At 45.6% G+C, this 72,089-nt stretch overlaps 1 protein-coding gene and 1 long non-coding RNA gene across 3 annotated transcripts; one reads left to right on the top strand and one right to left on the bottom strand.

Moving 5' to 3' along the window:
- The first annotated feature begins 28,549 nt into the window (after positions 1-28,549).
- On the top strand, positions 28,550-36,330 carry LOC109737462 (uncharacterized). 2 transcript variants are annotated; one of them, XR_012205179.1, is made up of 6 exons: positions 28,550-28,805; positions 28,885-29,121; positions 29,939-30,006; positions 32,834-32,897; positions 35,049-35,188; positions 35,278-36,329. It is a non-coding gene; the product is annotated as an uncharacterized lncRNA (long non-coding RNA). The 2 variants fall into 2 exon arrangements; XR_002226595.4 differs by having other exon boundaries at positions 35,049-36,330.
- Positions 36,331-36,345: 15 nt separating this feature from the next.
- On the bottom strand, positions 36,346-36,807 carry LOC141027978 (ethylene-responsive transcription factor ERN3-like). Its single transcript, XM_073505703.1, has one exon. It carries the CDS (start codon positions 36,805-36,807, stop codon positions 36,346-36,348), a length of 462 nt encoding a protein of 153 aa, XP_073361804.1.
- Positions 36,808-72,089: the final 35,282 nt, after the last annotated feature.

Here is a 72,089-nt window from a genome sequence, read left to right as displayed (position 1 = left end):
ACGGGCCTTGGCTCAGTAGTCGTGGATCTCCTTGTGTCTGTCCTTGGGACCTCAGTCTTGCCTCGGTTGCTGCGGGCAAGAGTCGTCTTGTCCCTCTTTCGCTTGCGGATATCTTCCAGACTACGACGCTCATTCTCCAGGGTGATGGCCTTGTCCACCAGCGTCTTAAAATCCGGAAAGGTGTGCACGATCAGTTGGCATCTTAACGCTGGTGCCAGGCCGTCCAGGAATTTTTCCATCTTCTTGCTTTCTGTCATGTGCTCGTCGTAGGCATAACGAGACAGCTGGGTGAACTGACCATTGTACTCGGTCACTGACATGCCTCTTTACTTCAGGTCATCGAACTCTCTCTTCTTGATCTTTAGGATGCTCCTTGGGATGTGTGCCCCACGGAAGCCTTCCTTGAACTCTTCCCAGGTGATGTTGTGTTCCCTGGGATGCATGTGTAGGAAGTTTTCCCACCATGCTGCGGCTGCTCCAGTAAGGTAGTGTGGTGCATAAAGCACCTTCTCATGATCTGAGCACTGAGCAATAATCAGTTTCCTTTCAATCTCACGAAGCCAATCATCGGCTTCCAGCGGTCTGTCGGTGTGAGCAAAAATTGAGGGGCGAGTCTTCTGTAATTCAGATAACTTGGAATGGGGTTGATAGGGTTCACGGTGGTTTCCCATGTTGATGACATGGTTCATCATCTCTTGGTGCTGTTGCTGGCTTTGCTCGAAGAGACGGCACACTTGAGACAGTGCTGCTTCGCTGTCTTGTTGGCTGGACTGGCCCTGAGTGAAATTGTTGCTGGTCTGTGTCCCGTAAACCTTTTCTGGCTGATTGGGCATGGAGCGAGTCCACGGGCGAGACATTTTTCCAGTCTGGGGTATTATTTGCAAAACCCATGAGAAAAATTGTGTAGCACAAAAATCTCGCAAAGGCAAAAATAAAAAGGCTTCAAGGTTTTCAAAGAAACACAAATGATTTTTCATGGAGAAGAAGTGCTTAACATAAATCTTACATGCGAAAAGCAAACCCAAGATACAGTACTCAGGATGCGCGTACACAATCCTGACATGTTATTAAAAACTAGCGTACTACTCCGGAAGGCAGCAAACACACCAATACAAACTAGCGTACAGATAAAACAACACATCATACAAGCAGGCATAACACGCGGCTACTCGGTGCTCTCAGTCGGAGATGGTGAAGATCTCCTTCCCCTTGCCGATGGCAAGGCTCAGCGGTCTAGGAGAATCAACCTCCTCCTCTTTAGCTGGCTCCTGGCGCGGGACGCTGCGCTGCAGTGATGGTGCGGGGGCGACTGGTGGTAGAGCGCGTGCGGCAGGCGGTGCGGCTCTGACTGGAGTAGGAGCGATGACCCGGTCGAACTCCTCAGTGGTAGGCAGACGGCGAGCAGTGGCCAAAACGGCCGGTGCATACGAGGCTGAAGACGAGACGAATGTCAGAGGCGGCGCCGTGTGGAGAAGCTCCTTCCTGCTGGCAGGACCGCCCTGGACTAAGTCCATGCGGGCAGCCACAAGATCATCTACGAGGTTGTCGAAAGACTCCTCCAGAGCCTTGAGATACTCCACAACCATCTCGATGGCTTCATCTCGTTCTCCCCGGTGGCAGGCGAACGCATAGTGGCTGGTGTAAGGCACATGGCACGGGAGGTAGCGGTAGCGACGAGTCTTCATCGTAGGAAGGATGTCCCGAAGGCGAGCTATCGCCTCACGGGCAGCCATCTGCATGGCATGCCTCTCCGTAGGCATGGCCCTTCCCACAAAACGGAAGTGGCATGCAGCAGAACGTCCTCCCTTGAATTGCACCACAGCCTGGTGCATAGATACGTCGTCACTGAGCTTGTGCTGATAGAGTGTGAACTCCGGGCGAGCTGCTGGCCCGATCGCGAGCTTGGTGATGGAGACGAGGAGCTTGACAAACCCCTCGGGCACGTTGGTGAACACTCGATTCTCACAGCTGCTGCCAGCCATCTACAAAAGTAGGCAAAAATTCTGAGTAGTCATGTCATAAATTTATGATGACCAACAGAAAATAGCTACAATTGCAAAAAGCTGAAAAAGCACAAAAACGCTAATAACCGATTAGCGCTCGCACCTAGTGGCTTCCTACAGTCAGCCTGGCTCTGGTACCAAACTTGTCACGACCGGTTTTTCAATAAAATAATTATTGAGAGACCAATCCCTTTTACGGACCAACGAGGAAGAATTCCTTCTCACTGATAGACAATATCTTGGTCACAGAAGAAAAATACCAGGAGTACTAAATATAATACAAGGTTGAGCAGAGACTGCCCAACAATTTATTACATACGCGCCGCTAAAACAAAACGGCGGATAGGGTGGCAACTACTAACTCACGATGATGATGGTGGTGGAAATATCATCGCGAAGCGAGTGATATGATTCCAGAAGACTACAACTCATCGAGCGTCGGAGTGAGGCTCGAGAAGATTTATTGCGGGTGGCGGAAGCGTATACAATACAAGTGACCAAAATCCGGGATCGCGCAGGACTGACTGGGACTCCTCTAGGCGTCGGACGCGCTATCAAACTCTTCATCCAAGAGATCGCCTTCGTCAACATCTGGCCAAATCAACAAGCCAGGTGAGTACTATGAAAGTACTCGCAAGACAGTTCGGACATAAGGTATAACAAATGTAAACATGAAACATATGAACAAGTTAACCAGTGCGATCAGACATAGAGATAATAAATACTGGGTGCCAAGCGAGGGTCTGAATGACGCCTCGAGCGGAAACTGCAGAATAGTAATACAGGTGCCAAACGAGTGTCTGAAAGACTCCTCGAGCGGAAAATGCGGAATAATAATACAGGTGCCAAACGAGTGTCTGAAAGACTCCTCGAGCGGAAAATGCGGAATAATAATACAGGTGCCAAATGAGTGTCTGAAAGACTCCTCGAGCGGAAAATGCGGAATAATAATACAGGTGCCAAACGAGTGTCTGAAAGACTCCTCGAGCGGAAAATGTGGAATGATAATGCCACAGTCGGGCGTCGGGGCGACACCACATAAAGGGCTTGCAACAGAAAATAAAGACAGTGCATGCCACAGTCGTGCGTCTGAGCGACATCACATAAAGGGCTTATATTTAAAGTGAGAAACGAGTACACGCCACAGTCGGACGTCTGCGCGACATCTCATAAAGGGCTTATATTGTAGCTCAATAATACAATAGTCGGGAATATAATTTATCACGAGCATGAGACAAATATAAAGTTAGTCCATCCACAAGAATAACAATAAAACTGAATTTACCACTTGAGCTTGTTCACCGGGGACAAGATTTTCACACGGATAGATATGGATATAATGTTTACACTACTGATCATGGATACGATGATTTGGAAAGAATTGACTCTGCAGAGTTTGTACTTAACCACAGCCAACGGATTTCAGTAGCCACAGGGACTAGTTCCGTCTACGGTGTTTTGGAAGAAACACGTCTAACCAGTGCACACCCAATTCAACCATCCGAAGCCAGGGATCACCCTCGGCGACGTTCAAGAAAAACCTTGAGACGGGGAGGCTACAACCTCGCGTAGCATGGGGTCAAATTTCTATACGCGCGCTCTAAGGGGGTGCCCCCCCTCTCGGTCCCAACCGGAAGGACCCATGCCCCCTGACCGGATGACTGGCTTTAATCCTGGGCCAAGGTACCATCATCCCGGCCTCTCTGTTTGGTGTGTACACGGAAAGAGGTTACCAACTTACTAAACCGCATCCTGGCAATGAGACATGTGGTAGCACGGAAGGGGAAAAGAGTGGTAACGTGGCTCCAACCACGTTAACATCGGAAAAGTCGGATGACGCAAGGCTGGTATGCTACAACAGTACCACCTTGCTGCCCTTCATGTCACCACATGATTAGGCCACCTCTCATCAGAGGTCATCGCAACTTTGGAACATGCGGGAAAAGAACGATAACGTGGCTCCAACCACGTTGACGTCGGGGAAAGTCGGATGACGCAAGGCTGGTATGCTACAACAGTACCACCTTGCTGCCCTTCATGTCACCACATGAATTGGGCCACCTCTCATCAGAGGTCATCCTGACTTTGGGACAACCGGGTAGTTGCCTTACAAGCAACGAGGTATTTACCGACACTCATATGCCACGCACAAACTCTCACGTGAACATGTAAACCATCTGCCATATCAAATGTTCAAAACATGCTTGCCTGGTTCGGAGAAGTCGGAGTCTAGCTCGGCGAAGTTCGCGGCCCCTTCACCTCTCCCGGAACCTATGGCAATCACGAAACGGGTACTAACGTGAAAACCAACACATACACAGAAACTTTTCCAAATACTTTTCAAATAAATCCCAAAAAAAACTAGACAAAATTTGAAGATTGTCAGAAAAAGAATCACTCAAAAATACCTTTTTATTAAAAAGTTATAAGGGTTTCTGTCCAGGGACTTATCTGTAATGAAACAGAAAAGTTCCAGGGTTTTAACTGAGAAAACAGAAAACGCTTTGGTTGGGAATGTGCAAGCGCAAAGGAGAAAGCGTATTTTGCCCAAAGGCGCCAACAGAAAACGGTTCGCGAATAAAAGAACAGAGGCAGACACGCGGGGTCCACATGTCAGGTTTGAAAAGCTCGCCGGCGCCCGAAGACTGCGGTGGACGCCGGCGTCGAACCACGGCGAGTTAGGAGAAACGGAGGGTACCAAGAGCTTCAGCATCTTCTTCCGCGTCGGTGGGTGGTGGACTCGTCCAACGGGGAGCACCACGTCGACGGCGACACTTTCTCCGGCGGACGGCGGCTCGGGTGAGGATGGGGAACTCCGGTGGAGGGCTGCAAACTACGAATTGAGGCGCGGGTCAGAACGGGTGATGCAAGGTGAAGCTATTGGCAAGAGAATGGAGGCGGAGGAGCGCACACGGGGGCGAATCGGGCTGGATCCCGTGGCGGGTCGCGGCGGCCGGAGTCGAGGAAGGAGACCTCCTCCGGGCTCTACCAGTGGCTAGGCTTGCTCTAGGGGGAGTGCAGGGATGGTGGGTGCTCGAGTTGAAGCTCGGGGCCTCTATTTATAGGCGGATCGACGGGGTGGCCGTGAACGGAGAATCTCCGGCGAGCGATTACGGCGGAGCAGTGGATTGGCAGGTGGTTTGAGCGGCCAGGCAGCATCAGTGGAGGTTACTGGATTCGTTTTACAGCAAAACGGGGTCGGTCTTGGCGTAATGGCGTCGGTCCACGGTGAGGTGACCGCACGGGCTCAACGGCGGCAGAGAGCGCGCTCCGCGCCCTGCGGTTCACGACGAGAGCGGCAGCGCATTCGGGGGAGTGGAAGGCCACGCGGCGAGCTCCGGTGGTTTGGGCGGCGCTGGGTGGCGTCGTCGGCGCCGTGTCTCCCGCTGGCGTCCGCAAAGCCGCCGCCGGCGTCGGTCATGGGGCGGCGCACCTTCTGCTGCTCGTCGCCGACGCCCGCAAGGCGCCAGGCGTTCGTGCGGTGCAGGAACAAGAGGGCGGGGACGAGGAGCAAGGCGACGCGGTGGTACTGGCGAGATCGATGCCCTCCTCTGAAGAAAACGACAGCAGCCACTTGACTGAATCTCTGAACTTTCTGAATGTGACAAAGACAGTGCACTGCAGGTGTTCGACAGAAGGTTTTGGCTATGAGATAAATTTTTCTGGAGCTGTAACTTGGTGAGATGACCACTCAAAGTACCCAGGGGCTGCCTGATTTTACTTGGAATTTTTGGAGAAGGTTTTGAATGAATTTCACCAAATTTGACAAATCTGGTCCAAACTTGCAGCAAGTGTAGTTTGAAAATTTTGAACTGAAGACCAGTGGATCTTCATGGTTCTAGGTTGAGGGTTCAAAGGACTAGGAGGGGAAAAAGGTTTGGGGCCAAAAATCAAGACAGAAAGTGGAGTTCCTTTGCAAATCTCCAAGTGCTAGAAAAGAAGGCAGAAATTTATTTGAATAGAATTTGAATGGAAATAGATACATGGGGAGGTTCAACTTGCTGGATTTGGTGTAAAACATGATCCAAAGGTGAGGGAAGGGTTAGGAGAGAGCATTTGCACTAAGGCCATGGCAAGAAGGAATTGTTGAAAGTGGCAAAGGACTTTCCAAAAGCCATAGTGCAAAATTCAAAAAGATTTTCAAAAGTTATTTTCCCAAATGAAAACATTTTGTCTTGAGTCCAAATGAAAAGCAAGAACTTCCAAGACCAAAGGCAGATCTTAGGTGAATCCAAATAAAACTTTTGCCATAAAGAAAAATATATGAGAGGGAGAGTTCTCTTGGAGAAAAATTTAAATCACTCCCCTCAAGTCAAATAAAATCTTTTGAAAAATCCAAATAAAAACTTGGGTGTCACAGAAAAGCACTCTTCACATCCATTTGTTGCAACTTAAAGTTATGATGAGAAGCATAAGCAATCAACATGCGAATGGATTCAAGGCGAGCAACGGGAGCAAAGGTTTCACCGTAGTCGATACCCTCGACTTGGGAGTAGCCTTGTGCTACCAAACGAGCCATGTTGCGAATGATAATTCCATGAGCATCTTGCTTGTTCTTGAATATCCACTTGGTTCCAATGACATTATGGTTCTCCGTTGGCCTTGGCACCAATCTTCACACCTTGTTGTGCTCGAAGTTGTTGAGTTCTTCATGCATGGCATTAAGCCAATCCGGATCCTCGAGCGCCTCACAGACCTTTTGGGGTTCAACACAAGAGACAAATGCGTGATGTTCACAATAGTTTGCCAAATGTCTATGAGTGCTTACCCCCTTTCGAATGCTTCCAAGCACATTTGTCATGATATGACCCTTGGTTGAGAGCTTGGATGCGATCTTGGCGGCACGACACTCTAATTCCTCCTCCGGAGTGAGTTGAGGAGCGGTCACTTGATCATCTTGAGCGTCGTCTTGAGCTTGTTCTTGATCTTGAGCTTTCTCTTGATATTCAACTTGCTTGGATGAGAGAACTTGACCTTGGGCATCACTTGGTGATTCAACACCATCTTGAGGATGATCTTGCCCTTGGTCATGTTCATGAGGTTGAGGGCCTTCACTTTGTTCTTCGAAAGCGTGTGGGTCTTGAGTTGGTGATGGTTCCACTTGAGTGGAACATTGTCCTTCTCCTTCGGCCACAAGGGGTTCCTCAATGGGTAGGATAAAGCCAACACCCATTCTTCTTATGGCTTGGGGAGGAATTTCATCACCTACATCACAAGTACCACTTTGCTCCATTTGGGAGCCGTTATTCTAATCAAACTCCACGTTACACGTCTCCTCAATAAGTCCCGTGGACTTATTGAGGACACGGTAAGCATGAGAGTTTATAGCATAACCAACAAATATGCCCTCTTGAGCTCTAGCCTCAAATTTAGACAAGCAAACACCTTTCTTGAGAATGAAACACTTACACCCGAACACCCGAAAGTACTTGAGGTTGGGCTTGTTACCGGTGAGTATCTCATATGGAGTCTTGTTCAAGCCCTTGCGGAGATAGAGCCGATTGGATGCATGACACGCGGTGCTGATGGCTTCGGCCCAAAAGTTGTATGGAGACTTGAACTCCGCCATCATGGTCCTTGCCGCATCCATCAACGTCCGATTCTTCCTCTGCTACACCATTTTGTTGAGGGGTGTAAGGTGCGGAATATTGATGCTTGATCCCCTCATCACTAAGAAACTCATCCAAGGTGTAGTTCTTGAACTCGGTGCTGTTGTCACTTCTTATCATCAAGATCTTTGCATTGTGTTGGCGTTGGGCTTCATTTGCAAAGTAAATGACGGTATGTTGGGTCTCACTCTTCCTCTTGAAGAAGTACACCCATGTGTATCTTGAGTAATCATCCACAATCACCAAGCAATACTTCCTACCCCCTGGACTATCAAAGGATGGAGGCCCAAAGAGATCCAAGTGAAGGAGCTCCAAAGGCCTCTTTGAGTAGATGATAGTCGGGGGGTGAGCCTTCTCATGTAGCTTTCCTTCGATACAAGCACTGCAAGCACGATCTTTGGCAAAACTAACATTTGTTAGTCCACGAACATGGTCCCCCTTGAGAAGACTTTGCACAGATCTCATATTGACATGGGCTAAACGGCGATGCCAAAGCCATCCCACATCAACTTTAGCCATTAGGCATGTCGCGGTCTTAGTGGGTCGCTCCGAAAAGTTAATCACATAGAGACTGTTCTCGACATGCCCAACAAAGGCTACTTAAGAGTCTTGGTCCACAAGAGGGCCACGGTATCAATATCAAAGAAATTAGCAAAGCCCATAAGTGCAAGTTGATGAACGGAAAGTAAGTTGTATGCAAGGGACTCAACAAGCATGACTTTCTCGATCGTGAGATCATGAGAAATGACAACCTTGCCAAGACCCAATACCTTAGAAGACGAGGCATCACCCCACTCGACATTGGTGGGCATAGATGGAATCTTGTGCACGTCCACCACCAAGTCCTTGCTTCCGATCATATGATTAGTGGCTCCACTATCGAGCAACCATGATCCCCCACCGAAAGCAAACACCTACAAGAGATCAATGCTTGGTTTTAGGTACCCATTTTGTAATGGGTCCTTTGATGTTAGTAACAAGGGTCTTAGGAACCCAAATAGACCATTCAATGTACTCATAAGGAGAACAAAAAAATTTGGCATAAACATGTCCATCACTAGCACATCATAACACATAAGAAGGGTTAAAGTCGACAACTTTGTTGGGAGGGGTAGCATTGCCCTTCTTGGCATCACTACCCTTCACATTGTTCTTCTTCTTCTCCTTAGAAGCACCATATCCCTCCTTCACAAAGGTTTTCTTGAGAGGGGGAGGTCGTTTGGCCTTGTCATTCTTCTTCTTGTTCTTGGATTTGGGTGTGAACCCAATCCCTTCCTTGGCCACAACTTCATTTTGATTGCTCAAAAGGTCGCTGAGGTTCTTCTCACCTTGTATGCACAACACAAGGCCTTTCTCAAGTTGCTCCTTCAACTTTTCATTCTCCTCAACGAGATGCACATGCTCACAACACGGGTTAGTAGCATTTGCATTATCAATTAAGACCATATGAGGAAAGGTGGCTTTCTCCTTGGTTAGCTTTACTTGGAGTTGATCATGAAACTCTTTGAGGCTAGCATGAGCACCCTTCAAGGCCCTTGTGAGCCTTGTCAAGTAAATCAAACTCCTCTTTGAGTCTAGCGAGATCAACCCCAAGCTTGGCTTTCTCGGAGTTTAGTACACGAGATACAACAAGAGCATGATCAAGATCTTTCTTTAATTTAGCGTGGTCATCGTTGTATGACTCCTCAAGAGCCAAACGAAGACCTCGCTCTTCCTCAAGGGCATTGGAAAGATCCGAAATCTCATCGTCATAGTCACGAATATGCCCCTCCATCTTAGAGATGGTATCTTTGTGAGCCTCTATCATGTCATGGGCTTCACCAAGTTGTTCCAAGAGTGCAACGAAGTGCTTCTTGGATTTACCCTTGAGTTTACTCATAAAGGACTCAAATTCACTTTCCTCCACATTAGACCCCTCATGTTCATCAATGCAATCTGTCAAAGAAGGATTATCAATGATGGTAGTTTTGATGTTGGGGGTTACCTTGTTGGTGGCTTTAGCCAGGAGGCATTTGGCGGTGATGTTCTCATTGGGTGAGTCGAAGAGAGAAACCCGTGGAGTTGTCGCAATGGCAACGGAGGCCATGGCAACCGACTCACCGTCTTCATCATCATCATCATCATCCTCATTGTACTCTTCTTGTGCCACCAACCCCTTGGGAGGAGTCTTCTTGGTGAAGTTGCTCTTGTTGGGGAAGGACTTGGCCTTGTCTTTGTGGATGAGCTTGCCACCATTTTCTTCCCTCTTCTCATAAGGGCATTCCGCAACAAAGTGGCTCACATTGCCACAATTATAGCAAGTCCTCACTCGTTGCTTGACCTTCGCGCCACCTGAGGTGTTCTTGTTGAAGTTGGGCCTTGTGTTCTTCTTGCTCCAAAATTGCCTTGAAGCAAGAGCCATGTGTTCATGATAAGCATACTTTGTATCTTCGGGATTGCTCTCCTCTTCTTCCTCTTCGTCCTCTTCTTCCACACTAACCTTGGCCTTCAAGGCAAGGTTTGGCTTCTTTGCTCTTTGAGAACGTAACACCTCATTGTCGGCGGTCTTGTCCAAGATACTCATAGCCACAAACTCATCCAACACTTCACTTGAGGACAAGGTGTGGAAATCCGGCCTTTGACAAATGACAAATGACATGGCCTTGTGGTAAGGCATCATGGCCTTGAGGAATTTGCGCTTGATCCAATTGTCATCCGTATCCTTGCTCCCATGATCTTGGAGTGAGACCGCGAGAGTAGTTAATCTCCGATAGAGCTCACGAGGTTCTTCATATTCTTTCATTGCAAACTCATCGGCTTCATCTTGCACCACTTCGTAGTTGGATAGTTGAATGCTTGCGCTTCCCCTGTAGAGGGAAACAACATGGCGCCATGCATCCTTGGCCACGGTGAAGGGCCAGAGATGAGCAAGATCTTCGGGAGGAATTGCATCTTGGATGATGAAGAGAGCGTTCTCATTGAATTGATTATCCGCGGCTTCTCTAGAGGTGAAGTTGCTTCGGTCATGCGGATAAAAACCTTCTTCCATGATTCTCCAAAGATTAGTATTAACATGGTTTAAATGACGCTTAAAGCGATAAACCAAAGAATCAAAGTCCTCATTTTTCACAATATTAGGGGGAGGACCGACATGATCCAAATGAGTAGAAGGAATCGGTCCACCATAAGAAAGCGGATGTTCCACATGGGTAAAGATGTCGTTGCCATTTTTACCACTAGAAGAAGGAGCCTTTTCACTAGTAGCTTCCCCCTTGTCGGAGTTAGCATCCGTCACCTTGTTAGTGGGATCACCCACTTTCATCGGTGCGGTGGATAATTTAAGCCCTTCTAAGAATTTGTTAAACATGCTTTCAACCTCGGTCGTCATGGAGGTTTTCAATGTGTCCAAAGCCACATTGAATTCCTCACGAGAGACCGCGGTTCCCCCATCGGCCATAGACGAGATCGGATTCACACCGGAGTGCTCCTCCCCACCGTCTACGGTGTCAACCATACTCTTCGGACGACAAAGTCCTTAAAAAGAAACCTGGCTCTGATACCAATTGAAAGGATCGATATAGTTGACTAGAGGGGGAGGTGAATAGGCAACTAACAATTTTTAGCTTGTCTTTACCAATTTAAACTTTGCATCAAAGTAGGTTGTCTAGATATGCAACTAGGTCAGCAACCTATATGATGCGACAACAACAAGCACACAAGCAAGCAAAGGATACAACACAATATAGGCTTGCACAAGTAAAGGTACGAGATAACCAAGAGTGGAGCCGGTGAAGACGAGGATGTGTTACCGAAGTTCCTTCCTTTTGAGGGGAAGTACGTCTCCGTTGGAGTGGTGTGGAGGCACAATGCTCCCCAAGAAGCCACTAGGGCCACCGTATTTTCCTCACGCCCTCACACAATGCGAGATGTCATGATTCCACTATTGGTGCCCTTGGAGGCGGCGACCGGACCTTTACAAACAAGGTTGGGGCTCTCTCCACAACTGAATTGGAGGCTCCCAACAAAACCACGGAGCTTCACCATAATGGAATGTGGCTCCGGGGTGACCTCAACCGTCTAGGGTGCTCAAACACCCAAGAGTAACAAAATCCACACAAGAAAGTATGGGGGAAGCAAATATCCTTTGGTGGAAGTGTAGATCTAGGTCTCCTCCTTCAATCCCTAGCAAATCAACAAGTTTGAGTGGCTAGAGAGAGAGATCGGGCAAGAGAGCTTGAGTGGCATTAATGGTGGAGTGAGAGAGGTAAGAGGTAGATGTGGTAGGTGGAAGAACCACCCTTATATAGCAAACCCTAAATCCAACCGTTACTGCGAATTTTGTACTGCAGCGGTACAACCGCTCCTTGCCCCGGTACAACCGGGACTCACGGTTCACCAGCAGAACCCTACCAGGCGGTACAACCGGGCGAGCAAGCGGTAGTACCGGTCCATAAGAACAACCGGAACAACCGCCAAGCCACCGCTCAACCACTGTATTTGTCGTGGAATTGTCCCGGCAGATGTCCTTGGGCTAGGACTTAGTCGTGGAGCCATCGCAACTAGGAAGCTTGAAGGGGTTATGCGGGACAAGGGACACGAGGGTTTATACTGGTTCGGCCCCTTACGGTGAAGGTAAAAGCCTACGTCCAGTTCGAGGTGTTATTGATTAGGGTTACGATCGCCAGGGAGCTAAACAGCTATCCCGGCTCTCGGAGAGATTGTTGTCGCCCTTGAACCGCTGCCGGGTCCTCCCTTTATATAGGGAGGCTAACGCCCAGCAGCCCTTGGAGTCCCGGCCGGCTCATAAGAGCGTCCGGCTCGGACTCTAATCAATACTTGCCTTACACTACAAGTCTACTATAACAATGATTGTAACTACGGGCTTTAAGCCATATCCGGGTCTCAGCCCATCTCTGGCCCATTATCTTGAAACTTAGCTCCGGGCTTCTGGTAATGACCCTTAGAGTAACCCGGCCATCCTGGCGGGTGACTCCAAGGTCTATATCCTCAACATTAGGCCCCAGATTGACTTGAGCCGGCTCGGGTCAATCTTTAGCTCTGCAGAAAAAAATCCCCGGCTTCTATTCATGTAAAGGTCATAACCCGGAGTGACGTCATCCTCTGGACTCCGGGTAATCCGCCGTGACGTCATCCTCCATTAAGTCCGTTTTTTACTCCGCCAGATCCGCAACGGATCTTTGCTTTTACTGTCCTTCCGAGAATCGAGGCGCCGTGAGGGGGAGAAACCACGCCGTGGCCTCCTTGAACCCCGCGCCTACTTATGACTCACCTTATAAATAGGCCGGCCCGGCACTCTCTTCTCACACTCTCCTTCTTCTTCCTTGCGTTGTCGTTCCTCTGCCCGAGCTTCTGCCGCCGCCGACGCCGTCGCGCCCCTGATCTTCATCGACCCGGCTGCTGCATCACCCTGACCCGGACCAGATAACGCCGGCGTCCTCCTCTCTTCCTCAACTCCGGTGAGTCTTCTCTGCCTTGCTAGAATAGATCTGCGGTAGGGTTCCTTCAGTTCTTCGTGTTCGTCACCATTGCCCATAAACTCGGTAGTTCTTGTTGCCACCGTAGTTGGTTGATCCTTAACCTCGCGTAGAACCACTGCGGTAGAGGTTTGAGACCCATTTCATCTGTAAGAAACCCTCTTTTTACTGCATAAGAACCGTGTTCAACCTCAAAAACTTCTCCTGCCTCTGTTTTTTAGGTCTAGAAAACTTTCTCTGCTCCGACTACTTTGATCCAAAAAAGTTACTGCAATATGTGAAATCTGTTTACCACACTTAGTAAAAATTGCAGTCCTTAAATCTTGGCGGCTTATATTTCCGACTTAGAGAAAACACGCGCCGTAGAACTTTCCGGTTTGAAGAGAATCATGCTCTGTAGTATCTTCCGACTTAACCGCAGTAAGCCGTAGACGACCAACTTATCCTGAAAGCCCCGACGGCTTAGATAACCCACCGTATCAATACATACCATTAGTCCCCTTCATAAGCCGTCATTGTAACTTGAATGATAAACTCCGGCTTATAGTTAACCCGGACACTTTTCTCTTCCTCGTAGACCACCAACCGTCACCATGCCTCCCAAGGCTCCCATCACTTGCAACTGGATGAAATCCAGCGTCACCGAAGAGACCCTGGCCAACTTCGTTAAGTCCGGATATCTGCCTAAGAAGGAAGTGATGTCCTACCGTGCCCCTGACCCGTCCGAAGAAAGGCCACAGCCGAGAGACGGGGAGGTAGTGATCTTTGCCGACCATATGAGCCGGGGCTTCGCACCGCCCGGCTCAAAATTCTTCCGGGACGTGCTCAACTCCTTTGATCTTCGGCCTCAGGATATAGGACCCAATTCCATATCCAACATCTGCAACTTCCAAGTTTTTTGTGAAGTATATCTTGGAGAAGAGCCGAGTCTGCTGCTCTTCAGAGAGCTGTTCTATTTGAACCGCCAAACCGAGTGCGCAAACGGTCCAAGTCTAGAGTTAGGCGGCATCTCCATCCAACGGCGCAGGGATTGTCTGTTCCCTTACGCAGAACCGCCATGTCACCCCAAGGACTGGAACATGACTTGGTTCTACTGCCAAGACACGTCCCCGGCTGATGAGAGCCCGCTGCCCGGCTTTCGCCCAACGCGCCTGGAGCCAACTCATCCATTATCCGACAAGCTGACTGCCGCAGAACGCCAGCCTCTGCTTCCAACGATCAACAAGATCAAAGCCCTGCTAGGCAATGGTCTGAACGGAATTGACCTGGTCCGGGTCTGGATCTCATGGCGGGTGATCCCATTGAGCCGCCGCCCCGGCTTAATGTGTGAGTACACCGGGCGAAAGGATGACCCGCAGAGGCACAGTCGCAATGATCTTCCAGAAGACGTTGCTGAAGAAGAGACCAAGGCTCTTTTAAACGAGAGCCTGGCAGACTGTGGAAGAACCGGGCTAGCCCCGTTCTGCAAGACCAATCCAGCCCCAGCGGTAAGCCGCTGACTTTAACCTTTCCATTTTGTTTTACCTGTCATCTTACTAAGAACTCATTACTGTATTTCTCAGGCTGATGATAAATTCTGGCGGGTCAAGTATGACCACGAGGCGGCCAAGAAGGCCAGGAAGGCGAAGAAAGCCGCCAAGAGAGCCGCCCCTCGCAAAAAGGGAAACAGACCCACTGCTTCGGAGCTGCTGCAATTAAGCGATAGCTCCGAGTCAGAGGTAACCCTTAAATCTTTTAAATTCTTGCAGTATATGTTGCCTGATGCTGTCCGCCTTATCAACACTTGCTTATTGACAGGATGACACCGGCGCCAGTAACCCGGTGGTCGAAGAGGTAACATCACTTTCCTCCGGCTCGGAGCCTTTACCACAGCTGAAAGTCCGAAGGGTAACCCGGAAAGTAAGCTTTTCCCATCCATTAGCTCACCGAGACCCTCAATTTCTTTTGAAGCAGCAGGTTCACGAGAGCCGGCGTCACACCCGGGCCCGCAAGGACGCCGACCTCTCCACTGGGTTACCCGACGCAACGAGGAAACGCCACACTGAGGTTTTTTCTCACCTGTACCCTTTTCATCCGTTGGCGGGTGTCATCCGTCAGCCACTCAACTCTTCTGACTCCAATTACCAGGAGACCTCCCCCTCCTCGGGTGACTCCATGCAGTCAAGTCTGCCGGCCTTCAAGACTGCCCCCGGGTAATAACAATCTCCTTACATTATCTATCTGTACTTACCCTTTGTATGCCTAGCACTTCTGCCTTTTCAGTGCCCAGGCAAAGCTCACCAAAAGAGTAAAGAAGACCAGGTCAGCCGGAGTGCCCGACTTGCCTGAGCCGGAGACGACGGCTCAAGAGCCGCCAGTCGCCTCCGCCCCTGAAGCCACCATTCCCATGGATACGGCGCCTGAAGCCCCTGCCCCGATCACCAAGACAACGACCGAAGCATTAGCTAACCCGGAGGCCTCCGGCTCAGCCCCACCAGCTAACGACCCGGACGTGGTAATTACCCGGACGGAGTTTGTTGAGCCGGGGAGGCCGACCGCGCTGGCCAAATGCTCCGCGAGGGGGGAGTTGCTGCAACCCCACCGGGTGAATCTGGATCTCTCCAGCTACACCGACTTAAGTATTGGAGAACTCGTCTCAGGCTACATCAGCCAGGTTCACAAGAGCCAGGACGCCGAGATCGCCATGGTCAACCAGATCCAACAAAAATCTGAGGTAACCTTCTGCTGTTCTCTTACTTTCCGCATAGTGATCCTTGCCATTCTAGCCCCCAAGTCTAGGACTTATACTTGAATATGTTGTAGACTTTAGATTCCGGCTTACTGAACTGAGCCGGCCGTACATAGATAGATACGTTCAATATGCATTAGCCCCCAAGTGCCAAGTGTCTTTGCTTGGAAAGCGCTTGGGACTTTATAGAATGACTGTTAATAACCCGGAAATATATGCAGGCTGTTGGCAAGAAATTAGAGTCGGACCTGGCGGATCTCAAGAGCCGGCTGAAGGCACAAGAGATGGAGACCCGGAAGGCAAATGCCAAGTTTGTCTCCAGCATCGCCGCTCAGGAGAAATTGAAGACTGAATTTGACGCTGGGCGGAAGGCCTGGGCTGAGGAGAAAGCTGCACTGGTGACCCGGGCAGAACAGGCGGAGAAGGCCCTCACTGAGAAGACCGCTGAGCTCTCCGGTCTAAAGCGCCAAGTGTCCCAAATGGTAGCTGCCATCTTCGGTAAGTTGCCTCACCGGCTTTCATTCAAGTTGGAATGTTTACATTTCTTAACTCATCCTTATCACCGGGTCATCTGAGTTTGTTAAACAGGTTCCAGAAGCGCCAACTTGAACCAGAGCGTGGTCACCAAGTCAAAGGCCGTGTACACCCTGGTGGAACAGCTCTACACCGGGTCACAGCGGGCTTTAGCTGTGGTGGCCCTGTCAAATGAAGTGCCGACTCATCTGGCCGAAGTCCTGCGCCGGCTCGCAGTTCTGCCGCAGCGCATCCAGGAGCTACGACGAGCATCCGCGAGATCCGGAGCAATCGTCGCACTGAGCCGGGCCAAAGCCTTCTTGCCGGAGCTAGACCCGGCAGATATCGCCCTGGGTTACCCCAGCCTGAAAGAAGACGGCTCAGCGTTCGACCAGAAGGATTTCGCGGCTTGTGTGAAGGCTGTGCGCCCGGTGGCCACCATCATCGGGAACGACACCGATTTAACCAAGTATCAACCGGGATACAACGCGGAGAATCAGAGGATTCCAACCCCTCGCTATGAAGCTATCAATCTGATTCCCCCGGCTCGCCAGCACACCTTCGCCCCGGAGATTAACCCAGCCGGGTTAATTGACGAAGAAGCTCAGTTCGAAGCTCTCAGCGGCATCAACTGGAAGTCGTCGACCTTCGAAGCCTTGGGATCAGCCGAAGCAGAAGATGAGCCGGGGACTTCAACTCAGCAGGCGTCATAAACCGGCTAGCGGCTCACCAAACAACGCCCCATCCTTGAAACTTTGAAAGATTTTTGTAATAGAGTAGGTGCAACAATTTATCTCTGCCGTGCCATCGTGCACGTAATGAATGCTGAAATCCTTTGAAGTCATTCTTTTGATGCTCCTCCGGGTCGTAATTATCCCTTTATCCTTCTCAACCTTAAAAAGTGCCTTTAAATATCTGCATAGAAAGGCAAATTACAAGTCGCAAGGCGGCTTACCGCCCTGAGAATCAGGTGTTTGAGATGGATAACCCGGGATACGAACCAAAAAAAGATTGGTCCTTAACTATACTCGAACATAGCTCTGATGACACACTTAACAGCCTGGAAGCATACTTCCGGGTTAAATAACCCGGGTAGCACGGTTGGTACCTTAACTCAAATTTATTTGTCTTGATGACATCCATGATACTCAACTAACAAGATAAACCAAAATTAAGCCGGCAAGTGAAACCCGGCAGTACATACTTTGACATGATCAAAGCAAGTTTGTGGTAAAATATAAAAAACTTAAGGGCTTCCGGTTCAAATACGACCAGAAACTCGGTCCAAAGGGGTAAGCTAAGATTCGGATACGATCATATAGCCCCCAGTGGGTTTGGCGATGCCAATCAAGAGGGTATCGACAGCTATGTTCTCTTTGGTTCGAATACGACCCATGTTTGAACAGGAAGCCCCCAAGTGATTCTGAAAATTTGTTTAACGACGCTGATTCGAATACGATCCACGTCGGTTCTCAGAGGGGTTACACTATGATTCAAATATGACCAGAGGCAACTTCCCAATGAGCTCGGCACTTTGCCAATCAAATGGGTATCGACAGCTATGTTCTCTTTGGTTCGAATACGACCCATGTGTGAACAGGAAGCCCCCAAGCGACTTTACTACTTACAGCTAGATTCGAAGATGATCATAAGCCGGATCTTCTGTAAGTCAGCATGTAACAACACACATTTTTGGAAGAGAGCAAAGGACAGAGGTCCTGCTTTATTGCTTTATCATAATATATACATGGCTGAGATAAATATGTACATCACAAGAGTCGGAAGCTCAAGTGTAGTAAGGCCGAAGCTGAGCTATGCTCCACGGCCGACGGGTCTCCTCCTCAGATTTACGTGAGTCTTTATGCTCCCGGATATCAATGAGGTAATATGACCCGTTGTGCAAGTTCTTACTGACCACAAAAGGCCCTTCCCAAGGTGGGGATAACTTGTGTGCATCTGTTTGATCCTGGATGAGCCGGAGCACCAGGTCGCCCTCCTGGAAGACCCGGGATTTGACCCGGCGGCTATGATAACGGCGCAGGTCTTGTTGGTAAATCGCCGAACGGGCGGCTGCCACATCACGCTGTTCGTCCAGCAAGTCCAGAGCATCTTGGCGCGCCTGTTCATTATCCGTCTCAACATAAGCCGCCACACGAGGTGAATCATGATGGATGTCGTTGGGGAGAACTGCTTCTGCTCCATAAACCATGAAGAAAGGCGTGAAGCCTGTAGACCTGTTAGGAGTAGTGTTGATGCTCCATAAAACGGAGGGCAACTCCTCCACCCAACAACCTGGCATCCGTTGCAAAGGGACCAAGAGCCGGGGTTTAATGCCCTTCAGAATCTCCTGGTTAGCTCTCTCAGCTTGACCATTGGATTGGGGGTGTGCCACTGAAGAGACATCAAGCCGGATATGCTCACTTTGACAAAACTCCTCCATAGCGCCTTTGGACAGATTAGTGCCATTGTCTGTTATGATGCTGTGTGGAAAGCCGAAGCGGAAGATCACCTTTTTCATAAATTGAACCGCCGTGGCTGCATCACACTTGCTAACTGGCTCAGCTTCTACCCACTTCGTGAATTTGTCCACTGCCACCAAGAGGTGGGTCTTCTTATCCTTGGACCGTTTAAAAGGCCCGACCATATCAAGCCCCCAGACCGCAAAGGGCCAAGTGATCGGGATCATCCTCAACTCCTGAGCCGGCACATGAGCCCGTCGGGAGAACCTTTGGCAGCCATCACATTTACTGACCAAGTCCTCTGCATCAGCGTGAGCCGTCAGCCAATAAAAACCATGACGGAAAGCCTTGGCCACAAGAGATTTTGAACCGGCATGATGGCCACAATCCCCTTCATGGATCTCGCGCAAGATCTCTTGACCTTCCTCAGGGGAGATACAACGCTGGAATGCCCCTGAAACACTGCGATGATGCAACTCGCCATCGATAACAATCATTGACTTAGCCCGCCGGGTTATTTGCCTGGCCAGAATTTCATCCTCAGGCAACTCTCCCCGGGTTATATAAGCCAGATATGGCATTGTCCAGTCTGGTATGATATGAAGAGCCGCCACCAGTCGTGCCTCCGGGTCAGGGATAGCCAAGTCCTCCTCTGTAGGCAACTTAACCGAAGGGTTATATAGGACATCCAGGAAAGTGTTAGGCGGCACCGGCTTTCGCTGAGAGCCGAGCCGGCTTAAAGCATCAGCCGCCTCATTCTTCCTGCGGTCAATGTGCTCCACTTGATATCCCTGAAAGTGCCCGGCAATGGCATCAACCTTGCGACGATAAGCCGCCATTAGAGGATCCTTAGAATCCCAGGTGCCTGATACTTGTTGAGCCACCAAGTCTGAGTCACCAAAACACCTCAGCCGGCTTAAGCTCATCTCCTTAGCCACCCGAAGGCCGTGGAGCAAAGCCTCATACTCAGCCGCATTATTAGTGCAAGGAAACATCAACCGTAGCACATAATGGAACTTGTCACCTTTAGGGGAAGCCAAGACCACACCAGCCCCCGAGCCCTCCAGCTGCCTGGACCCATCAAAGTGAATAGTCCAATAAGTGTTATCCGGCTTTTGCTCGGGTACTTGTGACTCTGTCCAATCATTGATGAAATCTATCAAGGCCTGAGACTTAACAGCAGTGCGTGGCACATATTTGAGGTCATGAGGTCCAAGTTCTATAGCCCACTTAGCAATTCTCCCTGTAGCCCCTCTGTTCTGGATAATATCACCGAGAGGGGCGGAACTGACCACAGTGATGGGATGACCTTGAAAGTAATGCTTAAGCTTCCGGCTCGCCATAAACACCCCATATACGAGCTTCTGCCAATGCGGATACCGCTGCTTGGACTCAATGAGCACCTCACTGACATAATAAACCGGCCGCTGAACCGGATGCTCCTTACCCGCCTCCTTGCGCTCCACCACAATAGCCACGCTGACGGCTCGTGCGTTTGCCGCTACATACAGTAGCAAGGGCTCCTTATCAACCGGAGCAGCAAGGACGGGGGGCTCTGGCAGTTGCTTTTTCAAATCCTCGAAGGCGGTATTAGCTGCATCATTCCAGACAAAGCTCTCAGTTTTCTTCATCAATTGATATAAGGGCATAGCCTTCTCACCCAAACGGCTTATAAACCGGCTTAACGCAGCGATGCGACCCGCCAAACGCTGAACGTCATTTATACATGCCGGCTTAGCTAGAGAAGTGATAGCTTTGATCTTCTCTGGGTTAGCCTCAATGCCCCTGTCAGAAACCAAGAAGCCCAATAGTTTGCCTGCAGGAACACCAAAAACACATTTGGCCGGGTTAAGCATCATCTTATAGACCCGGAGATTGTCGAAGGTTTCCCTTAAGTCATCTATCAGGGTTTCCTCCTTGATGGATTTAACCACAATGTCGTCCACGTAAGCGTGAACATTGCGCCCGATCTGCTTATGAATGCAATTCTGCACACAACGCTGGTAAGTCGCCTGTGCACACTTGAGTCCAAAGGGCATAGACACATAGCAGAAGGCTCCAAAGGGAGTGATGAACGCCGTCTTCTCCTGGTCCTTAACTGCCATCTTAATCTGATGATACCCGGAATAAGCATCCAAGAAACTTAAGCGTGCACAACCTGCCGTGGCGTCAATGATTTGATCGATACGGGGGAGAGCAAAAGGATCAGCCGGACACGCCTTGTTCAAGTCCGTGTAGTCCACACACATCCGCCAGGTGCCGTTCTTTTTAAGTACAAGCACCGGGTTAGCCAACCACTCTGGGTGAAAAATCTCAACAATGAACCCGGCCGCCAAAAGCCGGGCCACTTCTTCACCAATAGCCTTCCGCCTCTCTTTGTTAAACCGTCGAAGGAACTGTCTGACCGGCTTAAATTTTGGATCCACATTGAGAGTGTGCTCAGCGAGTTCTCTAGGTACACCTGGCATGTCAGAAGGTTTCCATGCAAAGATATCCCTATTCTCACGGATGAACTCGATGAGCGCGCCTTCCTATTTCGGGTCCAGATTTGCACTGATGCTGAACTGCTGAGACGAGTCACCTGGAACAAAATCAACAAGTTTAGTCTCATCGGCTGATTTAAACTTCATTGCTGGTTCCTTCTCCGTGGTTGGCTTTTTCAGAGAGGTCATATCTGTTGGGTCAACATTGTATTTATAAAATTTCAACTCTTCTGTGGCACAAACAGACTCTGCATAAGCCGCGTCACCTTCCTCACACTCCAGAGCCACTTTCCGGCTGCCGTGAACTGTAATGGTCCCATTGTGACCCGGCATCTTGAGCTGTAAGTACACATAACACGGCCGTGCCATGAACTTGGCGTAAGCCGGCCGTCCGAATATAGCATGGTATGGACTTCTTATCTTGACCACCTCAAAGGTCAACTTCTCCACCCTGTAGTTGTTTTCATCACCAAAAGCCACTTCCAATTCGATCTTGCCGACTGGATAAGCCGACTTACCGGGTACCACACCATGGAAGATAGTATTTGACTGGCTGAGGTTCTTATCAACTAGCCCCATACGACGGAAAGTCTCATAATAGAGGATGTTGATGCTGCTGCCTCCATCCATGAGTACCTTTGTGAACTTATAGCCTCCCACCTGAGGAGCCACTACTAAGGCCAGGTGGCCCGGGTTATCCACCCGGGGAGGGTGATCCTCCCTACTCCACACTATGGGCTGCTCCGACCACCGTAAGTAGCGTGGAACCGCCGGCTCAACAGCATTAACAGCCCTCTTGTGAAGCTTCTCGTCTCGTTTGCACAAACTGGTGGTGAACACGTGATACTGTCCACCGCTAAGTTGCTTCGGGTTGGTCTGATAGCCCCCCTGTTGCTGTTGATGACCCTGACCAGACTGTTGATTGAAGCCCCCTTGACCGTTCTGAGGACCGGAATTTGACCCGCCACCCGGGCCATGAAAGCCGCCAGCGCCGGAGCCGCCTGCGCCTGGGCCGCCGCCCGGGCCATTGTAGTTTTTAAAGGCCTTCATGATAGCACAATCCTTCCACAGATGAGTCGCCGGCTTCTCTCTAGAGCCGTGTCTCGGACAAGGTTCATTCAACAGCTGCTCCAGAGAAGGTCCTGACCCGCCGCCTCGGGGAGGGGGCCTCCCCTTGCGTCGCTGGTTGTTGCCTTGGGTGTTGGCTACGAACTCCAGGCTGCCATCGGCCTTGCGCTTGCCTCCTCCTTGATTCCCCGGGTTAAACTGAGGGCCCTTGCCATTGCCGTTCTTCTTTCCCTTCCCTGTCCTTTCATCATCTGAAGGGGGATCCTTGGTACCATCGGAATCAGCGTATTTGACAAGAGCCGCCATTAGTGTACCCATATCTGTGCAGTCACGTTTAAGCTGCCCAAGCTTCATCTTTAGGGGCACAAAACGACAGTTCTGTTCTAACATCAAGACTGCAGAGCCGGCGTCCATCTTATCTGATGAATGTATGATCTCCTTGACCCGGCGAACCCAATGGGTCGTGGACTCACCCTCCTGCTGCTTACAGTTAGTCAAATCCACAATTGACATAGACTGCCTACAGGTATCCTTGAAGTTTTGAATGAACCGGGCCTTCAGCTCAGTCCAAGACCCAATGGAGTTCGGTGGCAGCCCTTTTAACCACGTGCGGGCAGTTCCATCTAACATCATGGTGAAATATTTGGCCATGGCCGCCTCGCTGACCTCTAGCAGTTCCATAGCCATCTCATAACTCTCAATCCAGGCCGCAGGCTGTAAGTCAGCCGTATAGTTAGGCACTTTCCTAGGGCCCTTGAAATCCTTAGGTAGACGTTCGTTACGGATGGCCGGCACCAAACAAGGGACACCCCCGGTCCTGGTAGAAATACCCACATCAACGGACGCCGTTGGATAAGCCGGGGGGGTCTGATAAGCCGTCAATTGCGGCACCTGCTCCGCCTCTTGCCGTGCTTGGTCTGCGGCGTAGAAGGTTCCAACATGAGCCGGGCCATGGCCAGGGGGTGGGTCATGGCGTCGGACATTACTTGAGCCGGTCGCCGAGACCATGTGCCGGCTGTAACTCGGGCTCTGGCCTGGGCGAGGAGTTGAGTGGATCCTGTCCCGGCTGTAGGAGTACGCCTCTTGCTGCGCTAGGGCCGTCTGCAGGAGTTCCCTGACCCGGCGGGTTTCGACGGCTGCCGGAGAATTGCCGTCAACGGGAAGAGCCGCCAGTCGTGCTGCCGCAGCTACCATGTTCTCCAGCGGGTTATCGTAATGACCCGGGGGTATTGGCACATACTGAGGCGGGGCAGGGGGCGCCTGGGGAGGCCCCATTACTAGTGGCTGAATAAGGGGTCCCGACCCGGGCGCAATGACCCCTGGTGGGTTACTGGATCCCGTACCCGGTGTGTTGAATAGATTGCGCGGATCGTAAACCGGCGGGAGTCGAGACTGGGCCTTCTGATGCCTCCTTCTCATGACCTCGTTGGCCGCGTTCTGATCCATCGTGAGTTGGAAGGACTGCGCCTGAATCAACTGAGTCCGGGCGTCGAGAGCCGCCCGCTCCGCCGCCAGCCTGATCCCTTCTGCTGCAAGATCCTCTTTTGCTTTCGTCAGATCCAATTTTAACTGTGCCACCTCCGCGTCATGCTGGGCTTGATCTGCCGGGTCAACCGTGGCAGTTAACAGGGCCGTCATCCTATCTGTGAGATCCATCAGCACCTGAGCCGGGGAAGGCTCCGGGTTTTCTGATCCGGTAGCGGGGTTCTGAACAGGCTGCGCACCAGCCATAAAAACTCCGACCTGACTTGGCGGCTCAAAAAGGTCCGGAATACTGTTGCCATCGGAATAACTCATGAGCCTGCCATCTTGAAGCTGGTACAACGAGTTTGACTCATCAGCGGCCGACTCGCCGTCAGAGCCGGCGGCCGCCTCATCCCCAGACCCAGATGGATCGGAGGGCCTTCCATGGATGCATCCCACAAAAGCGCGTTTTAAGGCAGGCCGGGCCCGGGCGGGTCGTGCGCGCTGAGCCGTTTCGATGAGATCGGCGCAGAGACCCGGCTCGGGGCCCGGCTCACCAACCTTGCCAATGAAGACATGAATTCCGCCAAAGGGGACCCGGTACCCGTACTCCACTGAGCCGGCGTCGGGGCCCCAGTCCGCGTCGTCGATGTAGAGCCTGCCGCGACGACTCTTGGTCATCCGGCCCACAGCGTATCCCTTGAGCCCTTCGAAGCTGCCCTTCAAGAACTCAAATCCACCGTGCGCTTGCCCCACGGTGGGCGCCAACTGTCGTGGAATTGTCCCGGCAGATGTCCTTGGGCTAGGACTTAGTCGTGGAGCCATCGCAACTAGGAAGCTTGAAGGGGTTATGCGGGACAAGGGACACGAGGGTTTATACTGGTTCGGCCCCTTACGGTGAAGGTAAAAGCCTACGTCCAGTTCGAGGTGTTATTGATTAGGGTTACGATCGCCAGGGAGCTAAACAGCTATCCCGGCTCTCGGAGAGATTGTTGTCGCCCTTGAACCGCTGCCGGGTCCTCCCTTTATATAGGGAGGCTGACGCCCAGCAGCCCTTGGAGTCCCGGCCGGCTCATAAGAGCGTCCGGCTCGGACTCTAATCAATACTTGCCTTACACTACAAGTCTACTATAACAATGATTGTAACTACGGGCTTTAAGCCATATCCGGGTCTCAGCCCATCTCTGGCCCATTATCTTGAAACTTAGCTCCGGGCTTCTGGTAATGACCCTTAGAGTAACCCGGCCATCCTGGCGGGTGACTCCAAGGTCTATATCCTCAACAGTATTGAAACAGTAGGGTGTCACCCCTGAGTGCGGTAGTTGAGCGGTACACGACCGGTGCAACTGCCTGGCCTTGGGCGGCTAAATCCCAAGAGGTAGAACCGCTCGGGGCACCGGTGGTACCGGTATGCGGGGCACAACTGGACCAACCGGGCCACCACCGCCCAAGTACCGCATCAAAAACAGAAGTATGTCCGGTTGTTGAGCGTTACTTGGCTGGAACAACCACCGCAGTCATTGTAGAGCATGGTGGCGGTACCACCGCTGGGGAGCAGCGGTACAATCGCTCGTTCAAGACTGGGTAAGCGCCACGGGCCAGCGGTACAACCGCTCGCGCGAGCGGTACAACCGCTGGGAAAACTCAGCAAGCAGTAGGAAAGAAGGGAAGCTCTTTCTCTCTCTCAAGAATAAAGAAGGCAAGAGAGGGGTGTGGCAAGTGTGTACGTGAAAAGATTCCCCAACACCTTCTAATGTGGATTCCCTCTTGATAGTATGGGTTTCCTACGACCAAAGAGATAAAAAACGTAGAAACCTCGTCTTCGATCTTTTCCTTCCGGAGAGAATAGCTAACCGATGTAAGCCTAATCACCGAGAACCTGAAGCACTTAGCACACGATTAGACCAACAAAGGGTTGTCATCATCATCGAAAACACAAAGTAGGGAAATGCCCTTATATCATGTCCACATGTTTAGAAAGAGAGGTGTCGATAAAAACAAAATACGGACATAGTAGCATCATGCTAATTATAATATATAGCAGCAACAAACTCTATCATAAAAATTTATCATATAGCTTCTCATAAACAAGTAACAATTCATCACAACATCGAAGTAAAAAGCATAAAATTTATTTAAAACTAACAAAAATATGTTCTCACTCAACTTTGTACTACAATTCATCATATTTTCAGGAAGGGTCTCCTATCAAAGCCTTTTGGCAAGTCCACATACTCAACCATCATTTAATCTTCTATGATTGCTAACACTCACAACATATATATGAGCAAAACGTTTCTACGGACACATAGAAAGATAGGGGCTTATAGTTTTGCCTCCCAACTTATTCACCTCGAGGGTGAGGTCAACAATAATAACTCATGCTCACTCATATCCAACTGGGTATATGTGCCTAGATCTATCTCCACCACATGATGCTTGCCAAAGAGAAAAATAAAAAGGAATAGAGGAATATACCTTGACTCTTGCATAAAAGTAAAAGATAGGCCCTTCGCAGAGGGAAGCAGAGGTTTTCACGCACTTTTTGTTTTGTATGCACAATCTCTTAATGCAAAAGAATGTCACATCACATTATATTGCCCGTTATGATAGCAACCTTTATTATGCAGTCCATCGCTTTTATTACTTTGCCATCACAAGTTCGCACAACACTTATTTTCCCTTACACTAAAAGATCAAACACATTTAGAATTGCCTTTTTACACCGATGACAACTTACTTGAAGGATCTTGCTCAATCCATAGGTAGGTATAGTGGACTCTCAAAACATGGATTTGGGTTTGAGGGTTTTGGATGCTCAAGTAGTATCTCTACTTAGTGCGGATTTTTGGCTAGCAAAGATATTGAGCAAGCACCCTATGTTGGAGGATCTATGACAATATAACTTCTATGTGAATATGAACAAACATAAATCATTATGTTGTCTTCCTTGTCCAACGTCAACAGTTTGGCATAAAATATTTAATGAGGGCTCACCATCATAAAAGATGTCCAAGATAGTGTATTTGCATGTGAATCTTCTCTTCCCTTATTAATTCTTTAATGAATTGCATTATTGACCAATACTATGTTTGTCAACTTTCAACAAATTTTACCACTTGTACTTCTCCTTATGTGATGTCATTACTTACCATAAGATTAGCATATGATATTTTTTTATTATTTTCTTTTATTTTGATTTAAACATAAAAGTAAAGACGTAAAAATTCAAACTAAACATTATTATATAACTCTCACTCGATTACATAGATAGATAGATCACGAAACACTACAAAAAATACACTTCCGTGATGATACGTGTTTGTCACAGTAGGTCACGTTTTCTGTCTTGCATGTACATCCATGAGAATTTTATGACAGAATCAAGATAGTCATACATGTGCTGTCGTAAAAGTGTTTCATGACAATACCAAAATTATCATCACGGAAGTGTCCACTTCCATGACGATAAATGGCGCGTCATAGAAGTGTTTTCGTCAAGGGTAACCAACACGTGGCATCCACCGTAAAGGGTCGCCGTTAAGCTATCGGGTTCCGGTTTGGATCCGATAGCCCGTTAACAGCCGAGACCAATGGGGATGTTCCACATGTAAAATTCGCATTCGCCGGAGGAACCACGTGTCAACTCCGCGTTGGGACAAATATCATCCAGCGAATCGACGGTATGCACCTATGATACGTCGACACGTGGCTCGGCTCAACAACAGCCCATTCAGGTCAAAATGCCGGCCTGTTTGACTTGGTCAAAAAGAAGCAGGCCGGCCCACGGAAAGCCTATTAATGACCTGTTTGCATATAGCCTAGCCCGCTAACTCACGACCCTTTATGGTCTATCCGAATTAGGCCCAGTAGCTTCATCTGGGCCGTCCAATATTATTCCAATCCGTTGTAACTTCCGGCCCATGTATGGCCCATGACGTCTTTCGGCCCATATGAGGTGTAACATCCCAAAATTCTAAATTTTTGAATGTTAACTATTTAAATGGGTTTAAACCAAAACTTGCTTGTCGATTGATGTTAGTTAAATTTGAGTAGGATTTGAAACTTTTGGAATATTTAAACGAATAATAAACGAGAGGGAATAAAAGGACTTTCCCAATTATTCGTTTGGTTCTTATTTTGGGTTTGAGAATATTCAGACTATTTCCAATTTTAATATGAGAGACGATGACATGACTTCCTCAAAGAATACTATTGGTGAATAATTGAATATTCTCCCATTTGGATTTTGAATATTTAAAATAATTTTAACTCAAAATAAATTTTATGAGAGAAGGAAACATGACTCATTCAATGTTAAAAAGAGTTGGATATGTTTTAAATGATATTTGCATTTCCTGCGGAGTTGAAAAATATTTTTGTGGAGCATTTTATAATGTTAAAGTAAAGTTTACCAAAATGTTATATTTTTATTATATAAATATTTGAGCTGAAATAAATGCTCACTATTTCTATTTTAGTGTATACACTTTTGTGAGTGTTCTGGTATTTTGTTTTAGGACGTAAATTTGCATCTATCTCGTCATATTGTTTTCTGGTATTTGTTTAAAGAGAAAAAAACCTGGACCTATTTCTACCAGTGCCCAGCAGCAGCATTAGCGCTAGGCCCAGCCCAGCAAGCCAACCGGACGACGCCACCCACGTCAGCGCCACATCAGCAGCTTCAGGCCCTTTTCCTAAAAAACAGCTTCACGCCCATCTGCCAGCCTCTCTCCTCTTCCCTGTTTGACTCACGCACAGACCCCACCACCTCCTTCTTCCACCTCCGCTCGGTCTCCCTCCCCATCATGACAGTACCTCAACGACCAAAACAAATCCATGATCCGCGCAATCCTGAACCCCCTCGACCGAATCCGTTGAAACAGATCGAATCCCCTGTCTCCCCTCGATTGATTCCCATCCTCACCTCGCGGAACTGAGCTCCTCGACTCGCTGGATCTCCGCTGCACGAAGCTCCTCCGACGACGAACTGCAGAGCGGCCAGTAAGCCCCGGTCCTCACAGAGCCTCTTAATGAATTCGCTGAGACCTCACGCACCTCCCTCGCCTCCTTTTATTCTCAGGAACCACTGCTTCGAGCGCCCCACATCCTCCCGAAGTTCGCCGGCAACTGCCATCGTTCCAGCCGCACCGCCTTGTCGCCAAAGGTCGCCCACGTTGTAACCGAGGAGGTTTTCGAGTTGGCCATGAAGCCCCGCACGCCGTCCCATGCTTCCCGAGCTTCGGGAGCCACCTTTGTGAGCTCTTGAACGGAGCCGAGCCGCCCCGCCACCGCGCCATGGTCACCGGAGTGCATTCCGGTGAGGAATTCCCCTCTCCCCTAAACCTAACTCTAATAAAACTGCAACCGTCGATCGTCACTTCATCCAACGGCCAACAGTAGTCTATTCCGTGAAGGGGTATCGGCTAATCACGTGCTGCCATGTGTCCATTAGTTTTGTTTTAATTTCTTCTTCGACTGAAATTGTTTTTGTACTTTAACAGATAGGTCCCTGAAATTCAATTCATCATAACTTTTCAACGACAACTCTGTTTTTGATGAATCCCCAATTGTGTTAGTTTCGTACCGAAGCCCTATTTACAGTTAATTCATAAGTTTCAACTTTTGAACATTTCAAATTTGACCAATTCAAATTTGAATTTGAATCTTCTTTTGCTCATATCTTGCAAATTGTATATCATATTCAATTGATGCTTTTTGCGTCTGAAAACTTGTATCAAATACTTGTTGATGATATTCGTTTTACTGTATGAATTTAAATTCAATTCAAACTTCATCTCACTATAATTTGAGTTGTAGTCCTCCTTTTCAAATAATTCTTTTTGCAAATGAACCCTTATGTCATATGCAATCTATTACCCCAATTTTATGTTGTTTTCCCATCACTTTGAGTCCGATTCATATTATATCAAATATATGCTTATAAAGCAATATTTTGTTGTTTAGAAATTCTTTCGAGTTCGTTCCTTCACCCGTCACCTTATATCACACCGAGACCCATATTATAATATTAAACCTATTTATGTTGATGCTGTTCAACCTTGCTATATTTGTTTTGTTCTTTTGATTCTTATTTATGGCATGGTTATTTATTTGGATTCTTTTGTTTGCGATAGATTTCTCGGAGCGTGACGAGTAGAGTTATCAGGATGATGAGTGCGACGATCTTCATCAAATATACTAGGCAAGTTACACCTTGGTCATCCTTCATCCTATTATTTTTCATGCATGTAGTTCTATATCACAATACCATATTATGCATGTGTAGGAATATTATGGCAGTATGCTATTGCTATTGAGATGTAGTTAGTATGGCCTTATTGTAGATCGTGATAGTGTATGCTTGCTATGCTAGGTAAACGGGTATTGGTTCGTGCATGCATTGAGAATATGTGAGGACTATATATAATATAACTTGAGTAAAAACATAATATATAATTCACCTCTGGGCGGAAGTGGTATTGTTTGGTGTTGAGGGAAGGCATCATGGGGTCTTGCACTTTTTCCAAGGCCATGCGCCCATGAGAGTGCACCCTAAGTGGAAAGCCACTCAGGTTCCATGTGCGACCACTGGCTATATGGGCTCTGGCTTAGTTGATCAGTTGTTGGAACCCTTGCCCAGACAGTGTCAACAGATGTAGCATATATATAGGTGGGATGTGGCCGTTAGGTGTTAAGGGAACCTCTTCTGAAAGACTTCGTCTCAATCTTCGGATTGGTTCCAGTGGTTAAAGCGTAAAAAACTCTGCAGAGTATTAAAACTAATCATGATTAACCGTGTCCCCGATTATGGACAAATTTGAGCAGCTAGACCATGATAGTTGTTGAATGATCTTAACGGATGATATCTTAATAAAAATTGAGTGGGAAATTTAATAATATGGATAGGTTGGTATTGGATTGCCCAACTCAACCATATGTATTTAATTGTAGCAAGACGAAAATAAAATTTAACGATTACATTATGTAGTTATGTCACATCCCTAGAATTTGCTTGTCATTAGTTGCATTAAAGCATCCATGCATCATGTTAATTCTCAATTAAAGTTGAAATGGGGATGACAAACCCTAGCACCAAATTAAATCAAATAGGGTCAACCATAAATATTTTCAATGAACCCAGAATGCTCTTTAGAAAAGTTCATCATTTTTGGATTGGTTGAAAACCTCTGTCAAAAATGGTGCACATTTTTCTAGGTAATCCTGGATTTTTGAATTAAATCGTATGTATTTGAATCGGGGCACTTAAATTCTATAAATAATTTTAAATGCTCCAACATATTCTGAAAATAGCTAAGGGCCTTTGTAATAATTCAGTTAATGCCCAAAATTATTTTCAGGATTTATAAAATGATTTGGTTTATAAACTAAATCAAAATAGAGGAGAAAAATAGCAAAATAGAAAGAAAATTAGAAAGGACACAGAGAGAGAGAGAGTTTACCTGTGCAGCCCACCTGCCGGCCCAGCTTGCCGGGCCAGCCCACCCGGTGCCTCCTGTCGTCTTCCTCCTGCCAGTAGGAGCAGCTGTGTGCTCGCACGCGCGCGGCCGAGGAGGCCAGCTCCTCCCTGCCTGCCTGCCCCTCCCCGACGCGTCTGGACGACGCCACGCAACCCCTCTGGCCCTCTCTCACTCTCCCCGTGCTCCTCCTCCCCTTTGTCTCTCTCTCACGCGCACACCCGAGCGTTGCCGTCGCCGCCGATCGCCGTAGCCGTGGCCACCGGCCACCGCACCACCTGCCGACATGCCCATCAACTCCGCCGCGACGCCTAGCGCCTCCAAGCAGAAGAACGCAAGCCCGGACGGCCTTCTTCCCCGCCAACGCCGCCATCCTCGACCTCGGGTGCCGGTGATCTGCGCCGTCGATTCGCCGGACCCCGTGCCTCCCTTGCCTTGCGAGCAGCACCAGCAGACCCGCGGTGAGCCGCTGCTTCTTTTCCCCCTACTCCCATGTTCGCCCGCGTCCTCTATGCCGTAGTTGCACGGACGCAGAAGCTCCCGCCGCCATGTCTCATCGCCGCCGCACCAACAGCAACCGCAGCTTGTGTCTGAGCACCGTCGCGCGCTCAGCATTCTCCCAGGAGCCGAGTGCAGCCACCTGTTCGCCCTGCCGTGCACAATGGCGCCGAACCCGACCTTGCCGAGCTCCGGCCGCCGCAAAGCTCGACGCCGTCGGCGCTGTAGACCACCTCATCCACTGCTGCTTGCTCTGTTGGATGCGGATGAGCACCAGCTCCATGCAGAGCCCCTCCGCCACTCGTTTGGTCGCCGGAGGAGCAAACCCGACGCCTGCGCCGTGGCCTGTGGCCGCCGGCGATTAGCCGCCGGCTAACCATGCCATTAGGGCTTAATTACCTTGTTTAGTTAACCCCCAGACACTGAAAGCCGGACCTCATAGGTTCAATTAACCGGCTAACCAAATTAGTTAGATTTAATCTAATCCAGTGGACCCACGCGTCAGCATTGACTTTGCTAACGTGGCGTTTGACCGGTCCCACCTGTCTGCGACCCTAACCAGCCCTGAGTCACTGACCAGCGGGCCCCACTGGTCAGGTTTGACCTGGACCGGCCCCTATTGACTTGATGACGTCACACTGACGTCATGCTGACGCAGTAAACTATTTCTGGAATTTAAATAAATCTAAATGATTTATTTATTTTTAGAAATTTGCCTAAACTTGTAAAATTCATAGAAATTCAACCGTAACTCCAAATGAAACAAATCATATATGAAAAATGATCAGAAAAATCCAATCTATCCATATGTACCATTCTCATGCATGACTAAGCAACTTAACCTTGCTGTATAGATGAAAACATGATAATGCATTTTATAACTTCATAGTTTGAATTTGAATTTGAACCTTTGGTTCAAATCAACTCAAACCCTTCTCTTGATAGCTGCATTAGCTCAAATCACATCATATTACCATGTCACATTCATGGATCATATTGTCGCATTGCATTGATTGTGTTTCCTCTCTATTGCTGGTAACCGTTCCCCCTGCGTAGACGTGGTTCCGACGATGAGTTCGATGACAGCGATGAAGAGCTATACTATCTTCGGAAGTGTCAGGCAAGCAAAAACCCCTTGTTCATTTCGATACAATCCCACTCTCTCGCTCCTGCTCTCTTTTACTGCATTAGGACAACAACGTTTCAACTGTTACATGTTGCGGTAGTTGAACCCCTTTCCTCTGCATGACCTGTCATTGCCACAGTAAATAGATGAAACCCACTAGCATGAGTAGGAGTTGTTTGAGCCCTGATGTGCCTACTCATTCATGCTTGGTTGTCATGCCTGCTATTTCTTAGAGTTGAGTCAGGTCTAATTCATCGGGGATGAATTGGAATCTGGTGAACATGTCCTACTGTTGAGAGCTAAGTGTGTGAACACGATTTGGTAAAGGTAGCGGTGAGAGGCCATGTAGGAGTACATGGTGGGTTGTCTCATTGCAGCCGTCCTCAGGAACTGAGTTCTGTGGTTGTGATCGATGAACAGTTACTACCACACATTGGACTCCGGGCGCTCCAAGCTCTCTCGACTTATTAATCAACCTGATCTATGTCCAGGAATTGCAACTAGTTTCTGGTGTTTGTAGGTAGTGTTAGTAGTCTACCAAGTGGCACCCGATACAGGTGGGCTTGGGACAGACTAGGCACCGTGGCACGGTGTACCAAGCGTAGATCCATCCGTCGAGGTGGGCTTGGGAACCCTGCACACATCGTTTGGGGCCGTGAGCGACACCCCGGCCGGATCTCCTTGCGGATGGAACCCGAATAGGCGATAAACCTGGACTAGAGACTTGTATGGTTAGTCAGGTCGTGGCCGACTCCCTCGCCAGGCTTCCGCTTGAAGGTTGCCGAGATAGACGACGTGTACATGGTGGTAAGTGGCGAGAGCGTGTGTGAAGAAGTACACCCCTGCAGGGTTAACATCATCTATTCGAATAGCCGTGTCCGCGGAAAAGGACTTCTGGATTGCCTGTACAGTTCATAGACAAGTGAAAGTGGATACTCTAAAACTCGCAAGATAAGCGTGAGTGCTATGGATGGCGTTCTCGTAGGGAGACGGGAGCGGATCCATAGTGGTGTATTGATATGGTGAATATGTGGACTCGTGTGCGCCACCTGAAAAGAGTTACTTGCAGTCATAGTTCAGGATAGCCACCGAGTCAAGCTGGCTTGCTGCAGTCAAACTCCACCACCCCCTTTGTTGATACTGACGCATATGTAGTTACCTCAGCTACGATCTTGTGCCCTCGGCAGGGTCTTGTAGACAGTTAGGCTTCTTAGCCTTTTCCATTTGTAGTTGTCTGTACTCAGACAAGATAAGCTTCCGCATGTGCTTGTTGCTTGTATGACTTGAATGCTGGGTCATCAGACCCATGTTTGTAATATCTGGCTCTTCGGAGCCTAATGAATAAATACTTTGAGTTGTAGAGTTTTGTTGTGATGCCATGTTGTATTTACACATATTGGGCATATTGTGTGTATGATTGAAATGTTTGATATGTGTGGGATCCGACAACATAGTCGTTTATCCTTGGTAGCCTCTCTTATGGGGAAATGTAGTCTAGTGCTTCCACTGAGCCATGGTAGTCTGCTACAGCCCAGTTTACCGGAGTCCTGCTAGCCCAGTTGCTACTGCTCCGGAACACTTAGACTGGTCGGCATGTGATCCACTTTGTTCCTGTGTCTGTCCCTTCGGGGAAATGTCACGCGGTGACTTCCGGAGTCCTGCTAGCCTGCTACAGCCCGGGTTCCCGGAGTCCTGTTAGCCCAGTTGCTACAGCCTGGATTCACACGCTGATGACCGACACGTTCGATGCTGGTTCATGTATGCTTGTCCCCGTAAGTTAGCGCACTTTGGGTTCACGACTAGTCATGTCGGCCCGGGTTCTCTGTCATATGGATACTAGCGACACTATCATATACGTGAGCCAAAAGGCGCAAACGGTCCCGGGCCAGGTAAGGTGGCACCCGTGGGAATACCGTGCGTGAGGCCGCAAAGTGATATGATGTGTTACATGCTAGATCGGTGTGACTTAGAATCGGGGTCCTGACAAGTTATCAGGGAAAAAATTAGCTTTCTGCAAAACAACCACTTCATTATCCTCTTGATATACCTTGCATATAGAAGTAGGTCTGTTATATCAATTCCTGCGTGACTTGCCAATACATTCAAAGTATTGACCATTCGTGGCTGCAACGTTTCATGTTGCAGATTTTATTTGACGAGTGAGTGATACGATGTAGGGTTACAATGTCTATACTCGACATTTGCATGTGGAGTTGATGGACTTCATGGAGACTTTATTTGCTTTTCTGCTGCATTTTGTTTGTGTGCTAGCTTGAGCTATGCAGGTATGTATTATATTAAATTCTGGATCTACGATGTAATGTTATCACATGTGGTTTATTCTTGATATTACATCCTGTACTATGTGTGCTAGGTATTGATCCAGGGACTAGCACAGTGAGCACAGAGACATCGAATATTATCAGGTTTGGGTCGTTACATGAGGCCCTTTGTAACCCTGGGCCAAAAAAGGCCTGTGATGAAACTGGCCCAGAATGAACAGTGTATCGCTTTATACCCATTAACGGCCCATTATTCCATTGGGCCGTTTCCAGCCTGTGTTATCTTTTGGCCTTCTAAGGCCACATTTTGTATTGGGCTCAACTCCGGCATTCGATTACTTACAGTCCGTTACTGGCATGTTCTGCTTGTGGCCAAATTCAGCCTGTGCTTAAAGTCGGCCCGTCTATGGCCCGTTAATTCGTTGGGCCATTTTCATAGCGTCATCAATTATGGCCCATTAATGACCCGTTATGCCTGTCGATAGAATTAAGCCCGTTCTACACATCATCCTATTAACGACCCGTTATGGTCGGCCCATAAACAGACGATTCCGATACTAGCCCGTTTACGGCCCATATTGCGGTCCGTTAATGGTCCATGAATGTACGACCCATGTTTGGCCAATCTATCAAACGACCCGTAGAAGGCCATTGAATCTGCGGGCCATAGAAGGCCCATGGATAATATGGACCTTAGAAAGCCCACTACAGCAGCCAGCAGGACAATGGTTACAACATCTGTATGTTGCCCATGGTTCGAGCATCTCCAACAGACGCGAACGTGCGGCGCGCTAAAGACGCCTTTGCAGCATGTTGTTCGCGAGTTTTTGTGCGGCGAGGAGCGCTTGCTCCAGTGGCCGCTGCAAAGTTTTGCACGCGCGAGCCGCTCCAGCAGGCGCTGCAAAAAAACTGCGCTATGCACCCAAAACAAATAAAAAACCATAGGCATATATAAAAAAGTGATACATAGATAAAAAAGAGATACAAAGATAGTTCATCTAGCATAGATAGGTAAAAAAGAAACTAGTCCGAGGTAAAAACTATGGTGCAACTAGAAACTACTCCGAGTCGTCGTCCTCCTCCTCCTCGCTTGTGTCGTGCAACGTATCAAACCACGCGTCTTCGCACTGCTCATCGTCGCTAGAGAAGAATGATGCTTCTCACAGATCGCACTGCGATATCACCAGTGCCTTCCGACGACGCATGTTCGCCCATTCCACGCGCCGCCTTGCCCTCCTCTCCGCCCAGAAGGCGTTCTTGTTGGCGACGTCCTCTGGGTGGCACTGGCGCCACTCCGCCATGGCTCGCTCATCCGCCAGGGCGTTGAGGAGGTGGCACTGATGCCGATGGTGTTCCTGACGGTCGGCGTTAGTTATTAGCAACGAAGGAGGGGCGACGGCCTGCGCCTGCTCGCACGTCCAGACTTTCTGGAAGTTCATCTGCGGGCGAGGCCTCCCGAGGCGCCACACCGCCGCGTCGTACGCGCGGGCGGCCTCGTGCGCAGTCTCGAACGTGCCAAGGCCGAGGCGGACGTCGCCGGACCGAATCTCAGCGTCGAAGGCGTCGGAGGGGCGCTGGCGGACGCCACAGTAGCCCGAAGATCCCCGGCAGTGCGATGGCATGGTGGCGCGGTGGTGGCACGTCAGCGGCGAGGCGAGGAAGCGGCAGAGGAAGCGGGGAGAGAGTGCGTGGCGATGTGGATAGCGATGGGAGGCCGCGTGGCGGGCATAGCTATTTATAGGCGCGCCGGAAGCGGCGGGCCATATCTAGCGCATGACCTCCCGCTTTTTCACGCGCGCGTGCAATCGTTTCCCACGCGCCTGAGTTTCCCGCTGCCACTGGAGCATGCGAAACCATCCCGCGCGCGCTAAAATCGCATTTTACCGCGCGCGCGCGGTTTTTGCAGCCGCTGTTGGAGATGCTCTTATTGTGGCCTAATTCTAAATAAAAAGGTTACCGCGGAAAAAGAACTGCAGTGACTACAAGCAAAAAAATAAACAAGACAATAAGGAAATAAATAAGCAAGCAACTTACGCTAGGCTATTATGGCTATTACAAATATTACATCCACTGGGCATCAAAGTTCGCCACCAGTGCAAATGTCGTGGAGAAAGCAACATATTACATACAGTGGGCGACTAAATTAGCCACCAGTGAAAATAAACGCGGCAGCAGAACAAGTCCAGAACTGAAACCACTTAAAAAGAGCTCAAGAAATAATATCCTAGATACCCACCATGCTGGCAAGAAGCTTAGCAAGCTTATTAGTTTTCTCTTGTTTGGCGCTAAACGTCCAGCTTTTGCTGCTGCCCGAGAAAGTATGCATCTGAATTCTGCAGGGACTTCCTCAGTCCTTCAGCTTCTTGCCGCAGCACTGCTGACTGATGCCTTCCAGCTTGTAGGTGAGGCTGAAGAAGCTGATGTGATTCAGGCAGCAATTTCTAGGAGCTTGTGCCAGCAGTAGTGGCAGTAACTCGAACACTACATCAACGCAGGACTTTGGGGTTGTCTGGCTGTTAACAAGATAGGTTTTCTCACCTTTCTTGGAGACCAACACGGTTGTATCACAATCTTGAACCTTATCTGCATTACTTTCTCTACCATTTCATAATGGGGTGCTCTTCTCCAATATTTTGTTTGTATTCTACAAGAGAAACAAGCAGGCACATGTATATGACACTCATTTTGGTAAACCGGTTCAGTAGTAAGGTGGACAGGATAACAACATGAAACAAACATATATGTATGTACTATGGTCATTGTATTGTCTATATCATTCTAGTTTATGTTGCCAAATCAAGATAGAGACATAGTTCAAATTATATATTTTTAAGACACATCAGCAGATAGAATATAAGTGTGGGAAACTACACAGCACTAGCAACACTTGTAATGTGCATGACATGAGAACATAACTGTTTATACAACTGAAACTGAAATCAACACAGAGTAAGAAGTTAGAATAGCAATCCAGTTAAAGAAATAGGTTTAAAACATACCTGTTGCACCATTGGAGTTTTAATTGGATCCTTCAAATTCGAAATTAGTTGGTATGAGTAAATACAGCGATGCAAGAGCGAAGGAGTATGGACCATAGCTACGGAATCTGACTTGAGAATAGTTGCTCTTCTGCTTTAAATGTGGAGTTTGGGTTCGCTGTGGTGGTCTTCGTGCTTTCGGCACTGGAGTTGCTTTACAAACTGCTCGTGTGGGGGTACTCTGTGGTGGACATGGTGCTGTGTCAACTAGAAGTGGGTTACTATCTGCTGGGGTTGGGGTTAAATGGGGTGTAGATGGGTCTCTGTCCACCGGTGTAGGTGTACAATCTGGAAGAGTCTTGATTATGTGTGGTGGGGCTAGTTCGTGGGCCAGTACAACCATGGTTCTATCTGCATCGATGGGTAGCACCGTCTTTTGTGAAGAATGATTTTTTACTCCCTTAGATACTACCATCACCCCCTCCAATTCAAATGGCTGATAAACAAGAAAAGAAATTGAATGAGCAGGCATTGTATGATAGACAGATGTGGTAATTCACATATATGTTGTCTAACCAAACAGGACAGAATGACACAATTTCACATATATGATGGCTAACTAAACAGGATAGCATGACACAGTTTCAGATATATGATGGATAACTTAACATGATATAATGGCACAATTCAACATATGATGAGTATCTAAACAGGATGACATGACATAACTATATGATGTCTTTCTAAAATAGGTTGGGATGAAATAATTCATATACATGTTGCCTAGTATACATGATGGCATGATATAACTCACATAATTGCTTCATATACTAAGCAGCTGGCACTCGCATGTATGATCTCTAAACTAAGCAGATGGTATTGAATATTGTGTATATGATGTCTAAACTAAGCAATGCAAGACACCATATGCATGATATGAGAAATATAAACATTGCAAGTTAGAGCATACACCTCAGGTCGGATATAGGACTGGTCATCTGTCTCGGAATCCTCCTCTGAGGAGCTACCCTTAACCATCGAGATATATGCTTCAACAGGTACCATTGCTTGCTCTAAAGACCTTGTTTTCACTCCAGATTTTTCATGACCGGCTCAAATGGCTGATACACATGAAGAGTAGTTCAATATACCCAGATTGTCGACAAATAATATACGTAATAAAAAGATGGCATGAGATAATTCACATATGTGATGCCTGGCTACACAGGATGGCAGTGCGTAATTCACACATATGATAACTGGCTAAAAACATGGCATTGCATAATTCCCTTATCAGATATAGAAAACAAACAGGAGGCATTAACACAAAGCATGTATAATCTAAGCAGATGGCATGGCAATGCAACACAACATATGCATGATATGAGCAATATAACCCTGCCAAGTTAGAGCATACACCTCGGGGGGGATACGACTGGTCATCTGTCTCTGAAACCTCCTCTGAGGAGCTATCTCTAACCAACAAGAAATCTGCATTGACAGGTAGCACTGACTGCTCAGATGACCTTGTTTTCACTCCAAATTTTGCCATGACTGACTCAAATGGTTGATGCATAGGAAGAGTAGATGAATGTGGAAACATTGTCGGCAAATGGAATACATTATGAAAAAAATAGTATGGCACGATTACAATTTACATATACGATGACAGGCTAAACGGGATGGCATTGCATGATTCACGTATATGATGCCTGGCTAAAGAAGATGGCATTGCATAATTCACATATATGATATGGAGACCAAACAGGTGGCATTCACACAAAGCAAATCTAAACTAAGCTGATGACATATAAGTTGTATAAAGTAAGCAATGCGAGGCTCCATATGCATGATATGACCAACATTAGAATGGCACTTAGAGCAAACACCTCAGGGGTAAATAGGAGTGGTCGGCTCCCTCTAAATACCCCTCTGAACAGTTATCTTCCTCTAGAATACAATCTGGAATGTGGGGAGGGGGGCACTTCGCTCACCATGGAGTGGTGTCTGCATGACATTATATTCCCACGCAACGGTCTTCTCTTTTTCTCTACATGTTCAGTACGATTGTGTACAATAACTGACATGCATAATAAAAAAACATAGTTAGATTATGTAAGGCCTAAGGGGTGCATTAAGAAATCAAGACTGATGGTAGCAAACGAGTGGATAGATCCAAAACTAATGATAGCAGGCAGATAATAGCTTCAGACCTTTAGTTTACAAAGATAGACGATGGATCATCTGCTGTTTGTTGCCCACCCAACATGAACCACATAGAAGACCTGAGATGAACCATGATAGTAGAAAAATACTATTCGTTGCTGCCTCGATATGTGCCCCACATGCATTTTAAAACTAAAGTTTGAACATTTGTTTGGACCTGACTCGGAGTCTAAGAGGTGAACAGGATGATAAAGTAGCAGGTAATGATAATCGATGTATAACATAAGCATACACGAAAGAGTGCGACCTCTCTTCCGAAACTGTGTAGTCCTCAAGTTCATCTGCTCAGCCGATGATGGTAATGCAGTTGGCGTGGCTGCCGGTAACATAGAAGATGATATGAGGCAGCGAAAGAAGGTCTGCAGGGGGATCTCTGCTGCAGTGAACACTTCCGCCGATGGTGCACCTCAGGTTGGGTGGATGACGGCACGGCAGGAGCGGGACAAAACACACAGAGTTTTCTTTGACACCTATCTGAAAATGAAGTAAATCTGTAAGGGCTCCTTAGAATTGGAGGATTCTAAAATTGCAGGGATTGGAAAAACACAGGAATGGGATAGGAATGCATGTGCAAAACGGAGCATTTGCAAACACAACATTTTTTAACCTGGGTGTTTGGTTCACATGAATTGGAAGAACACAGGAATGGAGAAACATGGTGAAATTAAAGTCAAACCACATGAAAATGTAAAATAAGAATCTTATTATGCCAGTAATGCACTTAGTCCTGTTCTTCATGCATATTAATTTGAAAAGGGCGTCCAAGTGGATATTAAAATTCCTATGTTTTTTCTTTGAAAGAGACACCAAAGGAAAAAAATCCACCAGTTTTGCTTTGCTCCATTCCTTCTAACCAAATGCACGGATAGTAGTACCATAGTAAAGTTTCCAATTGCTATGTTTTCCTTCACTTTTTCTTTGAACCAGTGGCAATTCTAGTAGGCTGTCTTCAACAGGCTGAAGCCTGCCCTCGAAATATTTTGTGAGCTTATTTGGTCCGCATGAATATCGTATAATGGCTATCTTGCTAAACCGATTCAAATTGTGTTTCAAAAGAGCATTTAGTTTTCTCCCTGTTAACTTTGTGACCACGATTCATTTCTTTCTAGATTTACAACTGCTTTGAACCAAAGGATCCCTAGGGGATCGACATGAATGTAGAGTAATAAAGTGATGCGACGAGTCTACAACCTCTTTGGTGTAGCCTTGTCAACCTCCACATCATTGGCTTGGACATGGAGGATGGTGATGCTGGTGTGACTGTCGGAGGTGCGGAATAAGATCTGAGGCCTCTGGAGACGGCGCCGGGGGTACTGCTCCGCTATGATGGATGGTACCGTCGTTGGATCAGCTCCGGTGAGGTGTACGACGACGAGGCTAAAGCAGGACAAGTGAAAGCACAAGTGCTCCCTGGGTGGTTTTGGTAATTAATGTCAACATATCTCTTGTTGGACTAATACTTTTATCTAGTATATTTCAGATAAGTTCAACAGTGGAGTGGCGTGGACAAGGGGATGTGGAACCCCTTCAAGATGCTAAGGACATAAGATTGGCAAAAGCTCAAAAGCTCAAGACTCTACATTTTCATTTTAGTGATCCAAGATCACATTGACTCCATAGGAAGTCCAATACTATTAAAAGGGGATGAGGTGTTGCTTAATGGCTTGCTTGCTCAAAGTGCTTAGTGATATGCTCCAAAGCCCTCAACCACTTTCTCATTTCCACATATGTCCCAAACCTAAAGTCAAACTCGGCCCTACTGATTTGTTCGTTTCTACATTCCCTGCATCTAATTCATTGCAAACCCTTTAGTTAATTCCTGGCAAATCCTTGTGAGATCTTATTTGCCTAGTGAGCTGAGGTGACAAAATGTTGTCTCTGTGTTGAACTCGGACACACCGGATTACCACTTTCGGTCAAACCGAACCACTTCGGTGCTACCGAAGCAAACAACTAAGTGTTACTGATTTCAGTGCTGAGAAGACACTTTGCCATTTGCATTCTGCATATTTGTTCCAGCTCCACTCAATGATTGTTGTCCACTACTAGCATCAAATTCTATATGCTGCTTTGCTCTGTGACTCAAGGATCAAACCTATTTTGATTCACAATCCAGAAGATCCCTTCTTAGAAATTAATGTCAAAGGGGGAGAGAGAGATCACATCAAAGCTAAATCACTTCAAAAGGGGGAGAGTACTTCAAAGGGGGAGAATGCTTAATCGCATCAAACGGAGAGAGAGACCCCAAAGACCCCAGATGCTTGGGATTCAATAGGAGCGAAGTCACATGTCTTTAAGAGGGGAAAGACATGTTAGTTTGTGTTATGTTTATTGAGCTCTGATTTGTTTTGCTCTGATTTTGTTTTCCCCACCTTCTCCCATTATCCAATATAAGATTCAGGGGGAGAAAGACTTCTAGGGAAGGAAATCTTTGAATTCATTGCATATCTTTACCCTTGGGGACATGTCTATATCCAATAGGAGTACCTAGTACTCACTCTCTACATGTCATCCCAATCTTGGTACTCTTGTGGTTTGCAGTTTTTGCTCTACCTAGTAGATGTATATGTGTTATCTAACCTTGTTTACTCAGGTTCATCTCTTCCTAAGCTAGCTCAAGACCACAAGGTAAGTATATGCATCACATTCATGTGCATGATGATCTCTTGCTAGTGTAGACATTGTTTGCAAGAAGGACTCATGAACATGAAGGTACAATTCCTATATTCACATCATTTGCACTGATGCAGATGGCCAAGATACATGTAACTCATTGCTTGCTCTGTCATGCTTATGCATTCACATGCTCTTATATTCTATATTTACATAATTGCATACATGTAGGGGAGCCAATGCATGTTACATGTCTTTCCAAAGCTTTACTTGCTACTCTCTATATCCCTATCTAAAGCTTTGATGTATGTTGTCATCAATTACCAAAAAGGGGGAGATTGAAAGCACAGGTGCTCCCTGGGTGGTTTTGGTAATTAATGTCAAAATATCTCTTGTTAGAGTAATACTTTTATCTAGTATATTTCAGATAAGTTCCACAGTGGAGTGGCGTGGACAAGAGGATGTGGAACCCCTTCAAGATGCTAAGGACACAAGATTGGCAAAAGCTCAAGACTCTACATTTTCATTTTAGTGATCCAGGATCACATTGAGTCCATAGGAAAGCCAATACTATTAAAAGGGGATGATGTGTTGCTTAATGGCTTAGTTGCGCAAAGTGCTTAGTGATATGCTCCAAAGCCCTCAACCACTTTCTCATTTCCACATATGTCCCAAACCTAAAGTCAAACTCGGCCCCACCGATTTGATCTATCCGGCGCCACCGAGTTCATTTGACATAGCCACCGCCAGAAACCCTAATCAGTTTGGTCTCACCGATGGTATCTCGGTCTCACCGAGATGGGCTTGCAAACTCTCTGGTTCCTGTTGCAATAATTTCGGTCCCACCGAGATTTGTAATCGGCCTCACCGAGTTTGCTTGACCAACTCTCAGGTTAGCTTATTACCAAAATCGGTCCCACCGAGTTTGTGTAATCGGTTAAACCGAGATGAGGTTTTACCCTAACCCTAGCACATCGGTCCCACCGAGTTGATCATGTTGGTCCCATTGAAATTCCTAATGTTCACATTTTGAACCATATCGGTCTGACCGAGTTTAACGATTCGGTCCCACCGAGTTTGGCGATTTGTGTGTAACAGCTAGATTTTGTGTGGAGGCTATATATACCCCTCCACCCACTCTTCATTCATGGAGAGAGTCATCAGAATGTGCCTACAATTCCAGCATACATTTTCTGAGAGAGAACCACCTACTCATGTGTTGAGATCAAGATATTCCATTCCAACCACATAAATCTTGATCTCTAGCCTTCTCCAAGTTGCTTTCCACTCAAATCATCTTTCCACCAAATCCAAATCTGCGAGAGAGAGTTGAGTGTTGGGGAGACTATCATTTGAAGCACAAGAGCAAGGAGTTCATCATCAACACACCATCTATTACCTTTTGGAGAGTGGTGTCTCCTAGATTGGTTAGGTGTCACTTGGGAGTCTCCATCAAGATTGTGGAGTTGAACCAAGGAGTTTGTACGGGCAAGGAGATCGCCTACTTCGTGAAGATCTACCCTAGTGAGGCAAGTCCTTCGTGGGCGATGGCCATGGTGGGATAGACAAGGTTGCTTCTTCGTGGACCCTTTGAGGGTGGAGCCCTCCGTGGACTCGCGCAACCGTTACCCTTCGTGGGTTGAAGTCTCCATCAACGTGGATGTACGATAGCACCACCTATCGGAACCACGGAAAAATCTTCGTGTCTCCAATTGCGTTTGCATACTCCAATCCCATCCCTTTACATTCTTGCAAGTTGCATGCTTTACTTTCCGCTGCTCATATACTCTTGCCATGCTTGCTTGAAATGTATTGTGAATGTTTGAAATGTATTGTGAATGTTTAAACTTGTGCTAAAACTCCACCTCAACTTGAAGAAACTAAAAACTGCTACTTTTCTTTCTTGAGGGTCTAATCACCCCCCTCTAGACACCTCTTCTCGATCCTTTCAATTGGTATCAGAGCTTTGGTCTCCATTGCTTTGGTTTAAACACCTTTGGAGGAAGATGGATGAGTCTATGTTGGGGAATCTTAGACTTAGAGTGCCTTTTCTTGATGGAGAGTACTTTCATGAGTGGAAAAATGAGATGCTTGTGATTTTCAATGAATATCATTTGAACAAGTACATTACTAGCCCTTGTGCACCTCATGTTGATCGTTTGCATCCTACCCTTGATGAGTCTATTGACATGATCCGCAACCTTAGAACTGTTAATCTTATCACTAGAGGGTTGCCTAGAAACTTGATTGGTTGCTTGCCTACTCTTGATTGTGCCTAGACTATATGGATATTTCTTGAGGAACGATTCCCAAACTATTCCTTGCAAAACTTTGATGAAATTCTTCATAAGTCTATTGCCTTGAGTAAAATGAATACTTGTGATCCTAAGTTTGATGATTGCCTATTTGAGCTTCGTGACCTCATGCGTGCTAAAGGAGATGTTGGAATCATTAGTAATATCATCTCCGAAGCCATTAGAATTCATAGATTATTGTGATGATCATTTGTCTAATGAATCACTCTCTCTAGGAATTGATCCATCACAAGACGATGTTGAACATGATACTATGATGAGGATGATGATAGTGACTTTGATCTCGATGAGTCTATGAGACACTTTGGTCTTATGGCTAATCTTCACGGCTACATGGCTGGAGGAAAGGAATGGGTTCTTGATAGTGGATGTACCGATCACATGACCGGAGATAAGGATATGTTTCGTGAGCTTGCTGAAAACGACGGCCCTCGAAAGTATGTCACTTTTGCTGATAACTCAAAGGGTAAGGTGGTTGGCCTTGGTAAGGTGGCCATCTCACATGATAGCTCCATACAAAATGTTATGCTCGTTGAATCTCTTGGCTACAATTTACTTTCCGTATCTAGACTTGCTGACTTTGGTTTCAATGGCCTATTTACTGAAGTAGATTGCCAAGTGTTTTGTAGAGATAATCACAATATGGTCTTTACCGGTATTCGTAGAGGTGATCTTTACATTGTTGATTTCAATAAAAAGGCTCAACCTAGAACTTGCTTTATTGCTAAATCTTCTAAAGGTTGGTTGTGGCATAGAAGGGTAGGTCATGTGGGCATGCGAAATCTTGATAAGCTAATTAAAGGTGATCATATCCTTGGAGTGAAAGATGTTATATTTGACAAGGATAGATTGTGTAGTGCTTGTCAAGCAGGAAAACAAGTTGGAGGAAGTCACCCCGCGAAGAGCATGATGACCACGAGAAGACCGCTCGAGCTACTTCATATGGATCTCTTTGGTCCCAATGCCTACAAAAGTCTCGGTGGAAACTCATTTGGTCTAGTCATAGTTGATTATTTTTCAAGATTTATGTGGGTGTTCTTTCTTGATGATAAATCGTAGGTCCAAAAGATCTTCAAGAACTTTGCTAGGAAGGCCGAAAATCAATTTGAAGTGAAGATTAAGAAGGTTCGTAGCACAACGGAACTGAGTTCAAGGACGCAAATGTGGATACCTTTCTTGACGAAGAAGGGATTTCACATGAGTTCTCAGCTACGTACACACCTCAACAAAATGGAGTTGTTGAGAGGAAGAACCGGACTCTTATTGAGATGGCGAGAATGATGCTTGATGAGTACAAGGCGCCAAAACACTTTTGGGCGGAAGTGGTTGAGACGGCTTGTCAAGCAACAAATCGCTTGTATCTTCACAAGCTACTCGGCAAGACGGCATACGAGCTTCTCACTGGTAACAAACCCCAAGTGGGATACTTTTGAGTATTCGGCTCAAAGTGTTACATTCTTGGTAAGCATCGTCGTTCTAAATTTGTTCCTAAGTCTCATGAAGGTTTCGTACTTGGTTATGGCTCAAACTCTCACACTTACCGTGTCTACAAAAATTTCACCCGAAAGGTTGAAGAGACGGTAGATGTGAAGTTTGATGAATCTAATGGCTCGCAAGTAGAGCAATTGCCAATTGATGTAGGAGATAAAGATCCTTCGAAAGCAATCCAAGACTTGTCTATCGGCAAGATTCGTCCAACGGAGGTGAAGGAGAGTACCTCATCCGTCCAAGTGGAAGCTTCTACCTCACGACAAGGTGAACCAAGAGTTGACATGGAAGCATCCACAAGTGGGACACACCAAGATGAAGAAAACGAGGAAGTGCACCAAGATGAACCTCATCAACCTCTTTCTCCACCACGACAAGAGAACGACAACGTCAACAATGAAGAAGGCCAAGAAGAAGAACAAGATGATGAAGAAGATGTTCCACCCCGACCCAAGCAAAATCTCTCACGTGTTCGAGCAAGAGTCTCAAGAGACCATCTCGTCGAACAAATCTTCAATGATATCCAAACCGGGAGAATCACTCGCTCTAACACTCGTTTGGCTAATTTTTGTGAACATTATTCATTCATCTCTAGCATTGAACCTATGAAGGTTGAAGAAGCATTGGAAGATCCGGATTGGATAAATGCCATGCATGAAGAGCTACACAACTTTGAGAGAAACCAAGTATGGACATTGGTCGAGAAGCCCGACAACAACCACAACATCATCGGTACCAAATGGGTGTTTCGCAACAAGCAAGACGAAGATGGACAAGTCGTTCGCAACAAAGCATGTCTCGTCGCCCAAGGCTACACTCAAGTCGAAGGTATGGACTATGGTGAGACATATGCCCCCGTTGCTAGACTTGAGTCCATCCACATCTTACTTGCCTATGCTAATCACCATGATATTACTTTGTACCAAATGGACATTAAAAGTGCTTTTCTAAATGGTGAAATTGAGGAGGAAGTTTATGTTAAACAACCTCCCGGCTTTGTTAATCCTAAGAAATCCGATCATGTTTACAAACTTCACAAAGCTCTTTATGGTCTTAAACAAGCTCCTAGAGCATGGCATAAATGCTTGACCAAGTTCCTTATTGAAAAAGGCTTTGAGATTGGAAAAATAGATTCTACTCTTTTTACTAAAAGGGTTAATGGTGAATTATTTGTGTGCCAAATTTATGTTGATAATATCATATTTGGCTCAACTAACCCACATTTTAGTGAAAAGTTTGGGAAGCTAATGTCGAAGAAGTTTGAGATGTCTATGCTGAGTGAACTCAAGTTCTTTCTTGGTTTGCAAATCAAGCAAACTAAGGAAGGCACCTTTGTTTCTCAAACAAAGTACACCAAGGACTTATTCAAGAAGTTCAACATGTAAGAAAGCAAAGGTATGAAAACTCCCATGCCTACTAGTGGACATCTTGACTTGACCAAGGATGGCAAATCGGTTGACCAAAAGGTTTACCGTTCTATGATTGGTTCATTGTTATATGTATGTGCCTCCCGTCCCGATATTATGCTAAGTGTGTGCATGTGTGTGCACGATATCAAGCGGCCCCCAAAGAATGTCATCTTAAGGCTTTGAAAAGGATAGTGAGATACTTAATCCATACACCAAATTTTGGCATTTGGTATCCTAAGAGGTCCTCTTTTGATCTTGTTGGCTATTCCGACTCGGACTATGGCGGAGACAAGGTTGATAGGAAGTCCACTTCGGGTACTTGTCAATTTCTTGGTAGATCTCTTGTGTCTTGGTCCTCCAAGAAACAAAACTCGGTATCCTTATCCACCGCCGAAGCGAAATACATTGCCGCCGGTTCATGTTGTGCTCAATTACTTTGGATGACCCAAACTCTCAAAGATTATGGGATCAATGTGAAACATGTTCCATTACTTTGTGACAACGAAAGTGCTATTAAGATTTCTCACAATCCCGTGCAACATTCTCAAACTAAGCATATTGAAGTTCGTCATCATTTCATTCGAGATCACGTTGCTGAAGGGGGCATTGATCTTAAGCATGTTCTCACCGATAAGCAATTGGCGGATATATTCATCAAACCGCTTGATGAGAAAGTATTTTGCCGTTTGAGAGGTGAATTGAACATCATTGATGCTTCAAACTTGGAGTAGAAACTCCATTTGGATACATGCAAGGCATGAGCCTTTGACTAATCCTTGATATTTCTCTTATGATGATGATCATATGTCTTGGATATATTTGCACCCTTGCATGCTATCTAACCATTGTAGGTGCTTGGGTGAAACTAAATCTGTGAGATTGCAACTCACTCACAACTTGAGCAATCTCTACATCACCAAGTCTCTACAACAGGGTGGTTGAAGACAAGGAAGCATGAAGTCTTCAACATATCCTTTGACAAATTCTATATATCAAATTTCATTTGGTATCAAATTTCATGATTGTCATTTTGGATACACAAGTGCTCTTCCTTGCAAGACTAACCAATGTAGGTAGATGAACTCAAATCCAAGTGGTGCTCCAAATCCTTGATGAGCTACATCAACCTTGAGCATCCCACACAAGTTCGACTACATGATCAAGTACAACACCACCACCCAAGGTATGTTATTCCATCTTAGAGAAGCTTTACCCCAAGTCATGGGCCAAAGCAGCTCAACAAGATGAGAATACATCAAAATGCTTAAACGAAAAATGGTAACCCCATTTTGAGCTTAAACGATGAGTGTAACCTACGATCAAGTGTTCTCACTTGACTCCTCCGTCAATATACTCTAACATAGGTGACTTTGTCGCCGACCAATTCTAGATGAAGTTCTCTAGTGTTTCTCTGTGTTCCCGCATTTGTCTCTTGCATACTTGTCTCCCTTCTTTTAACAAAAAAAACTTCATCTAGATTTCTTTTCTTTTCTTTGTTCGTTTCTGCATTCCCTGCATCTAATTCATTGCAAATCCTTTAGTTAATTCCTTGCAAATCCTTGTGAGATCCTATGGATCAAACCTATTTTGATTCACAATCCAGAAGATCCCTTCTTAGAAATTAATGTCAAAGGGGGAGAGAGAGATCACATCAAAGCTAAATCACTTCAAAAGGGGGAGAGTACTTCAAAGGGGGAGAATGCTTAATCGCATCAAATGGAGAGACAGACCCCAAAGACCCCAGATGCTTGGGATTCAAGAGGAGCGAAGTCACATGTCTTTAAGAGGGGAAAGACATGTTAGTTTGTGTTATGTTTATTGAGCTCTGATTTGCTTTGCTATGATTTTCTTTTCCCCACCTTCTCCCATTATCCAATATAAGATTCAGGGGAGAAAGACTTCTAGGGAAGGAAATCTTTGAATTCATTGCATATCTTACCCTTGGGGACATGTCTATATCCAATAGGAGTACCTAGTACTCACTCTCTACATGTCATCCCAATCTTGGTACTCTTGTGGTTTGTAGTTTTTGCTCTACCTAGTAGATGTATCTGTGTTATCTAACCTTGTTTACTCAGGTTCATCTCTTCCTAAGCCAGCTCAAGACCACAAGGTAAGTATATGCAGCACATTCATGTGCATGATGATCTCTTGCTGGTGTAGATATTGTTTGCAAGAAGGACTCATGAACATGAAGGTACAATTCCTATATTCACATCATTTGCATTGATGCAGATGGCCAAGATACATGTAACTCATTGCTTGCTCTGTCATGCTTATGCATACACATGCTCTTATATTCTATATTTACATGATTGCATACATGTAGGGGAGCCAATGCATGTTACATGTCTTTCCAAAGCTTTACTTGCTACTCTCTGTATCCCTATCTAAAGCTTTGATGTATGTTGTCATCAATTACCAAAAAGGGGGAGATTGAAAGCACAGGTGCTCCCTGGATGGTTTTGGTAATTAATGTCAACATATCTCTTGTTGGACTAATACTTTTATCTAGTATATTTCAGATAAGTTCAACAGTGGAGTGGCGTGGACAAGAGGATGTGGAACCCCTTCAACATGCTAAGGACACAAGATTGGCAAAAGCTCAAGACTCTACATTTTCATTTTAGTGATCGAAGATCACATTGAGTCCATAGGAAAGCCACTACTATTAAAAGGGGATGAGGTGTTGCTTAATGGCTTGCTTGCTCAAAGTGTTTAGTGATATGCTCCAAAGCCCTCAACCACTTTCTCATTTCCACATATGTCCCAAACCTAAAGTCAAAATCGGCCCCACCGATTTGATCTATCCGGCGCCACTGAGTTAATTTTACATAGCCACCGCCAGAAACCCTAATCAGTTTGGTCTCACCGACGGGATCTTGGTCTCACCGAGATGGGCTTGCAAACTCTCTAGTTCCTGTTGCAATAATTTCGGTCCCACCGAGATTTGTAATCGGCCTAACCAAGTTTGCTTGACCAACTCTCTGGTTATCTTATTACCAAAATTGGTCCCATCGATTTTGTGTAATCGGTCAAACCGAGATGAGGTTTTACCCTAACCCTAGCACATCGGTCCCACCGAGTTGATCATGTCGGTCCACCGAAATTCCTAGCATTCACATTTTGAACCATATCGGTCTGACCGAGTTTAACGATTCGGTCCCACCGAGTTTGGTGATTTGTGTGTAATGGCTAGATTTTGTGTGGAGGCTATATATACCCCTCCACCCACTCTTCATTCATGGAGAGAGCCATCAGAACATGCCTACACTTCCAGCATACATTTTCTGAGAGAGAACCACCTACTCATGTGTTGAGATCAAGATATTCCATTCCAACCACATAAATCTTGATCTCTAGCTTTCTCCAAGTTGCTTTCCACTCAAATCATGTTTCCACCAAATCCAAATCTGCGAGAGAGAGTTGAGTCTTGGGGAGACTATCATTTGAAGCACAAGAGCAAGGAGTTCATCATCAACACACCATCTACTACCTTTTGAAGAGTGGTGTCTCCTAGATTGGTTAGGTGTCACTTGGGTGCCTCCGTCAATATTGTGGAGTTGAACCATGGAGTTTGTACGGGCAAGGAGATCGCCTACTTCGTGAAGATCTACCCTAGTGAGGCAAGTCCTTTGTGGGCGATGGCCATGGTCGGATAGACATAGTTGCTTCTTCGTGGACCCTTCGTGGGTGGAGCCCTCCATGGACTCACGCAACCATTACCCTTCGTGGGTTGAAGTCTCCATCAACGTGGATGTACGATAGCACCACCTATCGGAACCACGGAAAAAATCTTCGTGTCTCCAATTGCGTTTGCATACTCCAATCCCATCCCTTTACATTCTTGCAAAACTTGCATGGTTTACTTTCCTCTGCTCATATACTATTGCCATGCTTGCTTGAAATGTATTGTGAATGTTTAAACTTGTGCTAAAACTCCACCTCAACTTGAAGAAACTAAAAACTGCTAATTTTCTTTGTTGAGGGTCTAATCACCCCCCTCTAGACACCTCTTCTCGATCCTTTCAACAAGACATACAATGTTAATCTGAAGTGGGAGTTTAATTGCATCTGCAATAGATGATGTAAAATACATCACCATAAAGTGCTAGATGTAAAATGCATCAGCCGCGCCGCGGCCGCTCCGACAAATGTTGTAAATACTATTGACTCCGAACTTAACTGAAGAAACTGAACTTTAAAGTCGAAACTGAATTTTATTGTCGAAACTGAATTTACTAACAAAACTGATTGAACTAGTAGTACAACACTTCAAGAGAAGTTTAGGGCATTCGAGCCCTGGTAGCAGAGAAGCAGTGATCTAAATCAGCAACCACTCGAGCAGGGAACGCACTAGCAGAGAGTAGCTCGTGCAGCAGCACCGCAAGCGAGTGCTAAAGCAGCAACTCCTGTAGCTGCCCCAGGCCGTGTAGCAGCAGCAACGTGAGCGAGAGCAAGAGTAGAGCAGAGCAGCAGTACAAACGAGAGCAAGAGCGGACCAGTAGCATGAGCGAGAGCAAGAGCGGAGCAGCATCGCGACCGACGGCAAGAGCAGAGTAGAGCAGCAGCAACAATGAAAGCAAGAGCAGAGCAGCAGCACGACCGATAGCAAGAGAAGAGCCGCAGCGCGAGCGAGAGCCGGAGCAGCAGCGCGCGCGAGAGCTGGAGCAGCAGCAGCTAGTGCTTGTGTGGAAGTCGTCGGCGAGGAAGCAATGACATGGGGGAGTGATGTCGTGGAGGAAGTGGCCGGCAACGGCGCCGTCGATGGAGACCCGCCATGGCTGCTCGTTATCAAGCACCGGTAGCCCCGTGAGATCGAATAAAAGATAAAATGCAGCGGTGACTGCAGAACCTCCTTGGTGGCGCTGAGTAGGCCTCGGCTTCATCGGAGTAATTGGTGAGGGTGCTTCGGTTTCGGTGGGGCAGGTGAATGCTACCTCTTGAGCTTGCGTTGGTTTTTCCCTTGAAGAGGAAAGGGTGATGTAGCAAAGTAGAGTAAGTATTTCCCTCAGTTTTGAGAACCAAGGTATCAATCCAGTAGGAGACAACGCACAAGTCACCGAATACCTGCACAAACAAACACCAACTTGCACCCAACGTGATAAAGGGGTTGTCAATCCCTTCACGGTTCTTTGGAAAGTGAGATCTGATAGAGATGGATAAACGGTAAAGTAATATTTTTGGTATTTTTAGTTTATGGAATGGAAAGTAAAATATTGCAAAGGAAGTAAATCGGAAACTAAAATTATAGATCGGAAACTTATATGATGGAAAATACACCCGGGGGCCATAGGTTTCACTAGAGGCTTCTCTCAAGATAGAACATATTACGGTGGGTGAACAAATTACTGCCGAGCAATTGATACAAAAGCGCAAAGTTATGATGATATCTAAGGCAATGATCATGTATATAGGCATCACGTCCGTGTCAAGTAGACCGACTCCTGCCTGCATCTACTACTATTACTCCACACATCGGCCGACTACTGCCTGCATCTAGAGTATTAAGTTCATAAGAACAGAGTAACGCTTTAAGTAAGATGACATGATGTAGCGGGATAAACTCAAGCAATATGATGAAAAACCCATCTTGTTATCCTCGATGGCAACAATACAATACGTGTTGGTTCCCCTTCTGTCACTAGGATCGAGCACCGCAAGATTGAACCCAAAGCTAAGCACTTCTCCCATTACAAGAAAAACCAATCTAGTGGGCCAAACCAAATCGATAGTTCCAAGATACTTGCAAAGATATCAAATCATGCATATAAGAATTCAGAGAAGATTCGAATAATATTCATAGATAAGATGATCATAAATCACAATTCATTGGATCTTGTCAAACACACAGCAAAAGAGTATTACATAGGATAGATCTCCAAGAACATCGAGGAGAACATGGTATTGAGAATCAAAGAGAGAAAAAAGCCATCTAGCTACTAGCTATGGACCCATAGGTCTGAGGTAAACTACGCACGCTTCATCGGAGAGGCAATGGTGTTGGTGTAGAAGCCCTCCGTGATCGAATCCCCCTCCGGCAGGACGCCAAAAAAGGCCCCTAGATGGGATCTCATGGGTACAGAAGGTTGCGGCGGTGGAAAAGTGTTTTCGTGGCTCTCCTGGTAGGTTTTGGAATATTTGAGAATATATAGGCAGAAGAAATAGGTCGGTGGAGTCACGAGGGGCCCACAAGGGTGGGGGCGCGCCCTACCCCCCTGGGCGTGCCGTCCGTCTTTGTGGCCGCCTCATGGCTTTCCTGACTTGCACTCCAAGTCCTCTGGATGTCTTCTGGTCCAAGAAAAATCATCGGGAAAGTTTCATTCCGTTTGGACTTCATTTGGTACTCCTTTTTTGTGAAACTCTAAAACAAGGAAAAACAAGAACTGGCATTGGGCTCTAGGTTAATAGGTTAGTCCCAAAAATAATATAAAATAGCATATTAATGCATATAAAACATCCAAAACAGATAATATAATAGCATGGAACAATCAAAAAAATTAGATACGTTCGAGACGTATCATTGAAGACGGCACTGTGGGGATGGAGGTGGCGCGATAGACGAGGCGAACGTCGGGGCAGCTCCTTGGAGGTGGAGGACGGTGCGGCTGATCCGATGGGACGATGAGATCGATGGATATTCATCCATTGCAGTGGATGAAGGACGTCGAGCTGTTGCTGTGGACAACGTCGTTAGGGAAGAGGCTCCGGCTAGGCAGCGGTCGGGAGGCCAATGGAGGTGCTTGGGGTTTCACGGGTTTTGGCAGCCTCGGTGTGCGAATGGGGGGAACAAAGGGGAAGGTAGGGGAGCCATGGCTTAGGGACGCTTTTGTCTGAAATGTGGGGTAAGTTACGAATGTACCCCCACCGGTTTTGACCACGCGACATCGAGGCGGCGTTTCCTGCTGAGGGGTACAAGGGGTATTTCACGTGTCTAGACTACGGGACCGATTTCGGATGAGGAGGGAGTTTTTGCGCGCGTCAAAATTTTGGGATAACAAGGCGTGACACGGGTTGACGAGGCAGGAGTTTCGTAGCAGAAGAGACAAAAGATACTCTAGCTTGAAAATTTCGGGATAACAAGGCGTGGATTCCATGTTCGGCTGAACAAACTTAACATGTAAAAAAGACAATTCATATAAGACACAGGAGAGTCATGTCCCCTTTTACTATATTGCTATAAATGCCATCGAAAAACTACAAGAAAAATGTAAAAAAAATCAGGAGAACAAGATTAGCCTGTACGGTACCAAATCAATTCGCACTTCCCTCAACAACAACAAAAAACAAATCAATTCCTACCACAAGAAAGATTCATGCCCCTTTTTATATGATTACAAATGCCAGGATCTCGAATTTCTATTTTTGAATCCACGTTATGTTGAATTCGAATATATCGTTAGGTGATCTTGCGGTTTGTAATGGATGTAGTCCTACATTTTGATCTTTCGTCTTATATGAAAATTTTACTCCATCCTATGAATATATATATTGTCGTCTACCATATGGACTAAATTTGAATCAATTTTGCTTATTTGAATACGATTGTTGTCAAGTTGTACCATCATTTAAATATTATCTTGATAACAGAAAACATGCATATAGTAGTAATCATATTTAAAAATGAACTACATGTACAATACGATCTCCAATTCAAATATTTCTATCCATTTTATGTTGAATTCAAATCACAGTACATTGGTCTAGGTAGTGAATGTTTGGGATAATCTAAACCCTGTTTTCATATGTATAAAATTTGGCCGAATTGGGACAAGTTTTGCTATAAGCTTCTTGCAAACCGAAGCTTCTCTCAAGAAGCCTCGTGGTTCCGAGAGGGAACGTGTCACCTTTGTCTGCGAAATGATATATGCTGCCTCCCCCCTGATTTTCTTTAGAGGCAACATAGAACTATATGAGTGCCGTGTTAAATTTTAGAATTATTTCGGGTTCGTTTGGCCTTTTTATACATTAATTGAGTTTCTGGTCATTTAATGTGCATAATTCAAATTTGAACTGCAAGCACATGCTCCAGTGCACCACAGTTGGTTGAAAAATCACATGTGTGTCCTTGGGTGAATTTCTATGTCCCATGCAAGAAATGGGAATGAAATTCAAACATCTGGGCGTCGTGGCTCGGCCGAGAACATTGAGAAACTTGGTTTTTAAATTCCTGTAAATCCAAAACTCGCTGAAAATCATGAAACTTGGCATGGTGTCATGTCATGGCACTAACATGCCGTGGTAATAAAATTCGTCGAATTGGAATAAGTTTTGGTAGAAGCTTCTTGCAAACCGGAGCTTCTCTCAAGAAGGCTCGTTGTTCCGAGAGGGAACGTGTCACCTTTGTGTGCGAAACGATATACGTTGCCTCCCCCCTGATTTTCTTTACAAAGGCAACATAGAACTATATGACTGTCGTGTTAAAATTTGGAATTAATCCTGGTCCAGTTGGCCTTTTTATACATTAATTGAGTTTCTGGTCATTTAATGTGCATAATTCAAATTTGAATTACAAGCACATGCTCCAGTGCACCAAAGTTGGTTGAAAAATCACATGCGTGTCCTTGGGTGAATTTCTAGGTCCCATGCAAGAAATGGGAATGAAATTCAAACATCTGGGCGTCGTGGCTGGTCCGAGAACATTGAGAAACTTGGTTTTTAAATTCCTGTAAATCCAAAACTCGCCTGAAAATCATGAAACTTGGCATGGTGTCATTTCATGGCATTAACTTGGTCTGGTAAAAAAATTGGCCGAATTGGAACAAGTTTTGGTATAGCCTTCTTGCAAACCGGATCTTCTCTCAAGAAGGCTCGTGGTTCTGAGAGGGAACGTGTCACCTCTGCGTGCGAAACGATATACGATGTCTCCCCCTTGATTTTATTTACAGATGCAACATAGAACTATATGAGTGCCGCGTTAAATTTTGGAATTATTCCGGGTTCTTTTGGCCTTTTTATACATTATTTGAGTTTCTGGTCATTTAATGTGCATAAATCGAATTTGAACTACAAGCATATGCTCTAGTGCACCAAAGTTGGTTGAAAAATCACATGTGTGCCCCCGGGTGAATTTCTAGGTCCCATGCAAGAAATGGGAATGAAATTCAAACATCTGGCGTTGTGGCGCAGCCAGAAACATTGAGAAACTTGGCTTTTAATTCCTGTAAATCCAAAACACACATGAAAATCATGAAACTTGGCTTGGTGTCATGACATGGCACCAACATGCTGTGGTAATTTTGCTGTCCGATTTGTGAAGGCGCACACATTAACAATCAACAAAGTCATTTTGGAACAAGTGTTGTCACGTTACAATCGAAAACACAAGTATTGTTGAAACCGTGGGCGTTCTCCTTTCAAAAAAAGAAACCATGGGCGTTCTACTTACCATTTACGTGTCACCATGCGTCCCCTTTTTGTATTGGCTAGGCGGTGCCATGTTGGGTAGCTATATGAGTACGGGAGGCGTGCGATCAGACCCCTGCACGTGTGATGCGGAGCATCCTTCCATCATCCCCATGGACTCTACACCAATGCATCAAGCACCAAGTGGACCTATGACAAGAGCTCGAGCACGCGCCATTGAAACCGAGGTGAACTCACTCCTACTTGAGATAGACATGGACATGAATGGAACTTGGTTGCTACCTCACCAAAATATGCTATGTTTCATTAGGTACAAGGACAAACTCCGACAAGAGGTTAAGGAGCACCCCCAAGGCCTAAGAGAAGGACCCCAAGACCCAAGAGCTGACCGGAAGTGTCAAGATGAAGAAAACGAAGCATGCAGAAATTGCACTATCGGACAGTCCGGGGCCCATAGCGGACAGTCCGGTCGCACGGAAATTGCACTACCGGACAGTCCGGTCCCCATAGCGGACAGTCCGTGGGCACCCAAAAATGCACCTATACTCACCGGACTGTCCGGTCCTTAGCACCGGACTGTCCGGTCCTTAGCACCGGACTGTCCGGTAGGCCCAGTTTCGCTACGAATTTGGCTAAAAAGCCCGTGTAACCTCCGAGGCCCATACCCTTTCGCCCCTAGAACATATATTTCGTGCTCCTCTTAGTTTTAGGGTTAGAAAAGTATTACATAGACAAAGAGAGAGCTTTGCTCATCTTCCTCCTCTTGGAGATCTAGACCTCCTCTTGGAGATCAAGCCCTCCTCTTGGAGAAGATCCTCTTGGATATCAAGACCTCACTAGTGGGAAGAACTTTTACCCTAGTGCTATTTTCCTTGAACTGTTCTTGTATGCTTGTGGATCTCATGTATGCTACTTTAGTGGATGTGTTATTTGGGTTTGTTTGAGTGATTGCCTCCTTGTGTTCTTGTGTGTTCTTCCTCTTTCCCCCCTCCAGGTGTGAAAAGATCCCCTCTAGGGTTTCACCCTACAACATCTTGGTATCATGAGCAAGGTTGATTCACATCTTGGAGTCCCTACCCCCCATTTGTTGGCCTAATTTTGTTGCTTTTTGGTCCCAATTTGAAAATCCCCACAAAAAATAGCCCAATTTTTTTCTTGCAATTTGTTAGATCTTGTGAGATATTGTTGTTTGGCAAGTGGATCTAGCCCCTCCCCAACCATCCCCACCCTTCCCACCACAAAATCCACCGAATTCGACATCTTCTCCATCAATTTCCGCCAAAATTTTCAAGTTCGTGCTTTCCCAGCCCGCACTGGACTGTCCACACCGAGGACCGGACTGTCCGATCGCATCAGGACCAAAATTGCACTTGGACTGGACTGTCCGCTCCCAAATACCGGACTATCCACTTGAATCAGAAGGTTTTTGGATGCATACCGGACTGTCCGCTACACAGGACCGGACTGTCCACTAGTTCAAAAACTGCTTCTGCCGATTTCTTGTTTCCGCCATATCTTACATACTTGTCATCATTGTGCCCTAAGTCTCTCCCATGCATATCTTACATACTTGTCTCATATCATATTTGCCTCGAGCATCAAGCATAGTGAAAAAAGAGAAACAAAGAAAAGCTTTTACGCAAAAGAGGAGAAACAAAGAGATTGTAAGCAATAGCATTGAGCCATTTTGCATCGATATATCATCTTGATCACCACATACATAGCTGATACGTCCATTTTGCATCATGATTTTATCTCGATATTTATTGCATCATGGGCTGTTATTACACATTATATCACAATACTTATGCCTTTTCTCTCTCATTTTATAAGGTTTACATGTAGAGGGAGAATGCCGGCAGCTGGAATTCTAGACTGGAAAAGGAGCAAATATTATAGACCTATTCTGCACAACTCCAAAAGTCCTGAAACTTCACAGAGCATGTTTTTGGAATATATAAAAATATTGGGCAAAGAAAGAACCAGAGGGGGGCCACCAGCCAGCCACAAGGTTGGAAGGCGCGCCCTACCCCCTAGGCACGCCCCCCGTCCTTGTGGGCCCCTGGAAGGCCTCCGGTGCCCATCTTTGGCTATATGGTGTGTTTTGACCTGGAAAAATTAGAAGGAAGCTTTCGGGACGAAGCGCTGCCGTCTTGAGGCGGAACCTGGGCGGAACCAACCTAGGGCTCCGGCGGAGCTGTTCTGCCGGGGAAACATCCCTCTGGGAGGGCGAAATCATCGCCATCGTCATCACAATCGATCCTCTCATCGAGAGGGGGTCAATCTCCATCAACATCTTCACCAGCACCATCTCCTCTCAAACCCTAGTTCATCTCTTGTATTCGACCTTGGTCCCAAAACCATAGATTGGTACCTGTGGGTTGCTAGTAGTGTTGATTACTCCTTGTTGTTGATGCTAGTTGGTTTATTTGGTGGAAGATTATATTTTCAGATCCTTAATGATAATTAATACTCCTCTGACTGAGATCATGAATATGCTTTGTGAGTAGTTATGTTTGTTCCCGACGACATGGGACAAGTCTTGTTATAAGTAATCACGTGAATTTGGTATTCGTTCGATATTTTGATGAGATGTATGTTGTCTTTCCTCTAGTGGTGTTATGTGAACGTCGACTACATGACACTTCACCATTATTTGGGCCTAGGGGAAGGCATTGGGAAGTAATAAGTAGATGATGGGTTGCTAGAGTGACAGAAGCTTAAACCCTAGTTTATGCGTTGCTTCGTAAGGGGTTGATTTGGATCCATATGTTTCATGCTATGGTTAGATTTACCTTAATTCTTCTTTCGTAGTTGCAGATGCTTGCGAGAGGGGTTAATCATAAGTGGGAGGCTTTTCCAAGGAAGGGTAGCACCCAAGCACCGGTCCACCCACATATCAAATTATCAAAGTAACGAACGCGAATCATATGAGCATGATGAAAACTAGCTTGACAACAATTCCCATGTGTCCTCGGGAGCGCTTTGCATTATATAAGTGTTCGTCCAGGATTGCCCTTTGCTACAAAAAGGATTGGGCCACCTTGCTGCACCTTAGTTACTTTATTTACTTGTTACCCGTTATGATTTACCTTATCACAAACTATCTGTTACCGATAATTTCAGTGCTTGCAGAAAATACCTTGCTGAAAACCACTTGTCATTTCCTTCTGTTCCTTGTTGGGTTCGACACTCTTACTTATCGAAAGGACTACAATATATCCCCTATACTTGTGGGTCATCAAGACTCTTTTCCGGCGCTGTTTCCGGGGAGTGAAGCGCCTTTGGTAAGTGGAATTTGGTAAGGAAACATTTGTATAGTGTGCTGAAATTTACTGTCACTTGTTACTATGGAAAATAATCCTTTGAGGGGCTTGTTCGGGGTATATTCACCTCGACCGAAAGAGCAAAGAGTTGCTCCTCAACCTACTGCAGCCACTGAAAATATTTATTACGAAATTCCTTCGGGTATGATAGAGAAACTGCTAGCTAATCCTTATGCAGGAGATGGAACATTACATCCCGATATGCACCTCTCTTCGAACTATCGATTTGGTTTGGCCAACTAGATTGGTTTTTCTTGCAATGGGAGAAGTGCTTAGCTTTGGGTTCAATCTTGCGGTGTCCTTTCCCAATGACAGCAGGGCAGCAAGGCACGTATTGTATTGTTGCCATCGAGGATAAAAAGATGGGGTTTTCATCATATTGCTTGAGTTAATTCCCCTACATCATGTCATCTTGCTTAAGGCGTTACTCTGTTCTTATGAACTTAATACTCTAGATGCATGCTGGATAGCGGTCGATGTGTGGAGTAATAGTAGTAGATGCAGAATCATTTCAGTCTACTTGACACGGACGTGATGCCTATGTTCATGATCATTGCCTTAGATATCGTCATAACTTTGTGCTTTTCTATCAATCGCTCGGTAATTTGTTCACCCACCGTAATAATTTCTATCTTGAGAGAAGCCTCTAGTGAAACCTATGGCCCCGGGTCTATTTTCCATTATATAAGTTTCCGATCTGCAATTTTAGTTTCCTATTTACTTTCTTTATAATCTTTTACTTTCCGTTCCATAAACCAAAAATACCAAAAACATTACTTTGCCATTTATCCATCTCTATCAGACCTCACATTGCAAATAACCGTGAAGGGATTGACAACCCCTTTATCGCATTGGGTGCAAGTTGGTAATTGTTTGTGTAGGTATTTGGTGGCTTGCGCGTCGTCTCCTACTAGATTGACACCTTGGTTCTCAAAACTGAGGGAAATACTTACTCTACTTTGCTGCATCACCCTTTCCTCTTCAAGGGAAAAACCAACGCAAGCTCAAGAGGTAGCAGGAAGGATTTCTGGCGCCGTTGCCGGGGAGATCTACGGCAAGCCAAGAGATACCAAGTACCCATCATAAACTCTCATCCCTCGCATCACATTATTCGCCATTCGCCTCTCGTTTTCCTCTCCCCCACTTCTAAAACGATTTTTGGAAAGATTCGCCTTTTTTCGCCCCTCTTCCGGTCGTCTCTTTCGCTTGCTTTTTGTGTGCTCGTGTGTTCGATTGCTTGCTTTGTCACGATGGCTCAAGATAATACCAAATTGTGTGACTTTTCCAATACCAACAACAATGTTTTTATTATTACTCTGATTGCTCCCGATGCTAATGCGGAATCTTGTGAAATTAATACCGCTTTGCTAAATCTTGTTATGAAAGATCAATTTTCCGGCTTTCCCAATGAAGATGTCGCATCCCATCTGAATAATTTCGTTGATTTGTGCGATATGCAAAAGAAAAAAGATGTGGATAATGATATCGTTAAATTGAAGCTATTTCCGTTCTCACTTCGAGATCGCGCTAAAACTTGGTTTTCATCTTTGCCTAAAATAGTATTGATTCATGGAACAAGTGTAAAGATGCTTTTATTTCCAAGTATTTTCCTCCCGCTAAGATCATCTCCCTTAGGAATGATATTATGAATTTTAAGCAACTTGATCATGAACATGTTGCACAAGCTTGGGAGAGGATGAAATTAATGATCATGAACATGTTGCACAATCTTGGGAGAGGATGAAATTGATCATACAAATATTTTATGCTGGATTGAATTTTGCTTCTAGAAATATTTTAGATTCAGCTGCCTGAGGCACTTTTATGGAAATTACCTTAGGAGAAGCTACTAAACTCCTAGATAATATTATGGTTAATTATTCTCAAAGGCATACCGAAAGATCTTCCACTAGTAAAAAAGTGCATGCAATTGAAGAAATTAATGTTTTGAGTGGAAAGATGGATGAGCTTATGAATTTTTTTGCCAATAAGAGTGCTCCTATTGATCCTAATGCTATGCCTTTTTCTACTTTGATTGAAAACAATAATGAATCTATGGATGTGAATTTTGTTGGTAGGAACAATTTTGGTAATAATGCATAGAGGTAATTTTCCTAGGCCGTTTCCTAGTAATTCCTCTAATAATTATGGCAATTCCAACAACAATTCTTATGGGAATTATAATAAGATTCCCTCTAATTTTGAAAATAGTGTTAAACAATTTATAAGTTCACAAAATAATTTCAATGCTTTGATTGAAGAAAAATTACTTAAGATGGATGATTTGGCTAGGAACACGGATATAATTTCTCTTGATGTTGATTCTTTGAAACTTAGATCTATTCCACCTAAGCATGATATCAATGAGTCTCTCAAAGCCATGAGAATTTCCATTGATGAGTGCAAAGAAAGAACCGCTAAGATGCGTGCTAAGAAAGATTGGTTTATAAAAGCGTGTTCTTCTAGTTTCCGTGAAAATAATGATGAAGATCTTAAAGTGATTGATGTGACTCCTATTGAATCTTTGTTTTTCAATGTTAATCTTGATAAAGATGGGATTGGAGATGAGTCAACTTTAGTTAGAAGGCGTCCCAATGTTCGTAGTTTTTAGATCTTGATGCAAAAATTGTTAAAAGTGGGATTGGAGAGGTCAAAACTTTAAGTAGCAATGAACCCACTCTTTTGGATTTCAAGGAATTTAATTATGATAATTGTTCTTTAATAGATTGTATTTCCTTGTTGCAATCCATGTTGAATTCTCCTCATGCTTATAATCAAAACAAAGCTTTTACTAAACATATTGTTGATGCTATGATGCAATCTTTTGAAGAAAAGCTTGAACTGGAAGTTTCTATCCCTAGAAAACTTTATGATGAGTGGGAACCCACTATTAAGATTAAAATTAAAGATTATGAGTGCTATGCTTTGTGTGATTTTGGTGCTAGTGTTTCCACGATCCTGAAAACTTTATGTGATGTGTTAGGTTTCCGTGAATTTGATGATTGTTCCTTAAATTTGCATCTTGCGGATTCCACTATTAAGAAACCTATGGGAAGAATTAATGATGTTCTTATTGTTTCTAATAGGAATTATGTGCCCATAGATTTCATTGTTTTTGATATAGATTGCAATCCTACATGTGCTATTATTCTTGGTAGACCTTTCCTTACAACGATTGGTGCAATTATTGATATGAAAGAAGGAAACATTAGATTTGAATTTCCGTTAAGAAAAGGCACGGAACACTTCCCTAGAAAGAAAATTAAATTGCCTTATGAATATATTATGAGAACCACTTATGGATTGCATGCCAAAGATGATAACACTTAGATCTATTCGTGTTTTATGCCTAGCTAAGGGCGTTAAACAATAGCGCTTGTTGGGAGGCAACCCAATTTTATTTTTGTTTTTGCTTTTTAGATTCTGTTTTGCAATAAATATTTCATCTAGCCTCCATTTAGATGTGGTTTGCGTTTTAATTAGTGTTTGTGCCAAGTAAGACCTTTGGGATAGCTTACGGTAATAGTTGATTTGATCTTGCTGAAAAAACAGAAAATTTGCGCCCAGTCCCAGAATTTTTAAAAATCACAGAAGCGTCGCAAAATTCTGTATTTTTTACAGTAGATTGATATACAAATTTCCTAGGAATTCATAATTTTTCAGGATTTTTGGAGTTACAGAAGTATGCGAACTATTCAGATTACTACAGGCTGTTCTATTTTTGACAGATTCTGTTTTTCGCGTGTTGTTTGCTTATTTTGATGCATCTATGGCTAGTATCGGGGGGTATGAACCATGGAAAAGTTGGAATACAGTAGATATTACACAAATATAAATAAAGAATGAGTTCACAACTGTATCAACAGTGGTGATTTATTTTCTTATACTAACGGAGCTTACGAGATTTTTTGTTGAGTTTTGTGTTGTGAAGTTTTCAAGTTTTGGGTAAGGATTTGATGGACTATGGAACAAGGAGTGGAAATAGCCTAAGCTTGGGGATGCCCAAGGCACCCCAAGGTAATATTCAAGGAGGCCAAGGAGCCTAAGCTTGGGGATGCCCCGGGAAGGCATCCCCTCTTTCGTCTTCGTCTATCGGTAACTTTACTTGAGACTATATTTTTATTCACCACATCGTATGTGTTTTGCTTGGAGCGTCTTGTATGATTTGAGTCTTTGCTTTTTATTTTGCCACAATCATCCTTGCTGTACACACCTTTTGGGAGAGACACACATGAATCATGATTTATTAGAATGCTCTATGTGCTTCACTTATATCTTTTGAGCTAGGCAATTTTGCTCTAGTGCTTCACTTATATCTTTTTAGAGCACCGTGGTGGTTTTATTTTATGGAAATTGATGAACTCTCGTACTTCACTTATATTATTTTGAGAGTCTTTAGAACAGCATGGTAATTTGCTTTGGTTATAAAATTAGTCCTAATATGATAGGCATACAAGAGGGATATAATAAAAACTTTCATATAAAGTGCATTGAATACTATGAGAAGTTTGATTCCTTACGATTGTTTTGAGATATGACGATGGTGATATTAGAGTCATGCTAGTAAGTAGTTGTGAATTTGATAAATACTTGTGTTAAGGTTTGTGAGTCCCATAGCATGCACGTATGGGGAGCCGTTATGTGATGAAGTTGGAGCATGAGATGTTTTTTGATTGTCTTCCTTATGAGTGGCGGTCGGGGACGAGCGATGGTCTTTTCCTACCAATCTATCCCCCTAGGAGCATGCGGGTAGTACTTTGTTTCGACGACTAATAGATTTTTGCAATAAGTATGTGAGTTCTTTATGACTAATGTTGAGTCCATGGATTATACACACTCTCACCTTTCCGCCATTGCTAGCCTCTCTAGTACCGCACACATTTTGCTGGTACCATAAACCCACCACATATTCTTCCTCAAAACAGCCACCATACCTACCTGTTATGGCATTTCCATAGCCATTCCGAGATATATTGCCATGCAACTTTCCACCGTTCTGTTTATTATGACACGCTCCATCATTGTCATATTGCTTTGCATGGTCATGTAGTTGACATTGTATTTGTGGCAAAGCCACCTTTCATTTTTATACATGTCGCTCTTGATTCATTGCACATCTCGGTACACCGCCGGAGGCATTCACATAGAGTCATATTTTTGTTCTAGTATCGAGTTGTAATTTTTGAGTTGTAAGTAAATAGAAGTGTGATGATCTTCATTATTAGAGCATTGTCCCATGTGAGGGAATAAAAATAAAAATAAAAAGGAGAGAAAGGCCAAATAAAAAGAAAGAGAAGGCCCAACAAAAGAGAGAAAAGAAAAAAAGAAAAGAAAAGGAAAAAATGAGAGAAAAAGAGAGAAGGGACAATGTTACTATCTTTTTGCCACACTTGTGCTTCAAAGTAGCACCATGATCTTCATGATAGAGAGTTTCCTATGTTATCACTTTCATATGCTAGTGGGAATTACTTGGCGTGTACATTCCAACGACGGGCTTCCTCAAAATGCCCTAGGTCTTCATGAGCAAGCAAGTTGGATGCACACCCACTTAGTTTTCTTTTTGAGCTTTCATAAACTTATAGCTCTAGTGCATCCGTTGCATGGCAATCCCTACTAATTCACATTGATATCTATTAATGGGCATCTCCATAGCCCGTTGATACGCCTAGTTGATGTGAGACTATCTCCTTCTTTTTGTCTTCTCCACAAACCACCGTCTATTCCACCTATAGTGCCATGTCCATGGCTCACGCTCATGTATTGCGTGAAACTTGAAAAGGTTTGAGAACGTCAAAAGTATGAAACAATTGCTTAGCTTGTCATCGGGGTTGTGCATGATTTGAATATTTTGTGTGATGAAGATGGAGCATAGCCAGACTATATGATTTTGTAGGGATAAGCTTTCTTTGGCCATGTTATTTTGAGAAGACATAATTATTTTGTTAGTATGCTTGAAGTACTATTGTTTTTATGTCAATATTAAACTTTTGTTTTGAATCTTAAGGATCTGAAAATTCATGACACAATAAAGAGAATTACATGGATAAATATGTTAGGTAGCATTCCACATAAAAAATTCTGTTTTTATCATTTACCTACTCGAGGACAAGCAGGAATTAAACTTGGGGATGCTTGATACGTCTCCAATGTATCTAGAATTTTTGATTGTTCCATGCTAATATATTATCTGTTTTGGATGTTTTATATGCATTAATATGCTATTTTATACGATTTTTGGGACTAACCTAGAGCCCAGTGCCAGTTCTTGTTTTCCCCTTGTTTTAGAATTTCGCAGAAAAGGAATACCAAATGGAATAAAACTTCCGCGATGATTTTTCTTGGACTAGAAGACACCCAGGAGACTTGGAGTGCAAGTCAGAAGAGCCACGAGGCGGCCACAAGGGTGGAGGGCGCGCCCCCAACCTTGTGGGGCCCTCGGTGAACCCCTAACCTAGATCTTCCTCCTATATATTCTCATATACCCCCAAAACTTCCAGGGAAGCCATGAAACCACTTTTCCACCGCTGCAACCTTCTGTACCCGTGAGATCCCATCTTGGGGCCTTTTCCGGCATCTTGCCGGAGGGGGATTCGATCACGGAGGGCTTCTACATCAACACCATTGCCTCTCAGATGAAGCGTGAGTAGTTTACCACAAACCTACAGTGTAGCGACCAGACCTCAAACAGTCTGTGCTGCTGTGCACCAGTGTCACCCCTGGATCAGTAATGCTGACACGCACAGTACAAATGGAGGATTTATAACAGAGTAGCAATCACACACTTATTACAACGAATATCTCAAAAGAGAATAAGTATGATAAATATGGCTTAAGGCCATCTAATACGATAACAGCGGAAGACTTGGAAGAATAGTGAGTCCATCAACTCCAACGGCATCACTGAGTATAAGACCACGACCTAAGGCACCTTACTCGTCGTCTGAAAAGTCTGCAACATGAAACGTTGCAGCCCGGAAACGGGTCAACACATGGAATATGCTGGCAATGTAACACATAGAGAGTAATGAACATAATAATGCTATACTACATGCATATATGGCTGGTAGAAAGCTCTATGGTTACAGTTTTGCGAAAAGCCAGTTTTTCCCTACTGCAAAGGAATAAATTTTATTTAACTATCATGGTGGTTGTTAAACATTGAGATGGTTGACAGCATCTCAATCCCAATTAAGTATCATCATTAACCCAACAAAATTAATTAAAGTAACATGATGAGATTCACATGATAATCCAAGTACTAGATACTCAAGATGTCCATAACCGGGGACACGGCTAACCATGATTAGACTGTACACTCTGCAGAGGCTTGCGCACTTTTCCCCACAAGACTCGATCGCCTCCGCTTGATTCTCGCACTACATGATGTTTGAGAAACGGATGACCGAGACACAGTCTTTCAGAAGCGTTAGCACCTTACGATGGGTAGACCGATACACCTACATCCCCTACATCTGCTAGTCTACCACTGTAAGAGTTCACACAACTTAATCAACTATGCTAGAGCCCATAATAGCTTGTGGCTGCACACGGAAGTTTCTAGCATGAATAATCTCATGATCCCTTTGAACCTGGGTGGCGGTCCAAAACAAAACAGGCAATCCTGGAATACCCAGGTACCTCAATCCACCCAGATGTGAGTTTTAGTTGCCACCTTAAGTTTAACCATATATTAACAATCTCACATCTGTCATGGATATCTCTCAAACCCAATCCACGTCTACAAGCATAGCATAGCAATATAAGCAACGTAGAAGTAACTCCCAAGGGTTTGATAATAAAACAGGTGATAGGTACTACCTCAACTACTTCCCAATACCCACAATTTAATTAGATCCTAACCATGCAATGTTTGAGGGTTGATCTAATGCAACAAAACCGGGTAGTAAAGGGGTATGATCAAAGTGTTACTTGCCTTGCTGATGATCCGCGAAACCTAGCGATTCGAAGTAGCAAGCGGCGCACTCCGGGTACTCTATCGTAAACAAACAAGCAAACAATAAGTACTCATCTAATGCACAGGTAAAACTCAAATAAGAGAACTAACCAGAAAATTCAACTTAAGAACTCCGGTTTGAAAAAAAAAATCAATCAAACGAAGCAACGAAAATCAAACGGCGAAAGAAACAAGCTTCGTTTACTAATCTGGATCTAAATCAAATTTTACAGTAGCAAAAACTTGTTTGAGTAGGTTAAACGGAAAGCGAATTTCGAGATGAAACTCTAGGCGCTTGAATCGCCTGATTCTGATAAACGAGCGAAAAGTTAAACTAAATTGAAAATCTGATCAGAAATCGCGATCTGGAATAATCGCGGAAAATTCGTCGAAAAAGAAAACTGACGAACAGTTAAACGAACGGATGTTCGTTAACAGCGTCAATCCGACGAACACGTTCGTTAAAACGAACGGGTCGGTGAACGTTCACTAGATCATTAAACCGAAAAAAATAAACCGAACTAGGGTTTAGAAAGGAAAAAAAACGAACGGTTTTTTTAAGGAAAACCGGCACGGCGGCGGCGGCTCGGCTACCTCGTCGGCAGCTCTGGCGGGGCTCCGGCGGGTCGGGCGAGGGCGGTGAGGTTCGGGCGTCGGCGGGGGCGACGGGCGGCGGCGGACGGCGGCTCCGGCGGCTCTTGGCGGCGGGGACGGGTGCGGGTTGGGGCGGCGGGGTGAGGAGAAGGACGGGGGGGGGGGGGGCTCGGGGTATAAAAGGAGGGGGGGTGCCGTGGAGGAGGGGGCAAGGCGGCGGCGGCGACGAGTCCGGGAGGGACACGGGCGGCGGCGGCGTCTCCGTCTCAGTCTCGAGGAGGGAGACGAGGCGCGGGCTGGCTGGGCCGCGCGGCTGGGCTTCGGCCCAGTCGGCGCTCGGCGTTTTTTATAAATAATTTGCCGAACCTAAAAAATCACAGAAAAATAAATAAAAATCCAAAAATGCTACAACAAATTTTTCCCGTCTAATTAAAATAATTAGAACGAGATGAACATTTTTCTTGGCCCAAAAATGCAGTTTTGAAAACGTGCAATTTTTTTAATGCAAACAAAATTGAAAATAAAATCCGAATAAAATCAAATATTTGATTTTAATATTTTTCCTCCAATATTTCAATTATTTTGGAGAATTCATATTTTCTCCTCTCATTTATTTTAATATGAAATATCTTTCGGAGAGAAAATAATTAAAACCAAAATCCTTGTTTCCTTATTTGATAAAAATCAAATAGGAAAGTCAAGAAAATCCACAACTCTCTCCGAGGGTCCTTGAGTTGCTTAGGATTTTTCGAGGATTTGCCAAAATGCAATAAAATATGCTATGCAATGATGATCTAATGTATAACATTCCAAATTGAAAATTTGGGATGTTACAAACCTACCCCCTTAAGATGAATCTCGCCCTCGAGATTCGGGTTGGCTAGAAAATAGGTGAGAGTGGTTCTTCCGTAGATCTTCCTCTCGCTCCCAGGTGGCTTCATCCTCAGTGTGGTGACTCCACTGAACTTTGCAGAACTTGATAACCTTGCTGCGGGTGACTCGGCTGGCATACTCAAGAATCTTAACTGGTTTCTCCTCATAGGTCAAATCACTTTCCAACTGAATCGCTTCTAGTGGCACTGTATCTCTCAGTGGTATCTCAGCCATCTTTGCGTGGCACTTCTTCAACTGGGAAACGTGAAATACATCATGAACTCCTGAGAATCCTTTAGGCAATTCCAGCTTGTAAGCAACTTCTCCCATACGCTCCAAAACTCTGTATGGTCCGATAAAACGTGGCGCTAACTTTCCCTTAACTCCAAAGCGCTTCACTCCTCGAAGTGGTGATACTCGAAGATAAACTCTGTCTCCGACTTCGTGAACTGTCTCCTTACGTTTAGAATCCGCATAACTCTTCTGCCTAGACTGGGCTACCTTGAGCCTATCGCGAATCAACCTCACTTTCTGTTCAGACTCTTTAATCAAATCTGGTCCAAACAACTGACGGTCTCCAACTTCGTCCCATAACAATGGTGTTCTACACCTCCTTCCGTATAAAGCTTCGAAAGGGGCCATCTTCAAACTGGTTTGATAACTGTTGTTGTAAGAAAACTCTGCATATGGCAATTTGTCGTCCCAACTTGATCCATAATCTAGCGCACAAGCTCTCAACATGTCTTCCAAAATCTGATTGACTCTCTCGGTCTGTCCATCTGTTTGTGGGTGAAAGGCTGTACTGAATTCTAGCCTGGTTCCTAAAGTTTCATGTAACTGATTCCAAAACTTCGAGGTAAACTGGGTTCCTCTATCTGATACACTGGTCCTCGGAACTCCATGCAAACATACGATTCTGGTCATGTATATCTTTGCCAACTTAGCACTGGTGTAAGTGGTCTTCATTGGAATGAAATGAGCTACTTTCGTCAAACGATCGACTACAACCCATATTGAGTCATAGCCTGAACGAGTCCTGGGCAATCCCGTGATAAAATCCATGCCTAGTTTATCCCACTTCCATTCGGGTATCGGCAATGGCTGTAGCGATCCAGCTGGCTTCTGATGTTCTTCCTTCACTCTCTGACATACATCACAAACTGCTACATACTCCGCAATATCCTTCTTCATTCCGGTCCACCAGAAAGTATCCTTCAAATCCAAATACATCTTGGTATTTCCTGGGTGAATCGAATACGGTGAATCATGGGCCTCTTGCAAGATCAACTTCCTGATCTCCAGATCATTGGGCACATAAACGCGGTCCTCAAACCATAAGGTATCGTGCTCATCCTCACGAAATCCCTTGGCTTTTCCTTTGCTCATCCTTTCCTTTATATCGTTAATTTCCTTGTCTGTCTTCTGAGCTTCTCTGATCTTTTCCATCAAAGTAGACTAAATCTCCAATGGTGCTAAATAGCCTCTTGGAACTATCTCCAAACATAGCTTGCGAGGATCCTCGGCTAATACTTTCGGTAACTCTCCGGTCATGAGTGTGTTGACATGGCTCTTGCGGCTCAACGCATCTGCTACTATGTTAGCCTTCCCTGGGTCATAATGCAATCTCATATCATAATCCTTAATGAGCTCCAACCATCTCCTCTGCCTGAGATTCAACTCCTTCTGCGTGAAAATGTACTTCCAACTCTTGTGATCCGTGTACACCTCACAATGGTTTCCGATGAGAAAATGTCTCCATGTC

The sequence above is a fragment of the Aegilops tauschii genome, chromosome 1 (genome assembly GCF_002575655.3).
Source record: "Aegilops tauschii subsp. strangulata cultivar AL8/78 chromosome 1, Aet v6.0, whole genome shotgun sequence".
NCBI classification, from domain to species: domain Eukaryota; kingdom Viridiplantae; phylum Streptophyta; class Magnoliopsida; order Poales; family Poaceae; genus Aegilops; species Aegilops tauschii.
The sequence above is the reverse complement of the archived record's forward strand: the minus strand, read 5'-3'. Positions and strand labels throughout refer to the sequence as shown.

Bases quoted from the DNA above. Each gene is read 5' to 3' on its own strand.
- LOC141027978 (XM_073505703.1), bottom strand. From the start codon at position 36,807: ATGCCATCGCACTGCCGGGGATCTTCGGGCTACTGTGGCGTCCGCCAG.